The 72,089-nt window shown below is 39.9% G+C and overlaps 1 long non-coding RNA gene across 1 annotated transcript; it reads right to left on the reverse strand.

Moving 5' to 3' along the window:
- Nucleotides 1-2,016: 2,016 nt before the first annotated feature.
- LOC105496314 (uncharacterized) lies at nucleotides 2,017-42,313 on the reverse strand. The gene is made up of 6 exons (XR_011623554.1): nucleotides 42,099-42,313; nucleotides 8,575-8,686; nucleotides 7,147-7,293; nucleotides 6,374-6,542; nucleotides 5,767-5,949; nucleotides 2,017-4,338 (listed from the first exon to the last, which is right to left on the reverse strand). It is a non-coding gene; the product is annotated as an uncharacterized lncRNA (long non-coding RNA).
- Nucleotides 42,314-72,089: the final 29,776 nt, after the last annotated feature.

Consider the following 72,089-nt stretch of genomic DNA (forward strand, 5'->3'; position numbering starts at 1 on the left):
ACAGGGCGACTTGATGTCACAGACGGAGCACTGGGATCTGAATTTCTATCTGAGCTCACTCATGCACTGACTCTGGGACCTCTGGCTTTGTGGTCACATCTGAATTTTGGCTTTTTCCTCTCTTAGTGGCATGAGCTTGGAAAATTACCTATCTTCCCCGAGCTTCCACCCCCTCCTCCATAAAATGAGGATGACAATATGCACTTCAAAGTTTTTATGATGACTAATAACATCATAAATGTCATCATTTATGTATCATCATGCCATCATATGATGTCAATACGTATTAGTTTGCTAGTGCTGCCATAATGAGATGCCCCAGAGTGGGTGGCTTAAACAACAGAAATGTATTTTCTGACAGTTTTGGAGGCTGGAAGTCCGAGATCAAGGTCCTAGCAGGATTGGATTCCTCTAAGGCCACTCAGCTTGCAGATGGCCATCCTCTTGCTGCTTTTTCATATGGTTGTCCCCTGTATCCTTGTGTCCCTGGTGTCTTTTCCTCTTTGTATAAGGACACCAGTCATATTGGATTGGGGCCCCACCCTAATGGCCTCCTTTTAAATTCTTTCAAGGACTTGTCTCTAAATATGGTTAAATTCTGGGGGGTGGGACTGCAATGTACAAATTTTGGGAGGACACAATTCGGTTCATAACATAGTGTTTATAAGGTGTATAATAAATTAGATTCCTTTCATTTTCCTTTAATTTTACAAATCGGCCTAAACAGCAGGTTTCAAAGTGTGGCCACAGATCCTTGAAGGTCAACAAGATCTTTTCAGGGGATTTGTGAGATCAGAACTATTTTCACACTAATACCAAGACGTTATTTGCCTTTCTGTCAGGGTTGACTTTTGCACTGATAGTGCTAAAGCAATAGTGAAAAAAACCACTGGCCCCTTAATATGCATCAAGGCAGTGGCACCAAACTTTGCTTATAGTCATTGTATTCGTCAATATCATACATTGGTAGTAAAAAAAAAAAAAAAAAAAAAAAAGGGAAAAAAGCACCAATTGAACTAAGAATGTCTTTGATGAAGCAGTTATTGGTTTTATTAAATTTCAACCCTTGAATACACGTATTTTAAATATTTTGTGTGATGAAATGGCGTGCACACATGAAGTACTGCTTCATACCAAAGTACAATGGTTGTCTCAAGGAAAAGCACCCATGTGGTTGAGTTGCAGCTGACCTCGCCACCTCTGTCACAAAGCACCAACCAGTTTGCTGTTAAGATTTTCATACTTACAAACTTTGATTCGAAGAAGTTTAACTTGCAGACAAACTATGATTATTGAGACTTTGGTATGTAATGACATTTTATTGAAAATGAACTAAGTGGACCTCTCAACTGAAGGGAAAAAAAGAACCTGTATTTTTTCAGTATTTGCCCTCAACAATAAAATGGGAGCTTCCAGGTAAAAATTAGAATTTTGGAAACTTGTATCTGCCACCATGAGATTAACAGGATTCCAGTGTTTAAATGCTTTCCTTACGTGGGCTGGTGGTGATATTAAAACATGCGATTTTTTTGCCAAAATTTGGAAGCTCTGCATTGCCCAGTGAAACAATGTTTTCCAAATAACCAATACATCCTTTTATAAAATCAGGCATGGGTAAAGAAATTCATTCAAAGTGCAAGGTAGACCAATAGATTTTAAAGTAAAAGTTCATTGATTTCATTTCATAGTCTATATTATTGAGCTTTGTCGCAGTATCAAAGAAGAATATCTACAGTTTTCTAAGATGATGAAAACATACTTCTTTTCCAACTACATATCTGTGTGAGGCCAAATAGAATGGTTACTGAGTTTCTTCCCCCTACCTCTAAAAAATATTGATAACTGCTAGCCTAGATCAACGTCTCCCAAGGCACAGTATACACACTGCTGGTCATGCATAAGATGGTTCTAATAAAGCACACATAAACTTTTTAAGGTTTTTATAATCGCAAATTTACTTTAATTGATTTTGGAAAATTATACTGGTTTTCCATTTTATAGTTTTACAAAGCTTTCTTTTTTCATACATTTATTTATGTTAAAAAGTGAATTTAATGGAAACATGCAGATATGGTAAAAATGGTGGCAGTGGTATGTGAATGACTGACGTATGCGAAGTCCTGGTCCCAGGATATATTTTCAAAAGCAAGCATTGCACTCGGTTATTTTTTCTAACGTGGGCCTTCTCACCCAACATTTTTACATATTAATGATTATCACGAATGTGAGAAAACATTTTAAATGGTCCATTTTCAAGGCATGATAAATCTAAGTACTGTGGGCCAGCCTGTGGATGTAACAAACCACACATCTCATGCACCTAGAAGGTCATGGTAAGTGAACAGAATGTAGAGGAGGGGTCAGCCCATAAAAGGGAAGAAGGTTTCATTATCGGGAAATCAAAACTTAAGCAGGGAAGGGGATGGGGTATAACCACATAAGGGGGATCATGAAACTCAGGCGACATCCAGGAAGATTGTAACCCCATAGTACTCAACCAATGAGGAACTAGGGGAGGCACTTGCGTGCTAAGAGATAAATTACCTTCTGTAACTGCCCCAGATATGCCTGCCTACCAAACACCCCATCTCGCAAAACCACCATTAAAAGTCTTGCTTCCACTGTTCTTCGTGACTGAGTCCATTCTTTGGGTTTGGACAGGTGAATGTGCATTTCTCACAATGAAGAAAGAGAATTTACTTAGAGTATAAATTATTCTCCTTCTCATTCAGACCACAAAGTTTCATTTGAGGCCTGGATAATTAGTTTGATTTAGCTATCTGCAGTAACAATTTGAAGTCTCCAATTCATTCTGGATTTTGTAGACATAGTTCTCATTAGCTGCTAATATTGCGTCTGGAATTGGTGGGTTCTTGGTCTCGCTGACTTCAAGAATGAAGCCGCAGATGGTCGTGGGGAGTGTTACAGCTCATGAGGATGGTGTGGACCCAACCAGTGAGCAGCAGAAAGATTTATTGTAAAGAGCAAAAGAACAAAGATTCCACAGTATAGAAGGGGACCCCAGTGAGTTGCACCAATGGCTGGGCAGCTTGCTTTTATTCCCTTATCTAACCCCACCCACATCCTGCTGATTGGTCCATTTTACAGAGAGTTGATTGGTCCTTTTGACAGACTGCTGATTGGTGTATTTACAATCCCTGAGCTAGACACAGAGTGCTGATTGGTGCATTTACAATCCTTTAGCTAGACACAGAGTGCTAGGCAGAGAAGTTCTCCAAGTCCCCACTAGATTAGCTAGATACATAGCATTGATTGGTGCATTTACAAACCTTGAGCTAGACACAGGGTACTGATTGGTGTATTTAAAAACCTTGAGCCAGAGACAGAGTGCTGATTGGTGTATTTACAATCCTAGCTAGACATAAAGGTTCTCCAAGTCCCCACTAGACTCAGGAGCCCAGCTAGCTTCAACTACTGGATCCTGCATAGGGGCCTCAGGCAGAGATGCCCCCCAGTCCTGCACTGTGCACCCGCACTCCTCAGCCCTCTGGTGGTTGATGGGACCGGGTGCTGGGAACAGGGGGCGGCGCTCATCTGGGAGGCTCCAGCCACACAGCAGCCCAAGGCAGCAGGGAGGCTCAGGCACGTCGGGTTGCAGGTCCCAAGCCCTGCCCGGCGGGGAGGCAGCTGAGGCCCAGGGAGAATTCGAGTGCAGCGCCGGCAGGCTGGCACTGCTGGGGGACCTTGCGCACCCTCTGCAGCTGCTGGCCCGGGTGCTAAGCCCATCACTGTCCGGCCCCGGCCAGCTGCTCCGAGTGTGGGGGCCCACTGAGCCCACGCCCACTCAGAACTCGCTGGCCCGCAAGCGCCACGCGCCCCCCAGGTTCCCGCCCGTGCCTCTCCCTCCACACCTCCCGGCAAACAAAGGGAGCCGGCTCCCGCCTCAGCCAGTTCAGAGAGGGGCTCCCACAGTGCAGCGGTGGGCTGAAGGGCTCCTCAAGCGTGGCCAGAGTGGGCGCCGAGGCTGAGGAGGCGCCCAGAGCGAGCAAGGGATGCGAGGGCTGCCAGCACGCTGTCACCTCTCAGTATTACTTGGTGAAATAGAAAATACTATCAGTTCTTTTACTTTAATCTAATCTTCTGTCTACAAGCTACGTCAAGCTCTAGGCTTCCTTTAAATCAGAAAAGCCCCCAAATTCATGCTGTATGGACATTGACTGATACCTCTATTCACTTTCTAACTCCATGGAAAGTGGTTCAGGAGCCAGTCTTGAGAAATAGGGTAGTTCAGGGAACAGGTTCTTCCCATGACAATGACCCAATTTTGCGTTGAGACTTTGGGCAAAACTCAATCTCTCCGGACCGGACTTTCTTTGTCTGCAAAACAAGGAGTTGAACTAAATAATCTTTCAGTTCAAACAGCCTGACTCAGAAGAGAACTAGAAAGAGCTTGTCAGGGAGCCATTTCTCTAGGGGGCTCCAGAGGAAAGGGAGCATTCAGCCCTTCAAGAGGCACCACTCAGGCCGCTGAACACCACACTCTGCCTTTACAGACATGGACTCCATTTCCATTTGAACGGTGTTATTTTATCTTAATCTGTTACTCTGCAGTGGCACCGAAACTTAATATAATTAAAAGAAGGGGGTGGACATACTGAATGGGTGGCAAGGCGTGGCTGCCTGAGCCCCAGGAACTGCGAATTCTAATCTTGGCTCTGCTGCTGTCTCAGGACACATCATGTACCCTTTCTAAAACCCAGACAGCTTCCGGACAACATCGTTAGCCTATCTCACAGGACTGTTGTGAGAAATAATTTGCAAAAATAGCAGTGTAAAAGAGTTTGCAAAATGAAGTGCTAAACTGAAACTTGGGCAACATGCTGAGTATTCCTATTCTGTCCAGCTAACTAATAAATATAAATTTGCTATTAGTTAAAAAGTCCTTAAGAATATAACTACTTAATCAATACGACACCAGCAGCCTGACAAATCAGCATGAAGCCACAAACCTGAGACCTGTAAGAAATTAACTTGGTGCCTAACAGAAATTAGACTGTGAGCAAGATAATTTCTGGAAATTTAAATTTCAACCCACAAAACTTGAACCATAAGACACTTTTAGGTCTAGGTGCACTTAACGGCTAGGTCCACATTGCTTTTACACATATTACAAGCAAATGTGAGAAGACAAAAATGTTTTGGGGAACCCAGAAATTTTTAAAATCTATCTGCAAAATTTACATGCAAAATATGCTTTTATAATGAATTTTAAAAGATACTTTACAAATTTTTTTAAGTTGCTATTATTGCTGTAAGTAAATCTGTCTTTTAAAATTTTTCATTTAAACTAGGCAATTTAAGAATTAAGAACTGGAGAGAAAGAGAGAAAGAAAGAAGTTTATTTTGATGCTCATTTCTCTTTCCTCTAAGTCCTGTACAAGCAATTGAACAAGAGACTTGCAAAACTAAGGTTGACAAAGGGGTATGTGTGTGTGTGTGTGTGTGTGTGTGTACATGTATATGTATGTACACACACAGAAGTCAGGAAAACAGCTGGAATAGTTGAGTTGTGCTAGACCTCTCCTGAGCATTGTGGTTAGTCATTCCTCTGCTGGCTGGTGGGTCTGTTTTTCTGTTTACCTTTTCCTGGTCATAAAATCCATATCTTTAGGGCAGCCTTCTTAGAGGAAGTGCTTCGATTCTGGCTTAATGAAAGGTCTGAATAAATGAATGCTAAGAGTTTTTGTCACCTCTGTGTTCCTCGGGACTCCCCCTCTGCCAGCCTAACACGTCTTGCAAACTTACCAACAGTCTGTCCTCTGAGGGCCAGCAGGTTTCCTTGATTGCCCTGTGTTCCTTTGCTGGATGCAAAGGTTTAGTCACGGTCAGATTCCCTTGCGTCATTTCCATGGAGTTAAACTAAATGACAATCTGGCACTCCATCTTGTCTCTCAGTCAGCAGGAAATGGCAGCTCCGTGGAGACTGATCTGAAGGGAAAAGAAACTTTTTTTTGCTAGAAGCAGCCAACCCAGACATTTCTTATTCCACAGGTAGTCGATAAAGTATTAATGACTGCAGAGATTTGAAAGGCCCCAGACAAAGAGGCTATTCTAGGCTTTCCCTTCCTGGTTTGCCCTTTAGATCACTTTGAAGCTATAGGCAAATGTAACTCAAGAAACAAACTCCAGAATGAGTTATCCCAAATGACACAAAGAGAGTAAACTTCCTGTTTCCCACTACTTCACTGTAGGGAGCTGAAAAACAGCAATTCTTTGCAACTTGTAAGGCCATGACAAAGAAAAGAAAACTCAGGGCAAGAGGAGAATGAGAAAGAGAGAAAGGAGAATTAAATTTCTCTGATTATCAATTGGAAATAACTCAAACAATGATACACATGCCAGGTATACTCACAAAGCTCTCTGTGGAAATCTTCATTCCTTTATGGCTGTTAAGCAGGATCACTGTAACAGCTGTTTCTTTGACATTACTTGTTGGCATCTGAAAATATGCCAGAAGCTGTAAGGCAGGCCAGAGATGAAACTTCCATTTTTTCCAAGTGTTTTCCCTTCTCTTTTGAAACCTAGTAACCAACAAATGACACATTAATTCCTTGAGCAATGAAATTAAACAAAGTAGGATTAATGTCCACTTCACTAAAATGAATCAAATGAAATAAATATGTGATTGAAACTTGTCAGAATAAGAGAAAATAACCTGCTTATATGCAGTTTTTGAAATGAGCACCTCAGGCACGTTTAGTGAATTTTGCTGGAGGAATGTGAAAAATGAATAGTTCTCCATGGAATTTCTGTTAGATGGTCTTTAAAACAGCACCCTGATCAAACTTTCCCTCTCCCATAAAAAAAAAAAAAAAAGTCAAAGTCAAAGGAAGAATTCCTAAAAGTTAGGAAATTGAATGTTTATTTTTGCTATTGTTTTCATACTAAATAGGAACATGAAAGAAATCTTTCACTCTGCAGCTGCATCTAATTTAAAATGAAGCTCCCCAAAGAGGAGTGAAGAGGATGTGATGAGGAGCAGTTAAACATGGATGCTAATATTTTGTGAGGCATCTGCTACTGTTCCACCACCTAGAATTCTAAGAATCAAATTAGTAGATTCAATTCTGCCAAAGTTATCAAATTATTTGTCCAAAGGATTGTGCAAAGCAGGCCCCTCCTTACCAACATCTGCTCTACCCATCCAGTGAGGACCGAAGATGACCATCTATTTGATTTGTGGAGATGGTACTTTTCACCAGTTGCTGGTCTGGCTGAACACTGCACCTTTCATCATCAAAGTCCTCAGTTATTGCATGAATCTGCAGAAAACTGTAATAAACTACTTCATCTTTAGGTCCATAGAGAGAGAATTCAAATATTTGATTTGAAATATAAAATACTTACATATTTCACAAATATGCTAAAAATGTTTCAGCACCTGTGTCACCATTTTAAGTGAACACCCAAGAACCCCATCAGCAAATAAATGAATGTAGTACTTTTTTGGGGGGTGGGGGAGACCACAAAAGGAAAAGTAGGAGGGGTTTTCTTACTACTTGTTATATTCAGAGCCTTTTAATTTGAGAAATATGATTTAATACTAGAAAATGTGGTAATCCTATCAAGTCTGACTGTCCATCCTTGATGTGTGCTAGAATCAGATGACAGACAATGGGCAAAATCTGTTAGGCTAAAAAGCTGAAATGAAAAGTTGCCAGGGATTTTACTTGCCAAAGTCTCACAAGAGGTAAGGAATGAATGACTATTTATCAGTCTGGGATATGTGTAATTTGGCTTTTTCACATAGGAATTTCTCTTCCCTCCTACCAAAACGAAAGCTGGAGTTTGAGGGTGCATTAACCATACTGGATTCAAAGACAACTGACTGGAACCTGACCAGCGAGGATGTGGCTGTGTAGCTCAAATTTATGATGGTGCATCTGCTGTGAGTGGTGTCTTGAATGGAGGCCAGGCCCTCTTCCGTCAGTCGCATCCATATGCTACGCATGTGTTCACTGTACGCACACTTTTTAAATTTAGCTCTTGTGGGTACATGTTCTACACTTTCCCCCTGTACATGATTTTTTTTAAAATATGCTTTAGAAAATATACACAATCTTTTCAAAGTCTTTGCTGACTCACTGGGGGTTCTTTTGAATGTTTTCCTTTTGAAAGCCTTCAATTTAGGTAGTCAAAAGTGTGTGACAAAAGCCATCCTTAGTCTACTAAGATTAAAATCTACTGCTCATTTTAAAATAGTTGTTTTGTGATGGCCTGTCAAAAAACTTCTTTTTTTCTATCCAGAAGCAGACAACAGCTCTTTTTGATAGACTACAACATGGTGAGAAAAGATAGGAAAACAATCATCCTGACCAGTTGGGGCCAGTTTATGTGTTAGTCTTCCAAACACCTTGCATTTTACAGTTTAGTGGCAGGACAACACAGGTTTCAGTACTACAGTTGTCACTATAACTGGCTCCGAAGTGTCTCCCTTAGGGAGATGGAGATTCAGACATTTCCGATGTAAAAATTCAAACAACTATATTGTCCATTAGAATAATTTCCATAGCTCCTTCTTCTAATGGCTTAGTTGTGAATCAAAGTTATTACCTGGGTCAGGCATTCCTGGAACAAGATTGTGAAATTGGTTGGCTGCAACTTTCCTGGAGGCTTGTGTTTTCATCTGACTTTTCGTGACTACATTTTATCACCTTCTTTGTACCTTAGAAAACAAAAAGGCATTATCATTGTGGGTGTTTATAAATATGTTCCTGTTTAGCACTTTTTTTTTGAGATGGAGCCTCACTCTGTCACCCAGGCTGGAGTGCAGTAGAGCAATCTTGGCTCACTGAAAACTCCGCCTCCTGGGTTCATGTGATTCTCCTGCCACAGCCTCCTGAGTAGCTGGGATTACAGGTGCCTGCCACCATGCCTGGCTAATTTTTTTTTTTTTTTTTTAGTAGGAATGGGGTTCCACCATGTTGACCAGGCTTGTCTCGAATTGCTGTCCTCAAGTGATCTGCCCACCTTGGCCTCACAAAGTGCTGGGATTACAGGTGTGAGCCATCACACCCAGCTCCTATTTAGCACTTAAATGCATACTTTCAAAATGTTCAATTTGTATTTCCCTTGATCCTGAAATCACCGTTCTATTTTTCTCTCTATATAGACAGATAAGATAGACAACTATGCTTTCATTTTCTTGTTTATAATTCCTGGAGGGCCAGGACAATGCTTTCTTTCATTTTGATTTTTTTCTTTCTTCTCTTTTATCTTACTCTCTTCATGACATCTACAGTCTTATGCACACAGAAAGCTTTTTTTTTTTTTTTTGAGATGGGGTCTCACCCAGCTCACTCTAACCTCTGCCCCCTGGGTACAAGCGATTCTCCTGCCTCAACTTCCCAAGTAGCTGGGATTACAGGCACCTGCTACTGCACCCGGCTAATTTTTGTATTTTTAGTAGAGATGGGGTTTCACCATGTTGGCCAGGCTGGTCTTGAACTCCTGACCTGGTGATCTACCCGCCTCAGCCTCCCAAAGTGCTGGGATTACAGGCATGACACACTGTTCCTGGCTAGAAAGCATTCTTAATTGACTGTGTTTCCGTCTTCTCTTATTACCAAGCCTAAGATTTGGGAAACAATAGCTTCCGAAGTAGTTTTCATCTAATCTCTTAAATCATTAGAAAAATGCACCCGATAATATAATGTGAAATACAGGATTTACATTTTTAATATATGTTTAGATTCTTATCTCCTTTGAAGCACCCTTTACAAGACAAACTACATCAAACTTTTCAAAGTAATTCTTAGTGTTATTGAAAATGTTCACACTTTTGGAATGGTTGACAGAAAAATAATTGGATGACAGTCACATAATTGATTAATTCAGTAAATTCAGCCTGTAAGATAAACCAGTTTGGGATATCATATGAAACAAAACATCTAAATATTTCACGTTCAGCCAATTAGCTTACCATCAAATAGCCAGTCATGAATTAAAGGAGAAAATAAATGATCCCTGAGAAATGGCTTTGTAAGGCATATTTCCACCTGTCTTCCTTGAGGAAGAGTAACCCTCTAAAATTCAATCTAGCTGATAGCTTTAGGTCACTGCAGTTGATCAAATGATAAAGAAAAAAAAACCATTAAGGGATTTTACCCAGGGCTGGGAATCATTTAGAACTAACACTCTGAGACTAGAGTTTAACACAACACTCGCTTCATGAATCTTTCTTAAGGCTACTGTATAAATTCAATCATTTTCAAAGAAGCATTCAGGGTTCCCTGAAACATCACAGGCCTGAAAATTTGCGAGTTCCTGTAGGGTCTGGTGACTCCTCTCACACTATTCCTACTTCATACACAAATTCATAGTGCTCACATAAAAAGCCCTGGCCACCTCCTCTGGTCTTGAAAGCAGCTGTCCTGCTGTGTATTCTCTTTTGGTAGAGGGTTGGACACTGAGTTACACTTCACTTGAAAATCTTACTCAGCTAGAAGGGAGTCATTCAATTTCTTCAAACACCCTCTAACATTTGGTCTTATCTCACATCTGGTTCAAAGTTAAATTTCTTTCTCCTGCTAAAGGAAGAATATTATCATTTCGTGCAAGCCTTGTCCCTGTAATGGCTCCATCTCCAACCTCATCCAGTCACTGAATCCTGACTCTCCTCACTCCTAAATTTCTCTCATCCACCCTCTTGTCTCCTCCAGGCCTTCTGCTGTGATCTGATTTCAGACCTTCCTCACCCCAGATTACCACAATACCCCCCTCCAGCCTACTTCTCTAGTTCATCCTCCACACTGCTGCCAAAAGGATATTTTTAACTTCCAATTTTGAAATAATTTTAGACTTACAGAGAAGTTGCAGAATCAGTACAGAGTTCCCATAAGCCATTCATCTAGCTTTTCCTAATGTTAATAGGAAATGTTTATAATCTCTTATATGACTTTAATACAATCACTGAAGTATTTTTAAAAATGAATATTTTTCATTGAAAATTCATAATTTTATACGTTTGTGAGGCACAATGTGATGTTTTCATATTTATACACAAACTGGAATAATTAAATCCAGCTAATTAACATATCCATCACCTCACTTATCATTTTTTGTGCTGAGTCATTTTTTAATTTAGTCTTACTTTGAAATATATAATACATTATTATTGACTCTAGTCACCCTGCCATGCAATAGATCTCAAAACTTATTCCTACTAACTGAAACTTTGTACCCTTTGACTAACAACTTCCCATTTTCTCCCCCTTCCCCCCAGCCTTTGGTAACCATCATTTTATGCTATGTTCAGGAGTTAGACTTTTTAAGTTTCCACATATAAGTAAGATCATTTGTCTTTCTGTGCCTGGCTTATTTCACTTCGCATAATGTCCTCCAAGTTCATCCATATGGTCACAAATAAGAGAATTTCCTTTTTTGAAAGGCTGAATAATATCTCATTGTATATATATACCACATTTTCTTCAGCTGTGGATCCATTGATGGGTACTTAGGTTGATTCCATATCTCAGCTATTGTAAATAATGCTGCAATGAACATGAGAGTGCAGATATCCCTGCACCATACTGATTTCATTTCCTTTGGATATATACTCAAATATGAGATTGCTGGATCATATAGTTCTATTTTTGGTTTTTGTAAGGAACCTCCATACTGTTTTCTATAATAGCTGTACTATCACATACCCAATAACAATGTACAGCGGTTGTTACATACCCAGCAACAATGCACAAGGGTTCCCTTTGCTCTGCAGACTCACCAATACTTGTTATCTTTCATCTTTTTGATAACAGCCATTCTAACACGTGTAAGGTGATATCTCATTGCAATTTTAATATGCATTTCCCTGATGATTAGTGATACTGAGCATTTTTTCATGTACCTATTTGTATGTCTTCTTTTGAGAAATGTCTGTTCAGGTCCTTTACCCACCTTTTTCCCCTTTGAAAAAAAATATTAACTTTTAAGTTCAGGTGTGCATGTGCAGGCTTGTTACATAGGTAAACTTGTGTCGTGGGGGGTTGTTGTACGGATTATTTCATCACCCAGGTATTAAGCCTAGGATCCATTAGCTATTTTTCCTGATCCTTGTCCCTCCAAGCCTCCACCCTCTGATAGGCCCCAGTATGTGTTGTTCCCCTCTATGTGCCCATGTGTTCTCATCATTTAGCTCCCACTTACAAATGAGAACATGCAGTATTTGGTTTCCTGTTCCTGAATTAATCTGCTAAGGATAATATTCTCCAGCTTCATCCATGTCCCTGCAAAGGACGTGATCTCATTCTTTTATATGGCTGCCTAGTATTCCATGGTATATATGTACCACATTTTCTTTATCCAGTCTGCCATTGATGGGCATTTAGGTTGATTCCATTGTTTGCTATTGTGAATAGTGCTGCAGTGAACATACACATGCATGTGTCTTTATAAAAGAATGATTTATATTCCTTTGGGTATATACCTGGTAATGGAATTCTTGGACCAAATGGTATTTCTATTTTTAGGTCTTTGAGGAATTGTCACGTTGTCTTCCACAATAATTGAACTAATTTACACTCCCACCAACAGTATATAAGCGTTCCTTTTTCTCCATAACCTTGCCAGCATCTGTTATTTTTTTACTTTTTAATCATAGCCATTCTGACTGGTGTGAGATGGTATCTCATTGTGGTTTTGATTTGCGTTTCTCTAATGATCAGTGATGTTGAGCATTTTTTTATATGATTGTTGGCCCCACATGTATGTCTTCTTTTAAGAAGTGTCTGTTCATGTCCCTTGTCCACTTTTTTATGGGGTTGGTTTTTTTTTCATGTAAATTTGCTAAGTACCTTAGAGATGCTGAATATTAGACCTTTGTCAGATGCATAGTTTGCAGAAATTTTCTCCCATTCTGTAAGTTGTCTGTTTACTCTGTTGACAGTTTATTTTGCTGTGCAGAAGCTCTTGTCTAATTAGATCCATTTGTCAATTTTTGCTTTTGTTGCGATTGCTTTTGGAGTCTTCATCATGAAATCTTTGCCCATGCCTGTGTTCTAAATGGTATTGCCTAGGTTGTCTTCCAGAATTTTTATAGCTTTAGGTTTTATATTTAAGTCTTTAATCGATCTTGAGTTAATTTTTGTATACAGTTTAAGAAAGGGGCCCAGTTTCAATCTTCTGCATATGGCTAGCCAGTTATATCCCAGCACCATTTATTAAACAGGGAACTCTTTCGTCATTGCTTGTTTTTGTTATGGTTGTCGAAAATCAGATAGTTGTAAGTGTGCAGCCTTATTTCTGGGTTCTCTATTCTGTTCCACTAGTCTATGCGTCTGTTTTTGTACCAAAACCATGCTGTTTTGTTTACTATAGCCCTGTAGTATAGTTTGAAGTTGGGTAGTATCATGCCTCCAGTTTTGTTCTTTTTGCTTAGGATTGCCTTTTGCATTTTTTCAATTCTATATGAATTTTAAAATAGTTATTTCTAGTTCTGTGAAGAATCTTAATGGTAGTTTAATAGGAATAGCATTGAATCTGTAAATTGTTTTAGGCAACATGGCCATTTTAATGATATTGATTCTGCCTATCCATGAGCATGGAATGTTTTTCCTTTTGTTTGTGTCATCTCTGATATCTTTGAGAAGTGTTTTGTAGTTCTCTTTGTAGTGATCTTTCACCTCCCTGGTAAGCTGTATTACTAGGTATTTTATTCTTTTTGTGGCAACTGTGAATGGGAGTATGTTCCTGATTTGGATCGCAGCTTGACTGTTATTCATGTATAGGAATATGTGCCCACTTTTTCATCAGGTTGTTTTCTTGCTATTGAGTTGTTTGGGTTTCTTATATATTTTGGATATTAACTCTTTCTCAGATGTATAGTTTGTAAATACTTTCTCCCACTCTGTGTGTTGTCTCTTTATTTTGCTAGTTGTTTCCTTTGCTGTGCAGAAGCTTTTTAGTTTAATATAGTCCATTTGTCTACTTTTGCTTTTATTTCCTGTGCTTTCAGAATCATATATAAAAAATTATTGCTCAGATTAATGTTGTAGAGCTTTCCCCCTATGCTTTCTTCTAGTAGCTTTACAGCTTCAGGTCTTATATTTAGGTCTTTAATTCACTGTGAGTTGATTTTCATATATGATATGAAATAAGGATCCAATTTCATTCTTCTGGATGTGGATATCCAGTTCTCCTATGACCATTTATAGAAGAAGCTGTCCTTTCCCCATTATGTGTTCTTAGCACCTTTGTGGAAGATCAATTGACTGTAAATATGTGGACTTATTTTTATGCTTTGTGCACTGTTCTATTGGTTGATACGTGCTATTATGCCAGCCGTTTGGTTAAAATAGCCTTATAATATATTTTGAAATCAGGGAGTGTGATGTGCCCAGTTTTGTTCTTTTTACTCAAGATTGCTTTAGATATTTAGGGCCTTTTGTAGCTCCGTAAGAATTTAATGACTGTCTTTTTCTATTTTTGTGAAAAATGATATTGGAGTTTTGATAGGGGTTGCATTAAACTTGTAGATTGCTTTGGGTAATATAGACATTTTAACAATATTGATTCTTTCAGTCCATGAACACAGGATGTCTTTCCATTTATTTGTGTTTTATTCGATTTCTTTCAGCAGTGTTTTATAGTTCACAGTATACAGATTTTTTTTTTTTTTTTTTTTTTTTTTTTTTGAGACAGAGTCTCGCTGGGTCCCCCAGGCTGGAGTGCAGTGGCGCGATCTCGGCTCACTGCAAGCTCCGCCTCCCAGGTTCACGCCATTCTCCTGCCTCAGCCTCCCGAGTAGCTGGGACTACAGGCGCCTGCCAGCATGCCCGGCTAATTTTTTGTATTTTTAGTACAGATGGGGTTTCACCGTGTTAGCCAGGATGGTCTCTATCTCCTGACCTCGTGATCCACCCACCTTAGCCACCCAAAGTGCTGGGATTACAGGCGTGAGCCACCGCGCCCAGCCAGTATACAGATCTTTCACCTCCTTGCTTAAATTTTCCACCCCTAAGTATTTTTGTTGCTGTTTTTGCTATTGTAAATGGGATTAATTTCCTTTTCAGGTGGTTTGTTGTTAATGTATAGAAATGCTACTGATTTTTGTATAATGATTTAGTATTCTGCAGTTTTACTGAATTCCTTTATCAGTTCTAACAGTTTTTTAGTAGAGCTTTTAGGGTTTTCCATACATAAGATCATGTCATCAGCAAACAGAGATAAAATTTTGCTTATTCTCTTTCTATTAGAATGTCTTTTATTTCTTTCTCTTGCCTAGTTGCTCTGGCTAGGATATCCAGTACGACACTGAAAAGAAATTAGGAGAGTGGGCATGCTTGTCTTATCTCTGATCTTGGAGGAACAGCTTTCGACCTATTGCTGTTGAGTATGATGTTAGCTATAGGTTTGTCACATATGGCCTTTAATTTTTGTTGAGGTACATTCCCTCTGTACCTAATTCATTATGAGTTTTTTTTTTTTAATCATGAAAGGATGTTGAATTTTTTCAAATGCCTTTTCTGCATCTATTGAAATGATCACATGATTTTTATTCTTCATTTTGTTAATGTGATGCATCACACTGATTGATTTGCATATGTTAAGTCATTCTCATATCCAAAGGATAAATCCCACTTGATCATGGTGACTGATTCTTTTAACATGTTGTTGAATTCAGTTTGCTAATATCCTGTTGAATATTTTTGCATTTATGTTCATCAGGGGTATTGGCCTGTAGTTTTTCTTTCTTGTAGTGTCCCTGTCTGGCCTTGATATCAGGGTAATGCTAGCCTTGTAAAATGAGAAGTATTCCATTCACTTCAATTTTGCAAAAGAGTTTGAGAAAGATTGGTATTAGTTCTTTAAATGTTTGATAGAATTCAACTATCTGGTCCTGGGCTTTTCTTTGATGGAAACTTATTATTATTGATTCAATCTTCTCACTCATTGTTGTTCTGTCAAACAATACTCATTATTGGTCTGTTCAGGTTCTCTATTTTTTCATGATTCAGTCTCAGTACATTGTATGTGTCTAGGAATGTATTCATTTCTTCTAGGTTATGCAATTTGTTGGCATAGTAACTTCTTATAATCCTTTGTATTTCCATGGAATCTGTAATGTCTCTTCTTTCATTTCTGATTTTATTTGTTTGAGTGTTCTCTTTATTTCCTAGTTAGTCTACCTAAGGGGTTTGTCAATTTTATTTATCTTTTCAAAACATGAACTCTTGGCCAGGTGCGGTGTCTCATGTCTGTAATCTCAGCACTTTGGGGGGCCAAGACAGGTGGAACACCTGAGGTCGGGAGTTTGAGACCAGCCTGACCAACATGGAGAAACGCCATCTCTACTAAAAATACAAAATTAGCCGGGCATGGTGGTACATGCTTGTAATCCCAGCTAGTTGGGAGGCTGAGGCAGGAGAATCACTTGAACTGGGGAGGGGGGGGCAGAGGTTGTGGTGAGCCAAGATCATACTATTGCACTCTAGCAACAAGAGCAAAACTCCATCTAAACAGACACACACACACACACACACACACACACACACAAAACTTGTTTTTCTAGTCCCTATTTTATTCATTTCTGCTCTGATCTTTGTTATTTATTTCCATCAGGTAATTTTGTGCTTAGTTTGTTCTTCTTTTTCTAATTCCTTGAGGCATAACATTAGATTATTTATTTGTGATCTTTCTTCTTTTTGATATTGGTGTTTATTGCTATAAATTTCCCTTTTAAGACTTCCTTTGCTGCATCCCATAAGTTTTGCTGTATTGTATTTCCATGTTTATTTGTCTTTAGGCATTTTTAAAATTTTATTTTAGATTTCTTACATGACGAATTAGTTGTCTAGGAGAATGGTTTTTACTTTTCACATATTTGTTAATTTTCCAAGATTTCTCCTGTTATTTATTTCTAGTTTCATGCCATTGGGATAGAAAAAAGTTATTGATATGATTTCCATCTTCTTACATTTGGTAAGACTCATTTTATAGCCTAACATAAGGTCTGTCCTGGAGAATGATCCATGTTTGCTTGAGAAAAACATGTATTCTGTTGCTGCTGGATGAAATGTTCTGTACAGGTCTGTTAGATTCATTTAGTCTACAGTGTAATTCAAGTCCAGTGTTTTCTTATTGATTTTCTGTCTCGATGATCTGTCCATTATTGAAAGTGGGGTATTAAGTTCCCCTATTATTATGGTATTGTATTCTATCTCTCCCTTCAGATAATATAGTAATTGCTTTATATATTTTGGTGCTCTGATATTAGGTGCATACATATTTACAATTGTTATGTCCTCTTGATGAATTGACCCCTTTATCATTATATAATGACTTTTGTTGTCTCTTTTTAAGTTTTTTGACTTATATAAATATAGCTTCCTCTGCTCTCTTTTGATTTCTATGTGTGTGAAATATCTTTCCCATCCCTTCACTTTCAGTTTATGTGTGTCCTTACTAGTAAAGTGAATCTCTTTGTTGGAAGCATGTAGTTTGTTTGTTTGTTTTTTTAATCTATTCAGTCATGCTATGTCTTTTGATTGGAGAATTTAATCGATTTACATTCAGGGTAACTACTGATAAATATAAATAAGGACTTGCTACTACTATCTTGTCATTTGTTTTCTGGTTGTTTGTAGATTATTTGTTTCTTCCTCACTTACTGTTTTTCTTTGTGGTTTAAAGGTTTTCTGAGATAGTATGCTTTGAATTCTTTCTTTTTATATTTTTGTAACTACTATGCATGTTTTCTTTGTAATTACCATGAGGCTTACATAAAACCTCTTATAACAGGCTATTTTAAGCTGATAACAACTTACCTTTCATTGTATGTAGGAACTCTACACTTTTATTCCCTCCCCTCCACCTTTTATAACATTGATGTCAAAATTTATGTCTTTACGTTATTTGTGCCTTAACAATTTATTTTAGTTATGGTTTTTTTAAATAGTTTTGTCTTTAACCCTTACAGTAGAAATTAAATTGGTCTATACTCCACCTTTACAGTATTAGGATAGATGATTATATATTACTTACACCATTGAGTTTTTTTACTTTTACCTGTTTTATTTTATTAGCAGTCTTTTATTTCAACTTAAAGAATTATCTATAGCAACTCCAATAAGGCAGGCCTAGTGGTGATTAACTCTCTTAGCTTTTGTTTATCAGGAAAGTTTTTATTTCTCCCTCATTTCTGAAGGATATCTTTTCCAGGTAAAGCATTCTTGCTTGGTAGTTTATTTTAACTTTACCACTATGAATATGTCATCCCACTCTCTACTGGCTTGCAAGGCTTCTGCTGAGAAATCTGCTGACAGCCATACTGGGACTGCCTTCAATATTATATGTTTCTTATTTCTTTCTGTTTTCAGGATTTTTTTATAGTGTTTGATTTTTGATAGTTTGAAATGATGTATCTTGGTGAACTCTTTTATGGATTGAAATTTATTGGAGGCTTCTGAGCTTCCTGTGCTCGGATTTTGTCATCTGTTCTTAAATTTGGGAATTTTCAGCCATTATTTTATAAAATATTCTTTTGGGGCCTTTTCTCTGTCTTTTCTTTCTGGAATTCCTATTATGCAAAGTTTCGTTCTCTTCAACAAATCTCTAGGATTTCTATTTGTTTTTTGTTTGTTTTTACTGTTTTTGTTTTTTGGGAAGGGGATCAAACTTCGCATTTTGCTCATGAATGTTTTCCAAATTTCATTTCATTTCTGTTTGTATTTTCTTATAGTTTCCCAAAGAATTCAGAAGATTATTCTGAATTGTTTGTCAGTCATTTGATAGCTCTCCATTTCTTTGAGATTCATTATTGGAGCTTTATTAGTTTCTTTTGATGGTGTAATATTTCCCTGGTTCTTCAACATCCTTGTGCCCTTGCACTGGTATCAGCACATTTGAGGACATGGCCACCTCTTCCACCCTCCTGGTGTCTTCAGTGGTGATAGACCTTCACTATTTATTCTAGCTTGGGATTGGATGCAACTCCAGGCAGGCAGACCTTGCTGCTGGGTTCTCTAGTTGGGCTGAACCACTGCCTGTGTTCTGAAGTTGAGCAGAACTACTGGATGTGCTCTACAGTCTGGTGAGACCAATGGCTGGATTCTGATAAGGCAAGACTGCTGACTGGCCTCTACAACTGCCTCTGATCAGCCTGGGTTGCAGGCTGTCATCCCTGGCTGGATGACATCACTGTTTGTAATCTGTAGTTGGACAAGGCTGCATCCTAAGTTCCAAGGTTGGGCAAGGTCTCTGGGGTTGCTGTGGAACCACTCAGGATGAGCAGAGCCAGAGGCTATGCTCCACAGATGTTCATGGATATACACTTGCCCTGTAGCTTGAGAGAGCCTTGAGCAGAGCACTGAGGCTTGGTGGAGTTAATACTTGGCCACTGGGGTTGAGCAGAACTAGAAGTTTCTGTTTGCAGACCTGCACTTTCCTCCCAGCTAAAGAATATTTTTTAACTGAAATCTGGTAATGTTATTTCTTAGCTTATAATCCACCCATGGGCCTCCAACACCTTCAAGGTATATGCAAACTCCTTGGTATGGCTATGGAGCCCTGCACAGTCTGATCCTCTCCCCTCTTCAGCTTTGTCTTCCACTGATTTTCTATTTGTGATGGTTAATTTACAAGTCAACTTGATTGGGTCACGGGATGCTCAGATATTTGGTTAAAAATTATTTCTAGCCGTATCTATGAGGGTATTTTTGGATGAAATTAGCATTAAATCAGTAAACCGAGTAAAGATTACCCTCTGCATTGCAAGTGGGCATTGGGCATCATTTAATCTGTTGAGAGATTGAATAGAACAAAAGGGTGGAGTAAGGGAGAATCTGCTCTCTCTTCCTGACTGCCGAGTTGGGACACTGGTCTTCTCCTGCCCTCAGACTGGTACTTACACCACTGGTGCCCTTGGTTGTAAGCCTTCAGACTTGGACTAGAACTACACCCCTGGCTTATCTAGATCTCCAGTTTCCAGATGACAGATCATGAGACTTCCCAGCCTCCATAATTGCATGAGCCAATTCCTCATAATAAATCTTTAGATAGATATAGAGATAGAGATATACTAACAGATATATATATACACACACGCACACACACACACATATATGTAAAATTTCCTATTGCTTTGGTTTCTCTAGAGAACTCTAATGAACACTACCTGATCTCTACTCATGTGCAGGATACTAGGTATAGGTTGTGGAATTTGTTCTTATACTTTCGGGCCTTGCACATGCTTGCTATTTTCTCTTCCTTGGATGTCCTGCATGCCACTCTATGCCCCTACATTCCAAACCTTCCTAGCTTCATTTGGCTAACATCTACTTGACGTTCAAGGCCTGACTCTTTCCTGTTCTCTGATACCCTTAGCACCTGAGCATCTGTTTATCATAATATTTGTCACACTCCTTATCATTTCTGCTCACCAGATTCTTTTCTGTACTAGATTCTATGCTCTAGTATCTAGGACAGTAGCTAACACATAACAAGTTTTCATTATGCCTAAAGCAGGGGCCAGCAAACTACGGCCCACATGCAAAATCCGACACTCTGCCTGTTTGGTAAATAAAGTTTTATTGGACCACAGCCATGCTCATTGATTTTTGTATTGCCTGTGGCTGCTTTTGCACTGCAACATCTGAGTTGGGTAGTTGAAACAGAAACCAGATGGCCCACAAAGTATAAAATATTTATTATCTGGTCCTTTCCAGAAAAAGTCTGTCAACCACTGATCCAGTGGATAAACCAGGAGTCAATTATATTTGATATTTTATATTTGATTATCAATGGCAATATGTGTTAGAAATCAATAGATTTGTTAAAAAGAGACCTTTTCAGGGCATTAATAACAATTATCATAAATTTAAAAGTAGAAATTGGCAAAGATGTTTTAAAATAACAATTCCCTGTAAGGGTCCAGGGAAACAGTCACTCACACACTGCTGGTGTGAGTGTAAATTACTACATTATTTCTGGAGGGAAATTTGACAATATATTTCTAAAGCATTAAAGTCATGCATAAAATTTGTTCCAGAAATTCCACTTTTAGAAATTTGCCCTAAGGAATAATCAGAGAGGTACACAAAGATTTATGTCCCACTGTGTTCACTGGAGCATTATTTACAACATGAAGAAAATACACCAACTAAATACCACCTAAATAGCTAGCAGAAGAAGAATGGTTAAATAAATTGTACTATATCCAGAGCCTGGGAAATAAATGTAGCCATTACAAATCATGCATAGAACACTTATCAATATAGGTACACGCTCATGAAGTATTGTTAACTGGGAAAAGCAAGTTTTGAAACTGTCAGTATGACATAATGCTATGTTGTTATTAAAATATATATAATACATGCATAGAAACAAGCAAAAAAGACAAAAAGAAACATGCCAGAAGGCTAACAGGAGTATCTCTACTATGTCTGACATTTTTTGTTGTTGTTCACTTCTGAATTGTCTATAATAGAATTTATTGCTTTGGCAATTATAATCTTTTAGAAAGAAAAGTGGGCAGTGTTCCCATTCCCTATGATTTGGATGGGTTTTCACACTTTACCGAGTAAAGAAGGCATAACTAAAAATGCTGTGGTTGAACCCACGTCAGGAGCTCAGAAATGCCTTTTCCCCCCAATCACTCTCACTCTCAAGGAATCAACCAGGAAAAGGGAAAGCATCCCCTTAGGTTGTCAATATTGGGGTAATTTATTGCCTGAGGTTAATATCATGAGGTTTAAACAAAAATCAGTGGCAAATAAAAAGGTTGAAATCTATAAATTTTTGGGGACACAAGGAGTAAAATGAATTGTCCATATAATTTCAAGTAACCAGCTTTATTGATTTTTTTCTTCCCTATTTTCAGCTGGATATTCAACATCATGTAGACATGATCATTAAGAACAGCCTCACCTATAGGTGACCCTAAGAGAGGCAGGGAAAATTAGAACCTAATATGCCAAACAACTGCAATGAATGGTGTGTGTGTGTGTGTGTGTGTGTGTGTGTGTGTGTGTGTGTGTGTGTTGGCAGGGTTCGGTGGGGGGAATGGGGAAGTAATATGGATACAGATGAAACTTTTTAATTAATAAATTTGTGGACTCAAGTTTCATGTCTGTGGGTGATTTGCATAGCTTTTATAAAAAGACATTGGTGGAATAATTTGTCACTATTTTCCAGGATCCTCAAGTATTTCCTTATTTGCCCTAAGTTGAGTCTCCACTGCTCTAGCCAGGCTCCTCACATTGTCTCCTATGCCTTGTTTCTTGCTATACCCTCCCTACTTCTCCACTTCTTTACTTAAAAAAAAAAATTGCTTATGACTGTGACCTGTTCATGGTCAAGGGCAGGAGTTCACCTGAAAACTTGTTAACAGAGGATTTTAAGGGCAGTGAAACTGTATCGTATGATACTGTGCTGGTGGATACACATACATTTATTCAAGCCCATAGAATGTACAACATTAAGAGTGAATCCTAAAGTAAACTATGGACTTCAGATGATAATGATGTGTCAATGTAGGTTCATCAATTGTAACAAAGGTACAGATGGGGGATGTTGATAATGGAAGGGGCTATGTACGTGTTTGGGCAGGCAGTATATAGGCAGTCTCCATACCTTCTTATCAATTGTTGTGAACTTAAAACTGCTCTAAAAAAATAAAGACGATGTTTTAAAAAGAAAGAAAAGCAGATCCCTAAACCCCACTCCACAAATACCAAATCAGAATCTCTGAGGCCAAACCCAAGCATCTTTATCACCACCCAGCTCCCCAGGTGCTTCTCCTACATATTAAAGTTTGAGAACCTCTTGCTCAATGAGTGTTAACATTTAAGGGTAGATCCATTTTTGATGAGGCTTTGGAGAGATAAAATAACTCAACTTAAAAACATAAACGTAAAGGCTAAAATTTCAAGGACTGGTGAGGAATTTTTTTTTAGGGAGGGGGTTGGTATCTTTTAGTTTATCCTCCTCCCTGTCCCCTAAAAGTCACATCTCCTCTGCCTTTAGATGATCTGCAGAAGTGATCATTCTCTTATTATGATCATTTATGGGGGAGAATAATATTGGTCCAAGGGGGGATTAAATATTAAAGCCATAATAATCATTAATGTCTTTAAGAATTTTGCACCCTTGAAGTACTTGAACATTTCAATTTTTTCCTTGTCTTTAGTTCTAAAATATCATTTCTAAGTCTCACAGGGATTTTTTAAACTATCCTACTTCTTTATATTTCTGAACTTATTTTTTAATCAACCACTTTTCAAAAAATCTTTTGATTGAAATACTGCCTTGGCTGTGACTGCTGATTGGAGTTTTATTTTTAAAACTTAATTCAAATGAATGTGTTACTAGCTGGAATAGGGTATGACATTAAGTTTAAAGAAACTATCCTTGTTTCTTTAGTCTGATATGTGGTGATGGGCAAAAATGGTTCTCTTCTGAGGGAAAAACATCTCTCATTTTCCTTTCATATGCATGCATATCCACATCAATTTCAAGTGCAGTAATTACAACTCTGAAATATCTCCGCAGCCTCAGTCTACATTTCTGAGGGGGGAAAAGTTGAACATATAATGCGATATTATTTTAAATTGCCAGCAGAATCTATTAAATATTCAACTGCCGCACAATAACCTTTATCTAGCCACCATCTTACTTATTCTCAAAGGTTTCAAAGGTGATCTATCGCTCTTCATGAATATAATGGTTGACAAGGTACAGACTGCTGAGTTTGATCTTAATAGAAGTTGAAAGATATTCATCAGACTTGAGCCTAAGGTTCTGCAGTAGATAACAGAATTGTGAAATGCTACATTTGAAAGAACAAAGATTGACAAGCTCACAGCTATTCCCATTTTCTTGGTTCAGAGGACATTTTGGCATTGCTCTGATGGAAACATCCCTGCAAATGAGGGTCTCCTAAAAGCTCTGCCTAATAAACTGTAATGCTTCCAGACCCCCAGGTCAGATTGAAGCACTACAGTTTCTGTTGCCATATAAATGTGATGAGTTGTGATGGGAGCTATAAATTCATCCTTGCTGAAGACACTACATTAAATGGGTTCTGTGTGTGTGTGTGGGCGGGCGGGGGGGCGGAGATCATTAGAAGGGTGACATTAAAAAGGAATGAAGGGACCCAAACACTATTTAAATCAAATTTTATAACAAATAGGAACTTTAAAACATTATAGACCTATGATGTGTCAAATATTTGATGAAAGGGGGTTGTGTGTGTGTGTGTGCACGCGCGCGCATGTGTGTGTACGTGTGTGAATTGTTTAAAAAATTAACAAATACCTTCTGGTCTTCCATTAGGAACGAGAAAGACAATTTTCTGATTGCTTTGTCCCTAGATATGTATACACTGTGGGCTTTTTTTCTTTTTTTCTTTTTTTTTCATTTCAAGCCCTTTACATAGAGCCATCAAGTCTTAGAAAATTCTGGTGAAGTGGGAGCAGTTAGTCCTCTAATGTGTATACTCAATCCAAAATAAAATTAAATTGGGAGTTTCTATGCCTTTCTAAAATTGAGCAAAGTCAGGAGGTGAGGAGGAGGTGAGGTGGGGGTGGTAATGGGGGGGAATTTAGAACTCTGACTCTTCTTTGAATGCATTACAGTCTAATGTGCGCCTGCCAGCAACAGCCCCGGAGCTTGAAGGAATAACATAAATAACTCTCGAATACAAACTCAAAGTAAACTTGACAGACGGGATGCTGGGCCAAGACCAACAAGATTAAATTTCATAGGATATAAAATCCTACATTTGGTTTCAAAAAAAATCAATTAAGTAACTATAGACTGCAAGAGAGTTGACTAGGCTGCAGCTCAATGGAAGAATATCTGGGACTTATACTTGACCACACTTTAACATAAACTAATATTAATGTTGAGATAGCAACAACTTACAATTTTATAGTAGTCTACAGTTAGCAAAGCACTTTTGTATTCTTTATCTCATTTGATATTCCCAAAGATATTATGGGATAAATATTTTAATACCCAAGGACAAAGATTCAGAAAACTAAACTCAGGGAAGATAAAGAGCCTGATCCTGAATAACACACCTAAAACCCTGCCTAGAAGGCAGGATAGGCCACTAAAATGTATTGAGCACCTAACAGGTGCTGAGCCCTTTATATATGTTATCTCATTTAAAACTCAATACTGTAAAGTGGTAATTGTTGGTTCCAATTTATAGATGAAAAAAAAATCAAGGCACATACACTTCCTTAACCTCATAGTAATAATAAGAGGTTGAAATGGACTGAATGATGTCCACCAAAGATATCAGGTTCTAATCCTAGAACCTGTGGATGTTTTCTTATTTGGAAAAAGATCATCAGAAGATGTCATCAAGGCCGGGCATGGTGGCTCACACCTGTAATCCCAGAACTTTGAGAGGCCAAGGTGGGAGGATCACTCAGGTCAGGAGTTTGAGACCAGCTTGGCTAACATGGTGAAACCCCGTCTCTACCAAAAATACAAAAATTAGTCAGGTATGATGGCACACACCTATAGTTCCAGCTACTCAGGGGGCTAAGGCAGGAGAATTGCTTGAACCCAGGAGGCAGAGATTGCAGTGAGCTAAGATTGTGCCACTGCACTCCAGCCTGGGTGACAGAACGTGACTCTGTATTAAAAAAAAAAAAAAGAAGATGTGGTCAAATTAGAAATCTGGAGATGAGGAGATAATCCTAGTTTATCAGGGTGGGACCTCAATGTGGGACAATCACAATTGTCCATGTAAGAGAGTGGCAGAGGGAAATTGGATACCACACATACAGAGAAGAAGGTGACATGAAGGCAGAACAGTGAGAGATGCAGTCACAGCCAAGGAATGCCAACAGCCCTCAGAAGATAGAAGAGGCAAGGAAGGTACTGTATCCCCTCCCAAAGCCTCTAAGAGAGGAGAGCCCTGCCGACACCTTAATTTATAACTTCTGACCTCCAAAACTGTGAGAGAACAAATTTCTATTGTTTGAAGCCACCCACTTTGTGGTTGTTACGCAGCCCAAGGAAACTAATTCAGAGGTAGAGGCCGAATTAAAACTCATGTTTGCTAAATCTAAAATTCATGTTCTTTGCATTCTATAGATGCCAGAGAAAAAAGATTGTGAGGAGAGGGAGAAGTCTGAGGAAAAGGGAAGAGGCTAAAAACTCTCTCCAAGGAGGATATCCAGGGCAGAAATATGGAAAATAGGACTGCTTTACACCTCTTTCTAACAGTCAGTTCCCCACATCTACAACTGAAAGGAGAAACAGGACCCAGAAGATAAGCCTCAAAGACAAAAGGAAAATCTCAAATTAAAGATGAGTTCAATAAATACATGTCATTTTACAACCATAGGAGAAGAGCAAATGAACAATAACTAAGAGAAGAAATCCAACAATGAACAAGTGAAAACTCACAGTCAAGGGTAAACTAGCATAGTCATGGTCTCACATGAGACCTAAGGAGAAATGATAACTGTAAAAGAATGAGCGAGTGTACCAAAAGGGGCCAGGAATTCTGGGACTATTATAGAGGAATGAAAACATTACCTATAAGAAGAACCACTGCAGAAAAGTAAAGAACTAATAATGCATTCATGGTATCAGCACAGACACTCCTAATAAGAACAAAATTATGCAGACAGATGTCAACACAAGAAAAGATGATGGACTTAAAGAATTATTTTCATGTAGAAAGAAATTCAAGCCAAGACAAATTATTCAACTTGTTCTGTTTACTTCCAGAGGTCTCAACCAGACTAACAGAAGAGAAGTTACAATAAAGCCATTTTGGCTCAATAAAAGGAAAAAATTTTAAATTAACCAGAACTTTCAACAATGAGGTAAGTCTTCTTGTCTGATGGTGATCTCATTATAAGAAATACGACAGCAGAGGCTGAGAGACCATCTGTCAGGGATGCTATGGATAAGATTTCAGCATCTCCACATCTTAAGGTCTCTTCCAACTCTAGGAATCTATGACTTGAAAAAATGTACATAAATGAAAAAAATAATTCATAAAAATGTTTACAGGACAACTGATTTTGATGATGTTTAACATTTCTCTAAAGAGAATTAAATATAATTTAAATCTAAATGTTTAGTTTACCTTATAAAACACAATGGTGGCTAATCAAAGTTATCTAATAGATACATAGTTAACATATCTCAATAAAATTTAACATGCAGGTAGAGATTAAACAGTTATTCAACTACACTAATGGAATCTACATTTTTCAGAAGCATTAGAAGTCAAAGTACAAGTCTTCTTGGCTAGCAGCACCTGAGAATACAATGAAAAGGTGGAACCAGGTGGGGATTTGGAGAAAGAGGTTGGAATTAAATGCCAGAGGCACCACTTCCTAGCTTTGGCTCATGGCAAGGCATTAAGCCCCACTGAACTTCAATATCTTTGATGTTAAATAGAGATAATAATAGACATCCTAACTCACCAGTGGTTGTAAGACTCTCATCAGAAACTGAGTATGAAAGTGCTTTGTAGGACATAAACACACTTTTCAAAAGAAGATATACATGCAGGGCCAACAATCATATGAAAAAAAGCTCAACAATACTGATCATTAGAGAAATGTAAATCAAAACCACAATGAGATACCATCTCACACCAGTCAGAATGGCTATGATTAAAAAGCCAAAAAATAACAGATACTGGTGAGGTTGAAGAGAAAAAGGAGCACTTATACACTGTTGGTGGGAGTGTAAATTAGTTCAACCATTGTGGAAGACAGTGTGGCAATTCCTCAAAGACCTAAAGATACAAATACCATTGGACGCAGCAATCCCATTACTGAATATATACCCAAAGGAATATAAATCATTCTACCATAAAGACACATGTACGTATATATTCATTGCAGCACTATTCACAATAGCAAAGACATGGAATCAACTTAAATGCCCATCAAGGATAGACTGGATAAAGAAAATGTGGTACATATATACCATGGAATACTATGCAGCCATAAAAAAGAACAAGAACATGTCCTTTGTAGGGACATGGATGGAGCTGGAGGCCATTATCCTTAGCAAACTAATACAGGAACAGAAAACCAAATACTGCATATTCTCACTTATAAGTGGGAACTAAATAATGAGAACACAGGGACACATAGAAGGGAACAACACACACTGGGGCCTATCAGAGGATGGAGGGTAAAAGGAGTGAGAGGATCAGGAAAAATAACTAATGGGTACTAGGCTTAATACCTGGGTGATAAAATAATCTGTATAACAACCCACATGACACAAGTTTACCTATGTAATAAACCTACACAGGTACCCCTCAAAATAAAAGTTAAAAAAAAAAGAAAGTGCCTTGTAAATAGTGATATATACTCATAATTATTATCTGGACTTCAAAGCCCCATTATCCTATGATACTCTTATAACCCTTGTAATGGCCTTGGGTTGGAATGGCCCCAATGCAGACCCTAAGACAGGCATTTGGATGTGAATGGTTTTTTTGGATGGTAATCCCAGGCAGCACAATTAGAAGAGTGGGAAAGTGAGACAGGGAAGGAAAGAAGTCAATACAGCCTATGTGTTACCAAACAAACTACTTCTGCAGATGACCAAGGTGCAATCCTGCTAAGGACCACTGGGAGTGAGGCTGCATAGAAGACGGGGCACAGTGAGAAAGCTGAGGTCCTGCGCCACCAATTTCCATTAGTGTTTCCTGGAGGTCTACTCCTGAGACACTAGCAGCCCAGGCTTGTAACCTCCCCAGCTCAGGCTGAGCATACTCCAGCAGTCAGAGAAAGTCCTCAGGCAAAAAGTCACAGCTGTCTACAGTAGAAGGCACTGAGTCTTTGAGCTCCCAATATAAAGAGCCCAGGGCAATATGTACAAGGCATCAACAGCATCCACTCCATACTCTTTTCTTCATTTTGAGAAAACGAAGACACAAATGCTCTTTAAGACTTGGCTATAAATATATGATTGCAAATTAGAAAGATACATCCCAGCCTAGTGAGCTAACTGGGACTGTCAGATTTCACCTTTCCAATTCATCAGAAGTTAGTGGTTTTCTTAAAGGCCATGTTCATAGGAATTGACAGTATGACAATATTTTGGCATTTTTTAGATCAAAGGAGCATCATATTGATAACATGATATGATAAATATGAAGATAGGAGAAGTGTAAATAGACTACTAAAATCAACACTGAATGGTAAAGAATAATGCAAATATTTATAGAAAAGTAAGAAGGCATCAATGTTAAGATTTAAGATGCTCATCAAGCAATATTTCCTAAGCCTATATTTCTCCACCCCATCTGGATTCCTATCTCACTAAATGTCTTTGGAAATTCATAGAGGTGATTTCACACATGCCAGGTTCCACTCTTCCTTTTCCAGGCATCACATTGTCCTGCAGTTTTCTCTTTCCAGGGGCCAGCCCTGACTTGCCAGAGACAGCATGCTAATCCTCACTTAGCTTGGTTGTAAAGTCTAATCTGTTATAGCACTGGCCTGTCAGTCAGACTTCTTAGCAGTACATGGCGTGAGATTCGGTTCAACAATCAACAGTGAGGTATGGGACCTGGGGATTCCTTCTTTCTGAACGTTTTATGCCATTGACTTCCAGTGTGGCCTTTGAGCAAGTCATTTAACCTCCTTGGCTCAGTTAACCATATGGAAAATGAACATGATAATATCTCACAAGGGTATTGTGAGATTACTCAATGTTTATAAAGTGCTTGGGAAATGAAAGGCCCTGAATGGGCCTCGCAATGTCATTAATCATGTGGCCAGTTGAATGCAAGCAGCTGGAATGTTACAGATCCCTTTACTTTCTAGATAATTTCATTGCAATACCTCACAAATCATGAGGCTTAAATCTATGAAAATTTAGACAATGAATTTCATGCCATAGTGGAGGACTTAGAATTTTTCTAAATGCTTGCTTTTGAAACGCCTTTTCATAGACGTTGTTTCTTCCTCTCTCAAGAGCAGAAAATGGTTCAAACACTCATTGCTTTATTTCAGGAGCTCTACCTCTTTCTCAAGTACAGTTGGCCTTTCCTTGTCTTCATTTCTCTATTACTTTGTTTACTCATTCCACAAATGATCATTAAGCCCTAGCTACATTCCAGGTACCCTGCTAAAAGCTGGAAAAACGCAACTAAGACATGTTTTCACCTTGGAGGAGCTCCCAGTCCAGACGGAGAGAAAGACATATAAACAAATAATTATGAAGGGATATGAACTCCAAAAAGCTATGGAAATTCAAACAAGTTTTTATACAACATGTCAAGTAGTCAGTGAACTGAAATTCCCCCCCAGGAATGATTTCCTCCTCAAAACTCACACTTGAATTCCATGAGATTGCACTAGCTATCCTGGTTCTATTACTATCATTGTTCTCCCTTATCGGTTTGTTTTTTTCTCTTTAATAAAAGTAGGTATTATCTAAGGTTTTATACTTGGTTTCTCCTCTCTCTGTCTTCCTTTTCTCAGTATAACATCTATTCCCTGATGTCAGTTATTGTCAGTATGCAGCTCTAACTCTGACCTCTCTCCTAAGTTTCAAATCTACTTGAAGATCCTTGAACTTGACATCGCCCACACCAAATTTACAATATTCCTAACACTATGACTTCCTCTGCTTGATTTCTTGAATTCTCTGAATGGTTTCCCTTATCCATGCTTTAAACCCGAGCATCACATGAGACTCTTTCTTCTTACTCATCCTCACATCAAAATGAGTACATGTCCTCTCTGTTTTGACGAAGTGAGCTTCAGAAAATTCAAGACCTCTCAGATACTATCTTCCACTGCTAGTACCTCCCATCTACATTCCTGCAGTCTCCTCTCTCCTATCCCTATTGTGAAGTTCTCCTTTCTGCGGCAATCCCTATATGCTAACAATCCAAAATTTCTTTAGCATTCTTCTATTTATATCACTCTTCTGCTCAAAAGTATTGATTGCTCCCCAATGCCTGATAAGTCAAATTTCCTCATTCTGGGACTAAGCACCTTTTGCAAAATAGCCACAAACTTGTTTTTCAGCTTCTTCTCCCACTACTTCCCCATACTGGGCATAAGATGGAGCCTGGTGGATGGTTGCTGGTCTCCAAGTGGATATCCTGTTAGTCACCTCTATATCTTTACTCTAGATCTTTACACACACTGTCCCTCCTGCCTGAAATGTCCTTCTTGGCCATCTCTGCCTAGCCCATCAAGGTCAATCTCAAACATTGCCACTTTCATACAACACCTCTTCCTAATCCCCAGTTACATTTGGCTGATTCTCCTTTCAAACCCCCAGAACTCTTTTTTTTTCTCCAGAACTCTTTTTTGTTCACCTCTAATGGCATGAATTTTGCCCTGTTTCTACTCTGTTTGCCTTATCCCTTTCCAGTTTGAAAGCTCCTTGCGGAAACAGAATGTATCTTATTCCATCTTCATTATTATCCCCCAGCACTTAGAACAATACTTGTTGAATCAAATGAAATTAATCCTAGAAACACCTTCTTGCTGTTGATTCAAATACTCTTCATTTATATAAATGGCCATTGTTCTCCAAAATATTTTAAATACAAGAGCCAACCTCATTATTGTAAAACAAAACAAAAAAAAGCAACAAAAATCTCTGCAGTGTCTGCCTTAATAATATTAACATTTACTCTCTATTTGAATTAAACCATGAAACAATTTTTTGTGTCACTAAGTCTGTACTGTTTGTTTAGTGCTGGAATACAGAAATGAATAAGACCTAGTTCATCTCCTCAAAGAACTCAGAGTCAAATGCGAAAGACAAACCAATAAACAAATGCATTGCAACACCAGGTAACATGTACAAGACTAAAAATACGGGCAAAGCACGGAGGATGGAGGCAATACGTTAATCAAACGGATCATGAGTGTTAGAGAAAATACACGTAGATGGAGCCAGAGTTGTCCCAGAAAGTAAAGAGGGGGAGACAGAATTTCATGCATTTGCATTTGCAAAGGCCCAGGGGCATGAAATAATACAGTGGTAGCAGGACTGTGGCCAATTCATTCCTGCTGCCACATAAAATACATATGGTAGTGTCTCATGGGAAGAAGATAGAGAAGTAGTTGGTAGCCACATTGCAAATAGCCCTTTATATCTTACTAAGGAGTCTCAATTTTTCCTATAGATGATAGGGAGCCAGTAAAGAGTTTTAGGCAAGGCTAAGATTCTGACACTTAAATTGGATTTTCTTAAAATGGACTCAATTCTGATTTTTCAAAAATACTAGCACTGGCTAGAAAAAGGAGGTCAAGCCAAGATCTGGAGAAAAGGACTGCATTTTCGGAGGAATATGTATGCTTAAATTTATATTCGAATCTGTATGTTGAGGGCCCATTTCCCGGTAAACCTACCTTCTACAAGAGCTGCAGCAGCAACAGTATGGAGAGCAGATATGCACCAGGTAGCTATTCCAAGCATTACATTATCATTACATTACATTAATACATTATCCCATTTAATCCACCCAATAGTCATAGGAGGTTCACTGCTCAGAGGGAGAAACTGAAACCCGGAGGAGTCCAGCCACCGTCCAGGGTCCCCCATCTAGTGAGAGGGAGATCGGGGAGGAGGAGCCCCCCTAGGCAGCCTGCGTGTCACAGCTCCATGTAGTGCTGCGAAAACTGCGGAACGTATCTGCGCCTTGTTTGTTTTCCTCTTCTTTTTAATGTGAGAACAATTATGTTTACTCTGTACTTCAGAAACCGGTCCTGCAGCCCAGTGTTGATAAAGAAGGGCTCTGAGACAGGCGCTGCTAGCACCGCAAAAGCCTTCCGGCCGGGAGGGGCTCCTTGCTACTCAGCAGAGCGCCTCCCGCTGTGGAAAAGAACGCGATTGTTATTCAAAACAAAAATATTCTTACCAGCACTGAAAACTACATTTACAAGTTAAGCACACGTTTTCTAAAAGTAGAGAAGATTCCAGGAGGGAGGGAGCATCTCTCGCAGCCTGGAGGGAGGAGACATCTAATTGCCTATTCATGAGGGAGCCAGTCTCTCAGGGACTGTAACATTTCCAAACCGGCTGTGCAGAGAATGGCAGCGACTGTGAAAACAGCAGGTCCCTGAATTCAAAATCTTGATGTAAACATATACAACACAAATCTAAATGCTCGCTTTTCATCAACTGCGGAATCTGTAATCTGTAATCTTAGCACTTTGGATCTTATATTGTTAGATTTGGTGTACGGGTGCATGTATCCTTACAGGCATGGAATTCACGTATGTACAGCCCAAGATATTAATGTGATAAAAAAGATTCCAAAAACCACATCTGAAAATCTGCTACATTACTTTGGAGTCACGAGTCACACACATGTGTGCATGTTCATGCATGCGCGTGCACACCTACACACACACACACACACACACACAGATAATACACATCTCTGACTTTCTCTATTTTGGGGTGTGGAGGTGTAGAGTAAATCTCCCCTCTTCTCCTTGTATTTTCCCTCAAATTGCCCAAATCTTTGTACCTTTGAAAAAGCTCTGGGTCTCTCTCTGTGAACCTTTACAAAAGAAAGAATATGTCAGAAATTAATTGAAGCAAACCTGCTGCAGAAAATGGACATGTGCCTCGCACGACAAAATTCTTACCTCCTTCCCAAATTTGAAATTTTGACTGCCTAAAATTGTTGTGTAATGGAACAAGAATTCTAGCGAGACTAAAATATCTGCATAGCCACTTCAGTTTCATCCTGTTCTGTCTGAATGTAGATAAAGCTAACACTCCTCTACGTGAAGGCTCCCCAAACCCACTGCCTTCCATTCCGGGCTCAATAACAATGAGGGTCAAAGTGAGCTCAAGAAAGGTGCATGTGTGAAATGGTAAAATGCTCTAAGGTAGAGCTCCTCACTCCTGAATGTGGTTTTGCAGGGCAAGAACAGGCATAGGGACTGCCAAGTTTTGATGCTGGGTAGGTTTCTAGGACCCTTATGGAGGGGGTGTGGAAGTGGGATTCTAGGGAGAGACCAGGCTGCTAACTGGAAAGCTTTGAGGTTATAAGAAGTGAGAATGATGAAAATTATACCCTCTAGATTTGGAGATGACAAATGAAGGTAGGATGGTGCCTTGGGCACAGACACAAGGAGCTTGAGACCATGCCACACTTCAAAAGTGAGAAATGGCTAAATTCCATTAAGGACCACGTAACTACCCGATGATTTGCTATAAAAATATTCAACTGGCTACGTATTTTAAGAAACGAAAAGTTGCTGCACGGGACTAGACTAAAAAGAGAAGTTAGGAGGTGAAGAGGAAGAAGACAATGACCAGTTCAGGAAATAGTGGAGTGTCAGAAGAAAAGCATCCTTTGGAGACCTGAAAGCAGGGTCAGCCTTTTGAGGATGATCTAAGCTGATACTGGAAAATGTTAGTTTGAATGCCATTAAACATAATCCAGTGGCAAGGATGTCAGTGGGCTCCTGATGTGAAGAAGAAAGAAGCCAAAGTTAGTCTATGAAAGTAAGCGGCTTAAGGGGCCCCAACCAAGAGCAAAAGATGCCCTTGATCAATAGCTAACACATGTGCCTCCAAATCAGCTCAGTGTCTCCATCATGTTTTCAAGGTACCACCACTGACAAGCCACGTATCAATGTGGACGCTTCACACACACTGGCATGAATACCAGAGGTTTGTCTACACTTGAATTTGATGGGGTAAATTCCAGTTGATCTAGTGACTGTCTGTGCAAAGGGGCTCAGAAAACTCAGGGGGCATGGGAAGAGATTGTGTGAGGCAGTCAGCCCACTTTGACACAGAGCCAAACCCTCTCCACACGCAATGCATGCGTTCATAGCCAATCATAGCAAGCAGGAGGACAAAGTTCTGTTGTGTACCTCAGTACTAAAATGTCTTGCCTAATCCTCAAGGGACACACCAGTGTGATAGTGTATGGATTTCTCACCACCCAGAATCAATTCTTGGTCATTTACTGAGGACTGGGAAATATATAGCTCAGACAAATTAATCCAGAGTTAATCTCCAACCTCTTATAAGCCAGCAGTTACAAATACTTGCTGACAGAATCCTTCACCAGAACTGTTTTGACAAAGGCAAGTTTCCTCTGATCCCCTCTTTATTTCATTCCCTCTAAGAAGATTTACTAATGAACTGAGCAAAACCTTAGCAAAGGGTAGAAGATGAAGTGAGCCTCTAAAAATTCAAGTGCTGGGATTCACTGGAAATAAAACTCTGTTACAACTTCCCTCCAGAACTTGAAAATTAATTATGGTCATTTTCAAGGAGGGTCAATGTATTAGTTTGTTTTCACACTGCTATAAAATAAAGAACTGCTACAAATAAAGAACTACCTGAGACTGGGTAATTTATAAAGAAAAGAGGTTTAATTGCCTCACAGTTCCACATGGCTGGGGAGGCCACAAGTAACATACAATCATGGTGGAAGACAAAGAGGAAACAAGGCATGTCTTACACGGTGGCAGCAGAGAGAGAGAGAGAGAGAGCGCAAGAATGAACTGGGAAGTGCCACTTTTAAACCATCAGATCTCATGAAAACTCATTATCATGAGAACAGCATGGGGGAAACCACCTCCATATCCAAGCCCCTCCCACCAGGTCCCTCCATTGACATGTGGGGATCACATTTCAAGATGATATTTGGGTAGGACACAGAGCAAAACCATATCAGTCAATTAGTTAAGAACAGAGTTAATCAATAAGAATGTACTGTGGCCAAGCGTGGTGGCTCACACCTGTAAGTAATCCCAGCACTTTGGGAGTCCAAGGCAAGTGGATCACCTGAGGTCAGGAGTTCGACACCAGCCTGGCCAACATGGTGAAACCCATTTCTACTAAAAATACAAAAATTAGCCAGGTGTGGTGATGGGCACCAGTAATCCCAGCTACTTGGGAGGCTGAGGCAGGAAAATCACTTGAACCCAGAAGGTGGAGATTGCAGTGAGCCGAGACTGTGCCATTGCACTCCAGCCTGGGCGACAAGAGCGAAACTCCATCTCAAAAAAAAAAAAGATTGCACTGAGCCCCGGAGGGTGCCAGACACTTCTGAAACAGGGCAGGTGTTGCATCCAGGTCCAGGTCCTCTCTCGCACCTGAGTCAAGTCGACATGTGTACAAGATGATTTTCCAATGCTCAGCCACAGCCCATCTCAGTAAAACAGTAGACACAGCAAAGTGAGTCTTTGGCCTCCCCCACAACTCCTCCTACATTCCTGCTCTTCACTGAATGTCAACAAATCTTTCCAAAGTTTCTTCTTAACTAAGGTAATTAGAATTCAAGGTGTGATCCCTCCTGGGAAGGGGGAAAATGTGAAATCAAAAAAGCTATCAGGACCAAAATAAAGGCTAAAACAGTGGGCTGACAAGCAATGGAGTTGATGTTTTGAAGTAGAGGTCCTCAATTTTACCATGTACACAAGGTTGACACGACCCCAGCAGCTAGGATGGAAGAGAGAGAACTCTGCAAAAATAGGCATGTTGTAAAAAGCTCACTCATCACTCCCCTCCACATCAAGGGTTTTTTGGAAGGGAGCTTAGCAGGTAGCAGGCTGGCAGTGTCCTCATCCCACTCAGCACAGTGGGAAGGGTGTCTCCCATCCCCTGGTGAGATCTTTGTGAGATCATTCCTAACACTTAGTCTCAAAGCACATACATATTAAAGTCAATGTTAAAACATTTCAGATTGATTAAGGACACACTCAATTGACAATGCTCTCTGTAACAGCTTTGTGCCGCTGGGTGTCAGAACATATTTCCTGCTTATTTCAACACCAAACCCTAGGTGTAGCTGCCACGACTTCCACCAAATTCCGATTATTTCATTTTGAAAGATGCCACCCATGGACAGTACATTGGGAACCTCACTTTGAAGTTAAGACTTTTCTAAACCACGCTGGTTTAAAATCCCAGGGAATTCCTTTCTGCAGCAAAGCTCCTAGGGGGTTTTTACACAAGGAAATGAAAAACTAAAATTACAGTATAAGGTATTCAACTGACTTCCCTGGGGGATTTTGGCTGGGAAGAAATATACTACTGTGAAAATTTTATCTATCAGAGGCTTGTAAGATTCATCTTTTTCACTCGTAAACCCATGTAAGCTGTTCAAAAACCTCAGATTTGGGGCATTTTTGCTTGCAATTTATTATTCGGAAATAATATATTTTATTAAATTATGTTTTAACGTATTTGTTTTAAATGTGCTCATAAGCTTTTTTGCTTTGGTATGCATTTTAATTCGGTTTTTATAAGTAATCATGTCCATGGTACAAAATTCAAAAAGTACAAAATGAGACAAAGGAAAAAGTCAGTCTCATTACATCTCTGTCCCCCAGTAGCAGAGGCAATGACTGCCACTATGTTTTAGTGTAACTTCTAGATATATTCCAAGCGTTTCCAAATATAGACATATATGTAAGTGGATTTTTTTTTCTTTTTTTTCTTTTTTTTGAAATGGAGTCTTTTTTTTTTTTTGAGACGGAGTCTCGCTCTGTCGCCCAGGCTGGAGTGCAGTGGCGCGATCTAGGCTCACTGCAAGCTCCACCTCCCGGGTTCACGCCATTCTCCTGCCTCAGCCTCCAGAGTAGCTGGGACTACAGGCGCCCGCCACCATGCCAGGCTAATTTTCTGTATTTTTAGTAGAGATGGGGTTTCACCATGTTAGCCAGGATGGTCTCGATCCCCTGACCTCATGATCAGCCTGCCTCGGCCTCCCAAAGTGCTGGGATTAGAGGTGTGACCCACCGTGCCCAGCCAAAAGTGGATTTTTTTTAAGATAAATGATAGTAGATTATACCAGGTGTTCCAAACGTCGCTTTTTTCACTTAGTAATATACTTTAGAGCATGTTCCATATCAATATATTATTTTTAACTGCTGCAGAACACTCCATCGTATTACCACACCAAATTTCATTCAATTAGTCCTTTCTGGATAAAAATTTAGATTGTTTCCAATCTTGTGCTGATACAAACAATACTGCAATAAATAAGTCATTTAACAGAAGGTGAACATATCTGTAAATGAGCATATCTAAATATAGAAGTATAACTGCTGGGTCAAATGGTGTATTTGTTTTTTAATTTTAATAAATCTCATAAATTGCCTTTCCTAGAGATTACTACAACACTGAGCGCCTGTTATTGTGTATTTTCAAAGTGTATTATCAATTTTTTAAAAAGTTTTGCCAGTGTGATAAGTGAAAAATAATGTCATTGCAGTTTTATTTTGACTTCTTTTTGTTTAAATGAGGTTGAGCTCCTTTTCTTATGTTGTAGAGCCGTTTGTATTTACTTTTCTGTGAACTGTCTTCATATCCTTTACCTAGTGTTCTAATGGACGTAGAATCTTTCTCTTACTGATTTATTAGCTCTTTACATGTTAGGAAAATCAAGCTTTTGCTGAGATAGGCTTTTAAAATGTTTTACCAGGTTTTGATCTGCCTTTTCATTTCTGTAAACCAACTTCTGTTGCTTTTTGCCATACATAAATGTTTGATGTTTTTCAATAGGATTTTAGAAGTATCTTAAATGTTTGAAAAATTACTTACCAAATAATTGCTCAATATCATAGGCTTGATATCTATCCTCTTAGAGCAAGACTAAGAGCTCTACATTACACCTGTATTCGTTTTCTGTATTGCTTAACAAATCACCATAAACTTAGCACCTTTAAACAATTCCCATTTATTATCTCAAATTTTCTTTGCATCAGGAGTCTGAACATGTCTTACCTGGGTCCTCTGCATAGGGTCTCACAAGCTGCAACTAAGATGTTGGCCAGGACTGGGGTCTCATCCGGGGCCTCAACTAGAAAAGGATTTACCTCTAAGCTCATCAGGTGTTTGGAGAAGTCACTTTTCCTTAGGGCTGTAAGATTTGTGGCAGCTCCCTCTTCAAAGTCAGCAATGGAAAGGGAAACTCTAGAGCCAGCATACTGGCAAAAATGGAGTCTATATAATGTAACATAATCATGGGAGTGACATCCTATTACCTTTGCCATTTTCTCTTGGTAGAAGCAAGTCACAGTCCCACCCCCACTCAAGGGGAGGGGATTGTATGAGGGCATGAATACCAGAAGTCAAGAATCACTGGAGTCACTTTAGGATCTGGCTGTTACAGGCATGATATGAAGTTCTGTGGAAAAGTATAGAAATAAAACAATTGGGCAATATTCCTTCAGGAACTTAAAAGTCTAGTAGAAAAGATAAAAATAATTTTAATATAAGCCATAATATGGTATCTTTTACCAAAAGTGGTACAAAATAAAACATTATGCAAGTTTAGAAGAGGAAGAGGGACTTTGAGAGATTTTGAGACGTCTTCTCAGAGAAGGTGGCATTTGAGTTGAGCTTTAAAAATTTTTTTTTTAATTTTTAATTTTGTGTAGAGATGAGGGTCTCACTACGTTGCCCAGACTGGTCTCAAACCCCTGGTATTAGGAGACCCTCTCACCTCAGCCTCCCAAAGTGCTTTGGGATTACAGGTGTGAGCCACCGCACCTGACCAAGTTGAGCTTTCTAATGGTGGTGGTTGTTGCTGTTGCTATCCTTATTACTTAACAATTAGCATTTATTAACTCTATGCCAGGCAGGATGCCATGCAGATGAGAGGCCTCACCTTCTTTCCAGCCAGAATAGCTCCATTTTCATCTGTTTTACATATTTCACTATAAGATTTTTATTTTATTGAAGGGTTTTTATGGCTGAAAAACAGATGTGAAACCATTGGTTGGACTGGGTAGGGGCTTTGGAGAAAATCAATTCAGTGTCAGACCAAAGGTTCCAAACTGAGTTCAAAATCTACAAAAACTGAGGCCCAGAAGACAAGACCAGAGGTCCATGCAGTGACCATTACATCATAGGGAGACTGACTGGAGAGCAGAAAATCTGACCCTCATCTGGTCCTGGCCTAGGCTTGGTCACAAGAGAAATGAGTTGTCCAAGTTAGTGAGAAGAGGAGCAGAACTGAATCAATGCTAGGCCCTGATTTAAGTGCTTGAGGCAAAGAGCACAGACTGTCCCTAGAGTCTAACATCGGGCCTACTGTTAAGTGACAGGTTGGAGGGGAATGGGAAAAAAGTACAGGGTATCATTTGTAAAAATTTGGAGACTGCCATGGCAGGAGAGCAATATGGCAGGGTGAGTTTGACTTTCCTGGATAGTCATCTTGAAAGTCTTCTGACTAGCGCACTTATAGAGAAAAACTCTTTTATTTCTTAATGTCACACTTTGTATCCTACTTCTCATTCAGAAAAGTCTTTGATAATAGCCACGTACTGTTTGAGAGGGCTATGGATGACCTGCCTGAGAATGTTGTATCTTTTAAAATCTATTATTTAAAATAATATCTTTAACTTGCTATCATCTCAAGCAATGGCTTTCTAACTGTACTCTTGTGTGGAGCCTCAAGGCCATCTCAGGAATTCAAGGTATGGGAGGAGGGACCCAGGCTCCAGACACCACCTTAACCAAAGCAGCTCTGCTTTTATTGGTTTCATTTGCTTAAAATTCCGTAGGTTTGTTGATTCAAGAAAGAGTTTCTTAGATTTAAATTATTTTTAAATGATTTTTAAAGTATCTATTAGTTTCCTTATCTTTACCACGAAAAATCAGTCTAATTTCCTTTTAGTCACATTTTGTTTTTGACCATAGATGGTATTACCCAGGGTGACTCCCCTCTTTATTCATCAGACTTAACTCAAAATCATTCTGGTGCCAGAGTGCTACAAAAAAAAAAATCAAATCTTTGCTCAAAGAATAAAGATTAGTCATTAATGTGAAGATTTAACAGAATGTGCTGTCATCTCTGAAGAAAATTCCAGCAGAGGAGTTCTGCAAATGTTTCCAGCAGCTGTATCATCTTTGCAATAAAAATACAACTCCTCAGGTACTTTAAAAGATAAAGTATTGAATAGTAAACATAATGAAGATCCTCATTATTCAGAGTTCACACTTATAATTTATATTCTTTTTTTTTTTTTTTTTTTTAGATGGATTTTCGCTCTTGTCGCCCAGGCTGGAGTGCAATGGTGCGATCTCTGCTCATTGCAACCTCCACCTCCCGAGTTCAAGCGATTCTTGTACCTCAGCCTCCCGAGTAGCTGAGATTACAGGCATGTGCCACCACGTCCAGCTAATTATTTTGTACTTTTGGTGGAGATGAGGTTTCACCATGTCAGTCAGGCTGGTCTCAAATTATCCACCTGCCTCGGCCTCCCAAAGTGCTGGGATTACAGGTGTGAGTCACTGCACCCGGCCTTATAATTTTTATTCTTTAGAAGAAAATCCAAAGATCTGCAACATAAGGCCTGAGTTTGAATTTAAAACTCTGGGATACTGGTACATGGGAAGTAAACCTTTTCAACCAAACTTCGTTACCCTGTAAGAAATAGCTTGCATGAAGGGTCCACTTGCACATTTTTGTGTAGGAATCACTTATAATCTTCAGTTATAACTTACTTTATTTGGCAAAGAAAATATGCATTCTTCTGACATACACCCCAGTGATCTTCCCCAAGTCATTCACTGCAGTCAAACCCAAACAAGCCCCAAGGGTTCCCTACTGTGGGACGTCAACCAGAGAGTAAGCATGTGTAATGGGTAAAAACTTTAGGCCATAAACTCAGATACACAAAAATGTATGACTTCATTTTTATGAAACTCAATTTATATCTCAAATACCTATTTTCAACACGTAATCCCAATCAATTCAAGACTTCTCTATCACGACCTCCCCATCTTCAACTCTTACCCTACCCCTGGATATCATTTATGTTACAGTTGACATCACAGGGTCAAGACATAATGAAGGAACAATTCTTGATCGTTATTACTTATCACTGTTAGACTTCACGGAGACATTATATCCTATCAGGACTCTACACAGTTATCATCTTCACAATCATTGCTAGCCTGGCCCAAACTATGAGACCCCTACAGGTCTGGATTTTTCTCAGCTATACCAATACCTTTCTTGGGTATGTGGTAAATATTTTCTACCTGTACCATTCTGGGTATGAGAAAACTGCAAAGTGGTCCTAATCTGGTCTGTCTACATACTTGTCTTAGTCTGCTTAGGCTGCCATAAAAAATACCATAGACCAAGTGGCTGAAATAACAGAAATTTATTTTCTCACAGTTCTGGAGGCTAGAAGTCCCAGATCAAGGTGCTGGCAGACTGGGCTCCTGGTGAGGGCTCTCTTCCTGGCTTGTAGCCTTCTTGCTGCGTTCTCATAGGGTCTCTCTTCTGTGGCATATGGAGAGAGAGGGAGAGAGAGGGAGCAAGCTCTGGTGTCTCTCTTCTCATGAGGACACTAATCCTTTAAGACCAGGGTCCCACCCTTATGACCTCATTTAACCCTAATTACTTCCTTAGAGGCCTCATCTCCAAATACAGCCCCACTGGGGTCAGGGTTCCAGCATATGAATTTTGGAGGGGACACAAACAGTCAGTCTATAACACTCCACATAGTGATCTTAACTCTATTGCTGATCTGTGGAGCAATCCATGAATGTTGCACCTCCTTATGTTCCACCTAGGAAAAGACACATATGCTTGTTCTGCTCTTGGAACCCTAAAGCTAACTAAGGTTTCTATAGTGTGCGCTCTTCCCTTACATCACTGAAGACAGTTCTAAGGGGAGAAGGCAGGGAGCAAGGCCTCTTTTTAGAGCCAAAAACCAGCATATCATTCTTTTCCTCAACTCTAATTGTCCTCAACTCCCTCCCATATAGGGATTCTTGTTGTATCAGGGAAAGGAAATCTGACCCACACAATTACGCACACTTCCAAATCCATATTTTAGACTTTATTCCCTGAGTCTATCAGGGCTTAGACTTTGAAAGTCAAAAACTCGAGCACTTTTATATCAAACACCTTGGCTCTTGAACTTCCACTTTGGACCAAGATGGAACAACAGAAACAGATGTACTTTTCTTCCTGAGACAAATGACAAATGAGACACAATTTATAAAACAATGTTTTCTATGACATTAGACATCAAGGAGAAGGGGAGGTAATCCCTGAGATGAGGGAAACACATGAAGTAACTTCTACAATTTTACTAGCTTACTTCCTGGGGAGTTTCCATGCTACAATGCATGGGTGCGTGAGGATTCAAGTGGAGTCTGGATGTTTCAGCAATTTGAAAAGATGGAGCTGGGAGTTCAGAAAGGCCAAATATTAGAATTCACAGAAGCAAAGTATTGCAGGGAAAAGTGCTTGCCAAAGAGAGAACTGAAGAAATATGAAGAGGTCCCCTGAAGACTTCAGCTGCATACTGATCAGTGTGTGTCAGGAAACAACCTGAGGCCAGGGATAGAGCCAGCAAAAGATGCATGGGAAGCAATCCCCACAGGTGACATCGGACTAGCAATAATTCCTGTTCCCACCAGCTGGAGGGGAAAGTCTCATAATTCATGGCGCACAGAGTACTCAGAAAGGATTTGCCTCTGTAGTGAGGAAAAATCAGCCACATTACTTAGGCAGCTTTAGTCCCACCTAAAGAAAAGCATAAAAGCAACACTCAAAAGCCTAAAGCTGTTTCTGTAACTCAATTATACCCTAGAACAGAATTAAGTAATATTTACAGAAATAAAAACACATCCTACACCTAATAGGATAATATTGGCAATGTCTGGTATCCAATCAAAAATTATCAGGCACACAAACAAACACAAAAATATAACCCATAATGAGAGAAAAATTAGCATAACTCAGTAATAAAACAGATGATAGAATTAATAAATAAGGATATTAAACATTATTATAATGGAATTCCATATGTTCAAGAAGCTAGAAGAAAGATTAAACATGTTAAGTAGAGACATAGAAGATATTTTCAAAAGATAAAATAAAACTTCTAGAGATGAAACCTACACCGTTTGAGGTTAAAAATACACTCGATGAAATTAAAAGATTAGTCACGGCAGACAAAAAGCTTAGTAAACTTGAAGATTAAGTAATAAAACCTATCCAGATATGGAACAGAGAGAGGAAAGACTGAAAAAAAAAAAAAAAAAGAGAGAAACAAATATCAAGGACTCATGGGAAAAGTTCAAGCATCCCAGTACACATGAAGTTGAAATACTCAAAGAAAAGGAGAGAATAGCAGGAATAGAAAAGTATTTTATGAAATAGTTGGGAAAAATTATCCAAATTTGATGAAAACTATAAACCCACATATCTGAGAAGTTCAACAAATCCAAGTTCATGAAACTCAAAGAAACCTATACCAAAGTACATCATGACTAACTTTCTTAATACTTGTAATAAAGAAACTATCTTAAAAGCAGCCAAAGGAAAATAACACATTATGTACACAGAAACAAAAATAAGGATGACAGCAGATTTCTCTTTAGAAACAATACAAGCCAGAAACAGTGGAGCAATATTTTTAAATATTAAAAGTAAAAACAAAATAAAGCTCAAATATTGTCAACATAAAATTTTTTACCCTGTTAAAATATCTTTCAAAAACAAGGTGAAATAAAGACTTTTTCAGAAGAACAAAAGCTAAAAAAAAAAATTGTCAAAAGCAGACCTACACTTGTGATGGAAATATTAAAGTCCTTCAGGCAGAAGGAAAATAATACCAAACAAAAATCTGAATCTAAACAAAAGAATATGTAGAAATATGAGTAAATAGAAAACTATGTGAGCATATACAAAAGACTTCTTACTTACTGTTTAAATATCTTTAAAAGATAATTGATCAATTAAAATGAATATAATAATTTACTGTGAAGTTTATAATGTATATATGACAACAATAGCACAAAGGCTGTGAGGGGGGAAACAGAAGTATATTGCCATAACATTCTTATGCAATATGTAAGTGGTATTCTATCACCTAAAGATAGATGGAGGTAAATTGTTGTAGGTACTACAAACTCTAAAGCAACCACTAAAACAACACAAAAAGCTATTAGTAATAGCTAATAAACCAACAGAAGGGATTAAAAGGAATCATAAAACATAGTCAATCAAAAAGAAGGTGGGAAAGGGAACAAAGAACAGATGGGACAAATGGAAAACAAACAGCAAGATCACATAGATTTAAACACAAATGTATCAATAACCATATAAAATGTACATATTCTAAATATCACAATTAAAATGCAGAGATTCTCATATTGGATAAAAAAGCAAGTCCAAGTCTTTGCTGCCTAATGATATCCACTTTACAAACATATATAAATAGGTTAAAAATTAGAAGGGTGGAAAAAATATACCATGTTAACAGTCAAAAGAAGGTCAATGTGGCTATTTTAATATCAAATAAAGTAAATTTCAGGGCAAAGAATATTACTAAGGATAAAAGGAGTCAAATTTATCAAGGGAATATGACAATCCTAAATGTTTATATACCTCATAATAGACCTTGAAGATACATGAAGCAGAACTGATAGAACTACTAGGAGAAACACACAGATCCACTATTATAGATGGAGACTTCAATACTACTACTCTTACTAGTTGATAAAACAATTAGACAGAAAATCAGTAATGATATAAAAGACATAAACAACACTATCAACCAATTAGACCTAAGTGTCATTTACAGAATACTCTACCCAAAAGCACAGAATACACATTTTTTATTCAAGTGGACCAGGGACATTTACAAAGATGGACTCTATCCTGAACCATAAAATAAGTCTCAATAAATTTAACATTATTCAAACCACGCAAAGAATGTCATCTGATCATAATAGAAAAATAAAAAGATATCTGGAAAATTCCAAAATATTACAGAAACTAAATAACACACTTCTTAATAGCCCATTGGTCAAAGAATTCCAAAGGGAAATTAGAAAGTATATTTTGAATAAAAATGAAAACACAACATAATAAATTTTAAAGGATGCAGGTAAGCAGTACTTATGGGGGGAAATATATACCACTAATCACCTATATTAGAACAGGTCTCAAATCAATAATCTGTTTTTACCTCAAGACACAAGAAAGAAAAGAGCAAATTAAACCCAAAGTAACAGAAGAAAGCATATAACAAATACATTAGAAGTTCATAAAATAGAAAAACAACAGAGAAAAGTAAATCACAAGCATGCTCTTTGAGAATATCAATAATATCAATAAATCTCTAGCCAGACTGATCAGAAAGAAAATACAAATTACCAATATTAAGAATGAGAAAGATGATATCACTAGATTCTACAGGCATTAGAAAGATATTAAGAGAATATTATAAACACTTTTATTCCTATACATTGCATTAGTGATTCCAGACAGTGCAATAAGTCAAGAAAAAGGAAATAATAATCCAGTTGAAAAGAAAATATAAAATTATCTTCACTCACAAATGACATGACTGTCTATGTAGAAATCTAATAAATGAGCTTAAGAAAGTTGCAGGATACAAGACCAATATACAAAAATTAATTGTATTTAATATTTCCACAGAGTAACAATGAACATTAGAAATTGAAAATTTTTAAATGCTATTTATAAAAGCATTGAAATATGAAATGCTGTGGGATAAATCTGATAAAATATGTGATGTTCTATACACTAAAAACTATAAAACATTGCTCAGTAATAGTAAAGAACTATCTCTTCAAAATGAAATACATTCACTTTGTTTGTCAGAAGACTCATATTTTTAAGATGTCTACTCTTCTTAAATTTTAGATTCAATGCAATCCCAATAAAAAAAAATCCAGCAAACTTCTTTTAGGAATTGACAAGCTGATTCTAAAACTCCTTTGGAAACATAAAGGACCCAGAACAACAACAATAACAACAAAACCTTTAAAAAAGAAGAAACCTGGAGGGCTTACAGCACATGATTTCAAGACCTAATTAACTATAATAATCAAAGCAATGTGATATTGCAGTCTTGGTGTAAATATAGACAAATACAATCATCTCCCTTTATCCACAGTTTCACTTTTCCATAGTTTCAGTTACCTTCAGTCAACCACGGTCTAAAAATATTAAATGGAAAATTCCAGAAACAAATTCATAAGTTTTAAATTGCATGCCATTCTGAGTTATGTGGTGAAGTCTTGTGCCATCTCACTTCGTCCTGCGTGGGACATGAATCATCCTTTGTCCAGCATATCTATGCCGTAGATGCTACCTGCTTGTTAGTCATTTAACAGCCATCTGGGTAATCAGATCAAAAAAATTTGTATAAATAGGATTTGGTACTATCCATGGTTTCAGGCATTCACTGGGGGTCTTAGAACATACCCCCCACAGAAAAGGGGGGACTACTATAGATCCATGAAACAGAAGAGACTCACCACATAGGGACAACTAAGTTTTGACAAAGGCAATTCTGCAGAGAAAGGGTAGTCTTTTCAACAAGTGGTAATGGAACAGTTGGCTATCCATAGGCAAATAAACTTTATACCTTTCACTACATTCAAAAATTAACTCAAAATAGATCATATACCTAAATGTAAAGACTAAAATTATTAAACTCATAGAAGAAAACATAGAAGAAAATCTCTGTGGCCTCAGGTTAGGCAATACTGAAAGCACTATCCATAAAAGAAAGAATTGACATATGGGATTTCATTAGAATTAAGAACTTCTGCTCTTCAAAAGATACTTTTAAGGGAATGAAAAAAACAACCAAGTCACAGATAGGGAGAAAATATTTGCTAATCACATAGATAATAAAGGACTTGGACCCAGGATATTTTTTAAAATCTCAATACTTAATTTTAAAAAATTTTTAATGAGCAAAAGATTTGAACAGCCACCTCACCAAAAATGATATACAGATGGCAAATAAACACATGAAAGATGCTCACAACCATTAATCATTAGGCAAGTGCAAAATAAACGCATAATTAAATACCACAACACACCTATTATAATATCTGCAATTAAGACCAACCATACCAAGTGTCAGCAAGGATGTGGAACCATGAGAATGCTCATGCAGTCTTGGTGGGAATGTAAAATGGTGAAAATTCTTTGGGAAACAATTTGGCAGATGCTTCAAAAATTAAACATGCACCTACTACATGACTCAGTTCACTACTAGCTATTTACCCAGTAGAAATTAAAACATGTGTCCATACAAAGACTTGTACACAAATATTCACAGAAGCTTTATTTGTTATAGCCAAAATCTGTAAACAATCCAAATGTTCATCAATAGGTAAATGAAGACACAAACCATGTTGTAGTCATATAGTGAAATACTACTCAGCAATAAAAAGAAATAAACTATTAATACCATAATCCGGATAAATCTTGAAACAATTATGATGAGGGAAAAAAGCCAGACAAAGAATAAATACTGTATTATTCCTTATATATACACAATTCTAGAAAGCATGCAGGCTAACATATAGTGATAGAAAGCAGATTAGGGGTCTTCTAGGAATACAGGGCAAAGTGAGAGGGAGGAAGGAGGAATTATAAAAGCATAGAGTAACTTTTGATCATGTTTATTATGCTAATTGTGATGATGGTTTCATGAGTGTTTACATATGTTCAAACTCATAATACTGCCTATTTTCAATACATATTATTTACTTTATGTCAATAAAGCTGTTTTAAAATGTTTTGACTCTTGAAACTCATATGGGTTCTTTTTTTCCCTCTCTTTTTTCTGTAGTAACTCTTCTCTAAGGCCATGGATGCCACAACTGAAGGGCAAAGAATACAAGGACATGCACAAGGGAATAAACCTAAGTTTGTATCTGAAAATACATTATGTTACACAAGCACCAGAGTCCAGTGGAGGGAACAGTGTACAAATGGTGGTTAATCTGGCTGTGTGACATAGCTTCCATTTTGAAAGGGTTCTGTTGATATCATACGCATGTCCAATTTTGTTGTGAAAATGTTAGGGGTCAGAGAGCTTGCCCATAGCAAAATTGTGAGGTGAATAAATCTTGTCTTTAGCATTCCTCAATTCTTTTGGACTTTCTCCTCACCTATAACTTTCCATATTACGCTTCCTCTTCTCCCATCATTGCTTCTCCTCCAATCAAGACCCACTGCGTTTATGCTTCCACCAACCATCCCACTCCCTTATATTCTGGCAGACACTGAAAAGTTATATGATCAATTTAGCCTTACAAAGACATTAGTAATTCAATGTGAATCACTATGCATGGCATAGGATTTCATAGCCTAGATGCTGGAGCCAGGGTACCTGCATCCAAATTCCAGCTCTGTCACTGACTAGCTGTGTGACTTTGGGCATGGTGCTTAGCCACTTGGAGTCTCAGTGTCTTCATCTGTAAAATACACATAATTTTACCTACCTCACAGGTTATGAGGATTAAATGAGTCAATAATTATGAAGTACTTAAAACAGTTCTGGTCCATGGCAAGCACAATGTAAGTGTTTATGAAACAAATTAATTAAATACCACTGTCCATGGACTATTGTTCTAAAATGAAAAAGAATGCTTACATCAAGGATATGAATTCTTAATCTGTCAAGGGGTAAAAGCACCTTCCTGACCCATCTCATATCCCCCGACCTGGGTGCCCACCACTTCTGCCTCTGCATCAGCCCACCGTGGCATTCTCAACGCCCTCATTAGAAATCTATGGAGATGCTAATGTCACTCTTCCTGATTTGGATCAACGGAACTCACTGCTGTCCTCAGAGCTACCATCCTGGTGCTCTGCTCTGCTCAAACATCTCAGAGCCCCAAGCGTAAAAGCCGCCAGCCCTCGGCTGAAAACGCGGAAACCTGCGGCTGCAGATTCAGGCAGTAATAAGTACACATGCTAATGCAATGCCGCAACCTCCTGGGTGAAATATTAACTCTTTCAAAGCTACATAAACCCAGACAGAATAACTCATTAAAAGCATTTCAGGGCCGGGCGTGCTGGCTTATGCTTGTAATCCCAGCACTTTGGGAGGCTGAGGCGGGCCGATCACGAGGTCAACAGATGGAGACCATCCTGGCCAACATTGTGAAACCCCGTCTCTACTAAAAATACAAAAATTAGCTGAGTGTGGTGGCACGGGCCTGTAGTCCCAGCTACTCGGGAGGCTGAGGCAGGAGAATTGCTTGAACCCGGGAGGCCGAGCTTGCAGTGAGCCGAAATTACGCCACTGCACTTGAGCCTGGAGACAGAGCGAGACTCTGTCCCAAAAAAAAAGAAAAAAAAAAATCAGAGCTATTAATCACAGTAGCTTTTAAAAGACAGTGGAGCCGCAGCATCATTTGAAGGGAACTCAAACTTTCTCAGTGTTATTTATTCCTCCAGTGCCTAAGTCCTCTTGAGGAAGAAACTATATCCAGAAGGATTAGAAGATTTCTCTTGAAAATCTATTAACCCAGTAGAGGCAGGAGTGGAATATATACCCTGAGCTTTTTTACTCTTTTTTTAAGTTCACAATTAGGATGTTTTTCAGGCTTCTGGCTCAGTGGTGTGTCATTATCCTCTAGGACAGCAACCCTAGTTTATAACATGGCCAATTTCCATCTGGATCCTGGAGTCCAGGACCACAAGGACCTTTTTACTCAAGATTTTTCCCACAATCCTTTCCTGAGTGTCCTTACAGCACAAGCCTCTTCCTTCCGTAGCATAGTAACTACTGGGGGAGGGGGATACCTGTCTTTCCCACAGACTCATTCTCAAACCTCCTGTTGGAGGGGAAAAAGCAATGTTTACATACATGACATGCCCCCAGGAACTGCTGATTTAAACAGGGTGGACATCCAAACCAAAACTAACCCATCTTATGGTCAACTGGTGCCTAATTATTCTCTCTTCTACAAGAATTAAAATTGACAGAGGCTGGCCAGGCACAGTGGCTCATGCCTGTGATACCAGCACGTTGGGAGGCCAAGGCAAGTGGATCACTTGAGGCCAGGAGTTTGAGACCAGCCTGGGCAACGTGGAGAAACCCTGTCTCTACTACAAATAAAAAAATTAGCCGGGCGTGGTAGTGCACACCTGTAATCCCAGCTACTCAGAAGGCTAAGACATGAGAATCACTTGAACCCAGGAGGCGGAGGTTGCAGTGAGCCAAAATCACACCATTGCACTCCGGCCTGGGTGACAGAGTGAGACTCTGTCTCAAAAAAAAAAAAAAAAAAAAAAAGGAATCAACAGGGGCTGTATTTAGATGGACCTTGGAGGACACATTGATCTGGGCTGATGGCCATTTGGGGCCATGCAGGGAAACATGGGAAAGAGGGTTGAGAGAACAAGAGGGAGAAGGGTTGTAAAAACAGAGAGAAGATCACACAGCCTATAAGAGAGAGTAGCTTCTGTGCCCAGAGCTTGCCCAAATACAGCTCCTATGGGTCTTAGTTGTCCTCAGTGCCTACATTATGAAGTCACCTGTTAGTTTGTGAGCTTAAGTGAGGCCCTGTTCCTATCAAAGAAGTTCTGAATAAAACTAATAAGTCTTATGACTGGTTTTTAGCCTACACTACGTCTGGGACTAAAAGACTCACAGATTGCCATCTTCTATATGTAGCAAGAGTTCCATCTTAGGCCTAAGCCCTGTTCAGCTAAACACTGAGATATGTGTGGTGGGGCCAATCTACTGTGTATCTATTTCTATAAGAAGCCTCATTGCCTCCTGGGAAAGAATTCATCCTAAAGAAAGAATTAAGGCATAAAAGTCTGGTTCAAAAACAATGCTCAGTAGAGAGCAGATGCTGAACATTTTAGTGCGATAGTAAAGCATCTGTTGCAAAGCCCATTCTGAATCTTCTGAAGAGGGGATTGAAATAAAAAGCTTGTTTTCAAAAATGAAACAAAACAAAAAACCTCTTTGATTTCTAGGTACACGAGCAGCACTGTTCTGTATCCTAGTAACTGAGGAATTCCCACAATGGGGAGAAAGATCTCTGCCCCGTTCTTCAGCACAAAACCCAGTGCAGCTTAGGAGGGTCTGGGCCACTTAGTAGCAGCAGTTATAGCCCTGCAGATGGAGATCTGTGGCCTCAGTCTCGGAGCTGGTGCCCAGTGCCCACATGGACATGCATCCCTAGCTCAAGAGGCATCAGTAGCCCAACCACAGGCATGGGGGAAACAAAACACAAAGCAGTTGAAAGCACCTCATCCATAAATGTACATGAGACATCCCCAGAAAGGCTCAGAAATAGGAGATAAGTTGGAAAAAAAGAACTTCAAAAAAGTTTTGAAAATTCTCTATTAGGTGGTGGGTGCTTGAGGTAGAAAGATATTGTTCTTATTGCTATTGTGGCAATCCTTCCTCTTTCTCACTGTTTCAAAAGAAAATTTCTAGTTTGGGGGAACCATAAAGCAAAGGTTGTATGTGGGAATGAAAATTTCCTTTTAATTGTGCCTTTATCTTCGAAGAGTATTTATTGTAGTTCTTGTTGAACAAGGCCACCCAAACTCTTGATTATACTGCAAACTTTCCCACTTTCTCCACCCATCACACTTTCTCTTTGAGGACTGACGTTTGCTCATGTATTTTCTTCATATTCAAAAAAATTTATTTTCATAATGGACAATGATGATGACATATCTAATCAAAGCCCCCATAAAATTGGGGTTGCATTAGAATTCTCAAGGGCTCTACCTCCTGAAGAGAGAAAAATGTCTAACACAGGACAGCAGCCTGGCAGAGAAAACCTTTGATTAGATTTAACACTTACATCTAAAGTGAATGATAAATTCAAGAGCATTTTCAGCACCTTCACTATCGATCTTTGCTCCGACCGTGGCTCGGCAAAGCACTGAGGCCTCAGCTTTCAGCGGGTGGGGTCTTCCTCGCTATGCTAAGCACATGTGGGAGCCAATGTGAAATCTGAATAATACTTTGAAGGAATGTAGTTCAGTCTAGGAAGATGAAAGCATTTCACAGATAGCATTATCTCTTTAATTCACATACATTCTCTATGCAAGCAGTAGATAGCAAGTGGGTATTTATTCCTGGATTCTGACTCCATTAGTGTTGAATGATTTGCATATTTATGGGAGCAGAAGAACCCCTGAAATTAACACAGTGAACGGAGAAATGCATAGGAGTGAGGTTAGCCACCATTAAGGTGATATGGAGGCCAGCGGATGACTCTGCTTGCCTGCCCCAGGGTAATGGCACTGAGATGGGAGGGCATGGGCTCATTCATGAAAAGCAAATTGTCTAGCTTGACAGAAGCTCTGGGTGTGTATAGAGAAGCAGTGCAACGGGGGGAATGGAAGGGATGAAAGGACACAGGAGGGAGAAAATGCAGGCAAGGAAGGCGGAGAGGAGCCAGAATAGAAAGAGCTTTGAACACCATATAAGCAAAGAGTTTGAACTTAATTTAGTAAACAATCGCAAGTTGTTGAAGGTTTTAGAATAAGGGGTTGACATGTCAGAACTAACTTGGGAAAATTAACCTGGAAATAGTAAATAAAATGTTTGGAAAGCGAGACAGACCAAAATAGCAAGACAGGCCCAGCCAAGAGTCAGGCTTTGACCTTGAGATCTTGGCTCCTGAGCACTGATGAACCAGCCTCCCCCAAGCACCTCAAAAGCCACTGAAGGTATGAGCCTTCAGTGCTAGAGGCTTGAGGAAGGCCAGGGGTGGGGAAAGCACCAGGACCAAGTCTATGGGCTTTATGGCCTCTACCACATTTTCCTCTCAGGTTGAGCTGCCCTAAGTGGTAACATCTGATCCTTAAATCTCTAAACATTTGGCTGCTCTCTGGACAACCAATCCCATGAAGTCCTACAGCCTAACTGACCTGCCGGCTGTGTCCCACTCTCAAATTTTGTGACATTGTTTTTCTTTGTCCCCTCCTTACCAGTTAATTAAGAGTCAATTTCCTATTATAGACACTACAGTCCCAATTACAATGCCTACTTTAGGATATATCCATGAAGTATGCCAGGCACCAGGCACTGTGCCACAGACACTGGCTAAACCACAGGGAATGCCCTGTGCTTGCTGACCCAAGGCCTTGTGAACTCACTATAAAGCACAGGCCTTCAGATGAAAGCTGTTTGACATTCTTATCACTAAAAAGCCTCCTTTCAGCAAACCTAAACAAACTGCACTCTTCATGGGCTTGCCTTTATGTTTTCCTTTGTTTTGCATTTCATAGGGAGGTGTCCTGTGCACTACAGGATATTTACCGGCATTCTTGGGCTCTACCCATCCATGGTAGTAGCACATCCCCTGCCCCAGTTGTGACAAACAAAAATGTCTCCAGACATTGCTAAATGTCCCCCTGGGGACAAAATTGCGTATAGCTGAGAACCACCATTTTAGAGGAACCACGTAGTTTATATCTATAGATATAGGCTGCGTGGGCTCCCAGCCATCTGGGCAAGGCAGGCAGCATGGAACTCTACACACCACAGAAGATGCTGCTCCCCAGACCCTGGAAAATGAGGATCTGGGCAAGGAACAAGATTGTCAGAGGAAGGGCAGCACCTTTACTGTCTAGCCCAAATCAGGAATGGAAAAACTTGGGGAGAGGTACCTTGATTAGTCAGTGGTCTTCCTTCCTTTCCTCCTGGCTTGATTGCAACACCCAGAGCTGTAATTACTCTCACAGTTGCTCTCTGTGGGTGACAGTCTTCATTGGGAAGGAGGCCCTGACTTCCACCATCCACCCATGAGAGCAGGGAGGTGTGGAAGGGGAGGGTGTCAACCTCAGGATGCTTTTCCTCCATTGGAGATTTTGCTCCACCCGCAGGAATGCCAAAGGTTCCAGCCACTTGGCTCCAAGGCAGAGGTGAAGTGGTAGGAATGAGGTAAGGATATCCACAAAAATAACTGCAATTTACATCTGCATTTTAAGTTGTGCATGTTGAATTTAAAAGAGAAGAAATGCTAATGATGTTTTGTTTCCCTGAAGCCTCATAAAGGTATCAAGGCCCGTGATCTGTCCTCACCTTTACATACTGAAAAAAAATACATTTGTCAGTGCTCCTAAAGTGAATGCACATCACATGGGCCAACTTGAACTAATTAAACTCACCAGAGACCGATGCGTGAGCCCAGTCAGAATATTTACTTCTATTCACATGAAGTGAAGAATATGCCTCTCAGTCCTGGAAATATTTGTATCTGCTCTCTAGGCTACCCCTTTCTTCATAACAAAATTTCTAAGATTCTTCTTTTTTTTTTTAAGATGGAGTCTTGCTCTGTGGCCCAGGCTGAAGTGCAGTGGCGTGATCTCCACTCACTGCAAGCTCCGCCTCCCGGGTTCACACCATTATCCTGCCTCAGCCTCCCAAGTAGCTGGGACCACAGGCACCCACCACCACGCCCAACTAATTTTTTGTATTTGTAGTAGAGAGGGGTTTCACCACATTAGCCAGGATGGTCTCTATCCCCTGACCTTGTGATCCACCTGCCTCGGCCTCCCAAAGTGCTGGGATTACAGGTGTGAGCCACTGCGCCTGGCCCAAAGTTTCTAAGGTTCTTTAAATACACAAATTCTTTCCACAAATTTATTTAACAAATTTTTATTGAGTGCTTACTGTGTGCCAGGTTCTGTACTAGCAAACAAGATAGGAATGGTTTCTGTTCTCTTGGCAGTTTCAACCTAATTATATTAGTAACGATAAGCTTCCCTGCTGACTAGCAAAGCAGAGAAAAAGAGTATGAAATGGGTTTAAGGAATGTATCCAGGGCTCAGAAAATCTGATAAGCTATTTTAAACCCACAACAGAAGACAGACCTGGTATCTCTCATTGAACAGTGATGCTTAAGTTAATTAATTCCAGCATCAACAGTTACTTGCTTAAGAATGAAGGCAAACTATCATGCCTCCATAAATGGTGCTTCTTCGTTTGTAAAATGAGGTAGAGATATTGCTCTGTCCTCTGTAGTACAAGGTTGTTGTAAGGAAAACACACATGAAAGTCGTTTGTGCTAATGGAGGGGCTGGTGGTTGAGTGGTGGTGGTCAGAGTAGCTGTCTGCATTCTGTTTAATTCCATTTAATACATAGGTTTAGGTGACTACTCTGTGTCCAGTCCGAGCTTCAGAGAAGAAAATGGAGCTAGTGTAAACATTTCCGGTACGCATGGATTTTTGTGAGTCTGCTGATGGAAACAGTAGTAATGACTTATCACAACACTCTAAGGGATCATTTTTTCAAGAGGGGTACTTTGAGGACCTTGGTGTGCCAGGTACAATGTGTCTATTTATAGAAGTAAAAAGAGAAACACTGGGAATCATTTCTGTGAATCCAGTAACAAGCCTGCCTCCTGCTACCTGGTTTCTATAGATTAGTTGGTTATGGCTGATAAATTGCTAAGTATATGCAAAGTTCTGTAATATTATCCATTTGTCCTTCACTAAGAATAAGGGGAAGAAAAAAGGGGTAAGGGGAGCCTATCAGATTGCTCATCCACTAAAATAGCAGAGTAAAATTTTAAAACAAAAATAAAACCCTTTCTCCTCTCAAATCCCATTTCTAAACCATTTCAGAGGGCTATTATTAAACTTCAGAGAGTTTGAAATATTATCCCATATTAAATTTCAAAGATCCATTAAGTGCCATTTTGCTGCAGTGAAAGGCAAGAACTAATTCAAGAAGGAAAAAAAAAATCTTGGAAGAGAAATTATTTTTAAAGGTCAATTTTTCTTAAGAAACAGCTGAAAACCCCTCCACAGGGGCTAGGCTTTCAGCGAGTTCACGTTCTTCTGAATGTTCAGAGCCAGCGAAGACATCCTCACGTATGGCAGGACATGGTTAAGTCACGATGATTTGAAGAAGTGTCACACTCTGTATTCTCATAAACTACCATCTCACTTCTGTCTCATGTCTGAGTATCATGTTCTCATTGTAGCTTTACAACAAGCTCCTGTCAAGTAGGTCACTGGGAAAGGAAAGACATGAGACATAAAGAGGGGCTACAGGATGTGTATTATTTACTGTATTGCAGCGGTCCCCAACTGGGGGCAACTTTGCTCCCCAGGGGACATTTGCTAATGTCTGGAGTCATTTTTGATTTTCACAACTTGCAGAGAGAGTGCTATTGGCATCTAGTCAGTAGAGGCCAGGTATGCTGCTAAACACCCTACAATGCCAAATACAGACCCTCCCAAACCAAGAATTATCCAGCCCAAAATGTACACGGTGCTAAGACTAAGAAACCCTGCTGTAGTGCTGTTCTCTATTTTTTTTTCACCCTAAGTTCTGCTTTCTTGATCATGAACTAATATGTTGCTGGTTGCATGATCTGTTGAACACAAGGTAGCCATGTCAAACCCTCTCAATTAACAGACAATCCTAATTAATTTGTTATCTTTTTCCCCCTCATTCATTCTTTATTCATCTTGGATGGAAGCCCAAGTAGCAGCATATGGATGTCTTACAGCCACCAGCTCATATAAAGAAGGGTAAGCATGTTGCTGTAGTCACGCTGTCTGGGCTGCAATCCAATCAAGTTTCAGTATTTTGCATGGCATTCTCACTGCCTCACTTTGCCAGGCATCGTGGAGTTGAAAAACAAAGTCCCAACAGAATTTGCTCAAATATATCTTATCGTGTGAAAGGAATCACAGAGAACTGGATGATGTAATATTGACTGCCTGTTAGTAAAGAGAATAAGCATGTCCGCCAAAGAATTGAGCTCAGGAGCTGGAGATGCAGAGGAAATGATGAGAGGGTTGAAATGGTAAATGAAGATGTCAAGTTATTTGACGTGTGGACCCAGGCGCTGCGGCAGCACCTGGAACCTTTATAATCACCTCTTCCAAAATGGTACAGATTTTCTCTCACAAAATTTCTGTCTATATATCACACTCTTCTGTTTGATCATCTTTATTTTGGTATGTCTACATGCTACCATCAAGCAACATAGTTTGAGCCAGAACAAAGACTGCTGCCTTCCTTCAGTTAACTGAGCAGGTTTTATTTCTCTGCCCTGAATCCTATGTAGTCAAATAAATACTTTTGTCACAGACCATGTGTGTTGATGAAGAAAGGGATCTATACCAGTGCTCAGTAGATTCTCTGCTGTTTGATTCAGTGTATTTTATACGTACATATTTTCAAACTGCTTTACCTCTGAGAAATACTATTTAGAGGCGATTTTCAAGTGTACGAGTCTCTTTCCTCTTCAGCACATTTTTGCTGCATGGTTTGTTTCCATCCAATCCCTTGATGTTTTCAGGCAAAAGAGAAGGGCAGGGAGGGAATGAAGCTGAGCTGCTGCATCTCAGAGTTTATTTACAGCTGAGTAAGTAACTGAGCTCTAAGAGCCAGACGCCAATGCAGGAGCGAGCGTTGGAAGATCAGCCTACTTTGTTCTGACATCCTCCCTGCACTGACCCTGCTCACCGCCAAACTGTCATCATTAAAACACCTAGTATTTATGGAGTGACTTAGAGCTGAACACTTTCTCATACTGATTCTCTCTGTAACTCAATGAGAAAGCAGGTATTATTCTCAGAGCTGGTTGGAAGCCTGTGGGTGTAGTTCACCACGACCCATTAAACCTATTGAGTTTGCTGCATGTTAACACTGTCAAGCTTTTTCATAGAGGCAGAACATCGTATTTTCTTAAGTATTGCCTCTCTTTTCACCCTGGAGTTCCGGCATTCTCCTGTGGTAACTGTATTCCAAATATGCCATGCTTAAAACTCCAGGGTATACAAGGAAAACAGAAGAAAAAAACCTTTTCTGAAAACTTGACCTGGAGGACCTGGAATTTAAACTCACCTCCTAGATCTCTCTTCTTTTACCTCTTCCGTACTGCTTTATCTTCACGCTCTTGCCCTGGCCTGATGATGGAGCCTCTGGCACGTCTTGACAGGCCTTCTCCGTGCTGAGAGCCATCGGCATGAGGTCAGTGCTGATGGCATGCCGAGCTCTCTGTCTAGCCGTGACTTGCACTGAGGCAGTGACATTTGTAGTCTTTTTTTTTCCCCCAAGATCATATCTCCAACTCAACTGCGGCATGATAAATACCCAGTGTAAACATTTTAGTCACCCCAGAAAGTCACCTCCCTCCTTCTGTCATCATTAGTTAATCACCAGATATCAATCAGCCACTTGTGTTTATAGTAAAGCAGGTTTCAAGACATGTTGAGAGCTTGAGAGAGAGAAAGAGAAACTCAGCTCATATCCTAAAGAGGCATCAATCATAAATTGGATGAAGGGCTGGGCACAGTGGTTCACGCCTATAATCCTAGCACTTTGGGAGGCCAAGGTGGGAGGATTGCTTAAGGCCAGGAGTTCAAGGTTACAGTGAGCTACAATCATGCCGCTGAATCCCAGCCTGGGTGACAGAACGAGACCTGTCTCTGAAAACAACAACAAAGTGGATGAAGAGAAACATCGAAGTATGCGCTGAATGCGTCCTGTACCCCAGGACCTGGGCTGGATATTTTATGTGTTCAGGGTTATTCAGTTCAGGGCAGCCATGTAAAAGCTTACATTATCCTTAATTTCAAGAGAAGGTGATAGACTTGTCCAGTATCACCCAGCAATAAATGGCCTGCTCAGGACCAAGCCAAGTTTTTCTGTTTCTATCCCTTCACGCTGCTTCTCAAAATTAGTGCACTCTAGATGGGACCCAAACCCCCAAATCCCAGGAAAATATGGCAAAACAGCACCTTTGAGCCCTGGGTTAAGTTTTTACACACACATATCTTGACGGGATGACTGTCCATGCTTACTTCTGAAGACAAGAAATCTCAACTTCCTGTGTCATGCCAAAGGGCAACATGTTAATTCTGGGCTACCCAGTGGGCAAGTAGTAAACTTCCCTGCCTAGAGAGAAAAGCACTGGTCTGAAAGTTAGGAGATGTCCCAGGTTTGCCCTAATTAGATCCCAACAAGTCACCTCATCTTTGTGATCTTGGTTTCCTCATTGACCAAACTGAAATGAACTCAATAAATAGTGTTTTAGCGTCTCCTGTGTGCCAGGCACCGTTCTAGATGCTGGGAACCGAGCAGTGAACTAGACAAAGTCCCTTCCTTCCTTGACCTTTCATTCTACAGGGGAACAGAGGCCGTGGACCAATAAATAAAGGCAATGATTCCAGAGAATGGTAAGGCCTTTGAAGACAATAAACAAGGTAAGATAATAGAGAAGCATGTGTTGGGGTAGGGGTAGATGAGGGTAGTGTTTCTTTAAAGTGGGCAGAGAAGGTTTCTTTGAGTAGGAGGAATTTCAGTGGATAGTTGTATGGTGGGGAGACAGTCATTTAAAGACCCAGGGGAAGAGTGTTCCACAGAGGGAACAACCAATGCAAAGGTCCTGGGGTAGGATCCAGAGTGATGTGTTCACGAAACAGAAAGGCCAGTGTGGATAGAACCTAGGAAGCAAAAGTGGGCACACTGCAGTGTGGTATAAGATGGTAGGGGACCTTGTGCACCACCGTTAGAAATAATACTTGCCTTCCTGGCCCGACAGCATTATGGTAAGGCTCATATTTGATACAACTTTAGATGGGAAAGTCCTTAAGGCAGTTACAGCCTAACCAAAGATTATGTGCTGCAGAAATAGGTGGTGTACATTTGGTGTATGTTTCCTAAGTGTGTTATATGTGTTATATGTTGCCAAATTCTTTACTGGTGCTGTTCATTTGCAATCTTTATTAAAACACTCTTAGCCCTTGGATTGCTTTGAGGAGTGGGATTGTTCCACCTGGATGAAGCCAGGGATATTTGGCCCCTTCTCTTCCTTCTAATACTGTTTTCTGAATATGGAGGGCAGAGCAGGAACTGTAGGTTCAGGGAAGGGAAGTTACTCTCAGTCCCTAAATTCATTGTAAGCAAGTAGCAGGGCAAAACCTGCACTGCTTGCTTCAGGCAAGAAACAAACACATACTCCTGTTTTATCGTATTTATGGCTATTTTTAACAAGATACTTGTACCTGGTAATTTGTAGAAATAAAAACCTCCTGAGAGGAGATTACGTCTCCATATCCTGTCTTCTTATGAAGTTAAAATGCAAATGGAGACAAGAAAACAGGCAGGTTGCCCTGTCTACCCATGAAGGAACACAAAACAGAACCCGGGCTGCTGGGAATAGCAACAGAGCTCTGGGAACAGGGAGACTCATTAAAAATGTAAAATGAATGCAATGATTGCATGTGGTTGTCTTTGGGGGCATTTTGCTTTAGACCTCATATGTGTTGGGAAACACTACTACAAATGCCATAATTATTTTAAGATATAAAATTATTTAAATTGGCTAATGAATGCAGCCCCCGACACCAGTCTGCATAAATCTGGATGTATTTGTGTGTTCTTGAAGAGTGGATGGGGTTTGGAAGCAGCTTTATTCATTAGCAGCATTCTTTCACTTTCTTCTCCTCCTTAGACCATTCAAAGACAGAATGTCCTAAACTGCATGACCATCTAGAGGCAAAATACACCTTCACATACATTAGCTCAATTAATTATCATAACTCACATATGTTGTTATTTTCTGTATTTTACCCACAAGAAAGCTAAATTCAGAGAGGTTAAGCGTCTTGCCTAAAATCACACAGCCAGAAATGGCATATTTACTTGAACCCAGATTTTCTGTCATCAAATCTTCCCTTCACTATTTTATGGCAATAGAAGAGTACCAGTTAGTAGATTGATCTAAAGTGCTGAGTCATGTTAGGAGGGAGAATTTTTTTTCATTTGGTGTCCAGTAGTTTCCAAGAATAAAAGAGAATCTGTGTGGAAGAGCAGTTCTGTATATCAAAGCCTTTGCTTATTCATCAATGGGTCAGATTGTGGGTTTTTTGTTTGTTTGTTTGTTTGTTTTTGCCATGGGCATTCTTTCTTCCTTCTCCAGCCAAACTGAGCTTGCCATGATTTTCGAGCTGATATCTGGCCATCATCTCCTTCAAAGGGCGGAAAGTCTTGCAGAGGTCGTGGAATTCTGTAGCAGCTGTCCTCACTCAGATCCTTTCAGTTTGAAGCTTCCTGAATGAGATGCTATCTCTGCCATCTCTTTGTTTTCTCCCTAGGAATCTTCGTATTATTTCCGTTTGTTTTCTAGCAAAGGGTAGAGATTACATCTATTCAAGACAGTGCCAAAAAAACATATTTTTCTCCATTTCATGATTATAAACATTATCAATTGACATTTGTTAAATACCCACTGATGCATGACACCAGACTATGGATTCTGTTCTCTCTCAAGAATTATGGCTCTGACATTGATCTGGGTTAGAAGCATGTAAACGCTCTAAACCAAGGAAGAAGTCAAAGTAACATGAATGCTGGGACTGGCGTGAAGTTACAGCTCCAACTTACGGGCAAGGTCCCCCTGAGAAGAACTTGGCAGCCAAATACAGTATGGCTAGCTTTAATCCATCTGTTGCCACCCAGTAAACTTCCAGAAGACTTCATCTTCTTTTTCATTTGGGATCAGTTTGAGGAAAGCTGGATTAATCCCATTGGTTGTTACACAGAATAGGGACTGGAAGAGATCAGAAAATTAAGTGATGCCCAGATTCATACTAGAGGGGGCATCACAGCTTCTCTATCCCAAAGAGCAGGTATCTCTGACAGTCTTCCACACTCTCCTTGCTTTCTCTGGGACCTGCACACAAGTCTGTCATTCCTGGTTGTTTCTCTAGCACTGCGTCTTTGAGGAGAAAAGATGTGATATTCATCTCCTCCCCAGGAGGCTTGGGCAAGATGTTAGGCAGGACAGAAGGATAAGAAAGAGAACCAGACTTGAACAGAAGAATGAGCCTCCCTCATCCATGCAACTTGTGCAGGCAGATCGACCTTTGTATAATACCCATTGTAGGACTGTAGATGCTGGATTCTCTTTTTTTTTTTTTTTTTTTTTTTTTTTTTTGAGGCAGTTTCACTCTTGTTGCCCAGGCTAGAATGCAGTTGCGTGACCTCCGCTCACTGCCACCTCCACCTCCCTGGTTCGAGCAATTCTCCTGCCTCGGCCTCCAGAGTAGCTGGGATTATAGGTGCCCACCACCACGTCAAGTTAATTTTTTGTATTTTCAGTAGAGACAGGGTTTCACCATGTTGGCCAGGCTGGTCTCAAACTCCTGATCTCAGGTGATCCACCCACCTCAGCCTCCCAAAGTGCTGGGATTACAGGTGTGAGCTGCCGTGTCCAGCCTAGGATTCTTCATAGTTGCATTTCTTCCTCTTCATTTGAAAATCATTCCGTTTTCTATTTCACCTGGGATTTATTTTTTAACCCCCAAGTTATATCTCATCTTCTCCCTAATACAACTGAAAACAACTGAATTCAGTTGGAGAATATGATCACGAATCTTGTGCATTTAAAAAGCACTAGAGGTATCATTGCCCATATTTCCAAATACTAAAACACTTGGTTTTAAAGGCAAACTAGACAGCCCAATTCAGTTCAATAAATATACAATAAGTCTGTATGATGTCCTGAGTAGTAAATACCTATTTTATTCTTACTGTTTTCTGAGCACCGTGCCAGGCTAACGAAGATGAGTACCTTAAGTCCCTTGAGGAACTCCTACTCTAGTGGGAGATTATACTTTGTATATAATAGACTTGGTTATGTAATTAATGAACCAGAGCACCAGGAGGGAGAAGCTCTAACCCAGTCTTTGGGCCTGGGGAGGCTTCCTGAAGCTGAGCTGGGTCCTACAAAGCAAGTAGGAGAATGTCCATGAATAAAGACAAAAAGGGGACTGTGGGCACAGAGAATAGCCTGAACAAAAGCAAGACGTGGGAGACAAGATGGGATGTGACAAGACGGTAATGCACAAAGTTGAGTGCCACTAAAGCATGGAGTACATGGCAGGGGATGGAGCCCTTGCAAACCAAGCTAACCAGCTTGGATTTTATGCTATAGGTGATAAAGAGCCCCTGTAGTGTTTCTCTAGGAGAGTGAAGTAGGGAGGATGAACTTAAGAGGGGCAAAACTGAAGACAAGTTGGTGTGGAGTGCCTCTCACTGAAGGTACATATTAGAATATTCTGTGGAATACTTTAAACTAGAGATTTCCTCAACTCATCCCAGATTTTTAAAAACATATGTGTTTGACCCACCACCGGAATTCTAAAATATTCCCTCAGCTGAGGACCACTCAATTGGGAGATTATTACATTGTAACAGTCCAGATAAAGGTGATGGGGGCCAGGACTATGAGAACGGGAAACAGGATGAAAAGACATATTTGAAACAAAACCAGTGGAACCTATTTATTTATTCACTCACTCATTCAATAAGTATTAGGCCAAGTACTATGCTGGGTGGCAGGAACTCAATGATGAAAATAACTCAGTCCCCGCTATTAATGATTGCACAGTCTAGAGCAGAATTTCTCCAACACAACACTAATCTTTTTAGCAACAGGAAAAATAAGGGGAAAAAATAGTCCTGAGACATTCTGGCCATGAACCATCTCTGAGATGACTTGCAGGTTGGGTAGTCCAGGGAACTTCCAAAATTTGGTATAGGCACCAGGCAGATCACTAACAAGGTCTCCTTGGAGAAACACCTTTTAATCCCAGGCCTCAAAGAACCTCCACAGATAGTTTTTCAAGAACAATGAGCTAGACACAATTAAAATAATAAAGCAAAAAAATATATAAAGAAAATATATTTACTTTATATTTATTACTCAGGACATGATACAGACTAATTGTATATTTATTGAACTGAATTTAACTGTCTAGTTTTGCCCTTTAAAATAAAAAAATTTAATATTTGGAAATATGGGCAATGATACCTCTTGTGCTCTTTACATTCGCAAGATTTGTGCTCATATTCTCCAAAAAAAGCAGACTGCAGACCAACCTGTAAAGACTAAAGATATTAGACATAACACATTGTTTATATCTTCAGTCTCTCACAGCTTTGGAATTTATGTTTAATACTTTTTTTAAATGTTATATCATCATAGACAGGAAATTGTAAATAATAATAACCTGCCAGATTTATAAGGGTTCATTTAAAATAAAAAATGCAAAAACCAGTATGAAAAACTCAGTGGACAATGTTAACAGAAGAATAAAGACAGAAGAGAGAATTTGTGAACTGGAAGATAAGAAATTTCCTACAAGAGGGAGCAAACTTTTCTGTAAAGGGACAGATAGTGAGTATTTCATGCTTGTAGGCCGTATCGTCTCTGTTGTATCCACTAAACTCTCTCACTAGAATGTGAAAGCAGCCCCACACAAGACGTATACAAAGCAGTATGGCTGTGTTTCAGTGGAACTCATATTTGCAAAAGCAAGCAGTGGGATAGACTTGGTCCAGAGGCAGTAGCTTGCCAACCTCTGGTCTAAAATGAAGCACAAAAAAGAGAAACATGCAAGAGGAGGAACAAACATTAAGAAACAAGACAGACAGAAGGAGAAGATCTGACTTATGTTTAATCCGAGTTCCTAAAAGAAAGTGGAGAGAGAGGCAGAAGCAATATCTAAAGATATGACTGAGAATTTCCCAGAATTGATGAGACATATTGATTTGCTAATAACAAAGCTTCATAATTCCCATGTAGAATAAATAAAAAGAAACACACCTCACGCCTGTAATCCCAGCACTTTGGGAGGCCGAGGCGGGTGGATCACGAGGTCAGAAGATCGAGACCATCCTGGCTAACACGGTGAAACCCCATCTCTACTAAAAATACAAAAAATTAGCTGGGCATGGTGACAGGCACCTGTAGTCCCAGTTACTCAGGAGGCCGAGGCAGGAGAATGGCATGAACCCGAGAGGCAGAGCTTGCAGTGAGCAGAGATCGCGCCACTACACACCAGCCTTGGCGACAGAGCAAGACTCCATCTCAAAAAAAAAAAAAAAAAGAAAGAAAGAAAGAAAAAAAGAAAAAGAAACACACCTAGATACCCATCATGAAACTGAAAATCATAAAAAAAAAAAATCTAAAATGCAAGCAACAAAAGAATGATGCATAGACATAGCACAAACTCTAGGGGCTCCCAATTAAACAGACATGAGGGGTCCCCTGGGGTTGTGTAAGATGGAAGCCCTGGTTAAGCCAATAGCTGATTTTTCAACAATACATCATGCCAGCAAGTAGTGGGATAATAAAACCTGTTTCGACGTATAAGTAGCAGAGAGAGTCACGATAAGGGTGACTGCGGGCAGACGCAGGATTTGGAGGCCATGAGACTTGTATAGTTTGGGAGACCTTTTATGGAAAAGAAAAGAAAAGAAAAGAAAACTACAAGGCTTTGAAGGAGACCTGTTCAAGTTAGAGGCCCTAAAATTTGAGCTTTATTAGCTTCATGGTAAATCTTCCTCTGACTTACACTGCACTCCTGCCCTCCTGCCTCCAGCATCCCTCTTCCCCAACACAGGCAGGAGAGTGCCATGCTGGTCCTGGAATGGCCTTGGAGAGTGCCCGCGGTGCTCCTGTTGTCTCACCCTTTGATAGCCTTTGGCTGTGTCTCCACCCAAATCTCAACTTGAATTGTATCTCCCAGAATTGCCACGTGTTGTAGGAGGAACCCAGGGAGATGTAATTGAATCATGGAGGTCTTTCCTGTGCTATTCTCGTGACAGTGAATAAGTCTCACGAGATCTGATGGGTTTATCGGAGGTTTCCGGTTTTGCTTCCTCCTCATTTTTCTCTTGCCACGCCCATGTAAGACGTGCCTTTCGCCTCCCGCCATGATTCTTAGGCCTCCTCAGCCATGTGGAACTGTAAGTCCAATTAAACCTCTTTTTGTTCCCTGTCTCAGGTGTGTCTTTATTAACAGCGTGAAAACAGACTAATACACCCTTGTTCAGAGATCTGAGTCAGCCCAGAGGGACCCTTGATCCTGCATCTCCATCATATTCCAGGGGATTCCAGGAGCCTTTTAACCAGTGGGGTTCATAAGTTTTGAACAAACGTATAAAGTGGTAGTAGACAGCCACACATATCCTTACATTAGGTCTGCGCACACTTACGTACCTCATCTGATCTTAGGTCTGCACACACTTACGTACCTCATCTGATCTATTCCGTGACACTTTCCATATGAAAAGACTGTAGCTGGAGTTCCAGGCCTCCTTCCCCATTCTCACTGCCTTCTGCCTCATCCAGACCCTCTTTACTTCATCCATCTGGTGAGGCACCCAGATTTGCCTCACCACCCTCATTCTAGGTTAGACACTGCCACCAAAACTGCTTCTGTAAACCTATTCCCTTCAACAGTTTTTCTCAACTACCAGCGGAGGAATACGATCAGGGTAGAAAGCAATAAATGTCAGCCCCTGCAATATTCTCCCTCTGGCTCAAAAGATGGGACAATATCTGGGGCATCTCCTCAGTTTCTCCACAGCCTACAGCTTCCCCGTTGCCAACACTGCACTGGGATCCCAGGAGAACATGCATGCTTCCCGGGGAACCCACACTTGCTAGTGCAGTCACTGCAGCTGTCTCCAAGCAAGCCCTACTTTGTTGTAGATCCCCAGTAGGAGCTGCAGGAGTTGCAACTCTGCCCTCTGGAAGGCCGGGAAGATCTATCCTATGCTCTTTAGTTCAGAACCTCCTCCTGATGCACCCTGGTCACTCACTTCCAAGCAGAGACCTGCCCTTTGCAGCCCTTTATTCTCTCCCACACCCAGCGTTTTTACTGCCTCCAGTTTCTCTCCTCCCCACGCACAGCTCTGGGGCGCTGCAGGTTCCAGTTGCCAGGTAGAGCGATTGCCCCGCTTCCTGTTTCCTCCTAAGTCCATTCTCCCAACTCCAGTCCTGTCATCTGAGAATCCAGTGCTTTCCTTTTTCTAGAGAGAGTGAGGACTTCTGCAAGATCATTCGGATATCCTGAACGCTTGAAAGAAAATGCTTCTCTGAATGGTTAATTCTGCACATGAGTTATATAAGATCTTTATTCCAGAACCTGCAGGCAGTTATTTTAAAAAACAAGCTCCTGTGACTGACTTGAGAGGCCCCCCCCACCTACTTTGACTGTACCCTTCCCTTCCATGCCTACTTCCAGGAAGTAGGCATGCCCCACCAGTCGAAACTGGCCACTCATCAACCCCATTTTTCTCTCTCCTCAAGCCCCTGATTCCTTTCTAGACTTCCTCAGGTGGTTTCCCTCCCCCACTGTCCACTCAGCCAAACCTTTTCCATCCAAACCAAGGTCTCATTATTTCTCAGCGGTCCCTTGACCATTGTAGCCCCCCGACCCGATCTTGCCTTTACTCCTGGAACTTTTGAAGTTGCTATTGTGAAATGTGTTACTTTGCAACTGTGGTTCTCGATCCTGGCTGGGCTATTTTTTTTTTTTTTAATACACATGCCTGGGCCTCCAACTTTGAAGATCCTTTTTCTGGAAGCTTCTGGAGCTTTGGAAAGCTCCCTGGGTGATTCTGATATGCAGCCAAGGATGAGAAACACTGCTTTAGAAACATGCTATCTTGTGATTTTATGTAATGCCTTTTATGTCTAAGCCTTGTTTCCCCAAATAGACTGTAAATTTATTGAATACAGAAGCTACAGTGGCAGTTCTTCTGTATCCCCCACATCATTTTGCCTACCAGGCATATAGTAGGTGCTTAGTGACAACTTGAATGATGGATTGATTGATTGAGCATGATATTGAATAACAAAGCCCCTGGATGGGAAGAAGGAAACCTTATATCTGTTCCTGACTCCATAACTAGCAAGCCACTATCCTCCCTGGATTTCTGCTTCCTCGTTTGTAAAACGAGGGTGATAATTAGGTTTCCAAACTCCTGGGAGCTCAAAGGAAATTGTAGAAGCTCATGAGTTATTTTCAACATTTCAAAAAGTCATTGAAAATTATATATTTCATATCAATTTTCGGATTAGTAATCTATCAAAATATACATTAATGAATGGCAGTGGACAGAAAAAATATAAAGGAATCTTTAGTAGTGAAAAGGTTTAAAACCACTTTTAAATTACAGGATTTCATGATTCTATTTGCTTGGTATTTATGATCCAGATCTCCTGGGAGAGGGAGTAAAACAAAGTAAAAATTTTGGAGTTAGGCTAACCTGGGTTCAACCCCCAACTCTACAGCCTGCTAACTGTGGAGTTACCTTAGGCAAGTTACCTTAGGCAAGTTCTTAACATTTGTAAGCTCATCCCTTCATCTGTAAAATGGGCATATTGATAGTACCCATTCCATAGAGTTGCCTAAGCATAGGTAAGTTGATACATGGAAAGCCTTTAATGCATTGCCTGGCACATAGCAAGTGTTCAATAAATGTTAGCTATAGTTACTAGGAGTATTCGTGGGATGAGAAAGACACTCAGAGCTACGCCAAAGAGAGAAATAATAGTCAAAGTCACAGGAGGGTCAGGCATGGTGGCTCATGCCTGTAATCCTAGCACTTTGGGAGGCCGGAGCAAGAGGATCACCTGGGACCAGGAGTTTGAGACCAGCTTGGGCAACAAAGCAAGACCCCTGTCTCTACAAAAAAATTAAAAACTTAGCTTCATGTGGTGGTGTGCATTGAGTCATGATTGCACCACTGTACTCCAGCCTGGGTGACAGAGTGAGACTCTGTCTCACACACACACACACACACACACACACACACACACACACACACACACACAAAGCCACTAGAAATATTTCTTCTAAGCTGGGGAAGGGTTATAACAGGCTCATGGTTGGGGAATCATCCTTCCACTCTAGAAGATGTGATAAACACGTTTGACAGCAGTCACTGTGGTACAGCCTCCATCATAGAACACGGAACTGTAGGAGAACCACAGCTATTCCCCAAGGCCACGTTTCTCCACTTCTGTGGACTTCCAGATCACCTGGAGGACTTGGTAAAGTACTAATTCCCAGGCCCAGCTGCCAGATATTCTGACTGAGTCATTCAGGAAAACTGTATTTCTGCATTTTTAATAAGCCCATAGAAATACAGCTCTAAGGAAATTATTCTAGAAGAAAAATCCAAAGCCCAGTAGAGAGCAGAGGGTAGGCTGATGATGATGGTTACAAAGCTCCACTGCCTGCTGGAGCCAAAGTGTCGGGGTGGAAGCCAATGTGTATGTGATCAGGCAGCTCATCTGCAAGAGGTAGAGAGCCCAGGCATGGGTAGGGAGAGCCAGGAGGCCAGCTGGGGCATGGATATGGCAAAACAGAGGGCACAGGGGACAGAAGGAAGGTTGACATGTATATGACTGCCTTCGAAGTAGGCCAGCCCTCCACATTCTGGATGCCAGGGTGCCCAAGCACTGGTGCTGAAGCTGTGGGGCTCAGAAGATTCAGGTAGGGCAAATCAGTCAGTCACAGCCATTCCCCAGCTTTGGTTTTCTTCCAGGTGGCCTTGTTTACTTCTGGACTAACGGTTTTTTTCCAAGTAGAGGCAGTTAGTGACACAACGTTGTCTGATGTTCAGGGAGTTGGGAGTGCTGATGATGACAGTGGGGGGCTGCTGGCCTGGCACCTGCTATAGTAGCATCTGGTTTCTAGACCTGAAAAAGGGCAACATGACCCAGCAAGAGGAAGCTGCCATTATCATAAAGACACAGTTAGTTTCCCTGGACTACTTTTCTCTATTTTTCTTTTCTTGTCAATCTGTTGTTAGATTAAACTCTCCCCTGATGATTGAATGTCATGATCACAGGCAAGAGAAATATCTGATGGTTTGGTTGATTGTGGTATACATGACACAAACTTTGTCTGTCTTTCCAAACTTATTTTTGCAATTACTAACAGTCCAGGTGATACTGAGGGAGAATTGTTAGCCCAGTACTTTGCCCTCACTCCTCGCCATTAGGGTTTCTATAATTCCCATATTCACTTTGACATGTACTTTTCTGAGTCATGCTAGGGAAGGAAATGTCTTATATTGAAATATAAAGAGACCATAAGGACTTCTGAACCTATTCTCAACCTCAGTCCTTATCTAAAATGAGATCCAACTTAAGGAGTTTAAAGCTCAACAACAACAACAAAATCAGGAAAAAGTGTTACAAATTCTCCTTCCAGAGTTCATTTTCATTTAAGGTTGCTAAAATGAAGCTATTCTTGGTTAATGTTCAGATTTAGTCAGATGGACAGTGCTCTGGGTTACATAAGTGGTAACAGAAATGTCAAGGAGGGCATTTGGTTGAAAGGACTTTCCTCCTATCTCCTTGTTTCCGCCTTGATTATACACACAGCACCCTGTTGCTTGCTCATTTACACAAGAGGAAGAGTTGCTAATCTGCTCTCCAGAGCCTGACCTTCATCGGGTAAGGGCACAGCGTTGAACAGTAATAGGCAGCTGCAAGCACCTCGTCTTCCACTCGCTGTTGCTGACTGAGGAAGTACCAGCCTGCCAGGGCAGGCCTGTGTCTCCTTGTCCGCTTCTTGCTCTGTGAACTCTTGTTCTTGTGTGGGGATCAGGACAGTCAGGACCTTCCCTGTTAGGAAGAAGCTCTTTGGCTCCCCTGTGGCCTTCAACCTAAGCCACATGCTAGGTTTCAAATTAACCAGAGACACTTTTCACAGGGCAAGTGGGGTAGTATTGTTGTAATTGGGAGCTTGCTGAGATGTTAATAAATATGGTTATTATTCTTCGCTTGGCTACTGATCTTTGCAGATACAATTTTTTTTTCAGAAGGGAGCATGAGTCTTAGGATTTAGACACCAATTTCTCTACCTTGACTATTTATTAGAATTCTCCTACAGTGGTTGAATATTCACCAAAATCACTTTGTGGCCATTAGATCCTGTGCAATTCTGTCGTCTGCACTCTGAGTAAAATCCATACTCTGCGTTATAAAAAGTCTCAGATATTTTCTACCACTTTAGCTTTAGGCTGGCAAAGACCAAAGGCAGGGGTGGTCCATTTCCACTTAGAACTTCACCTGTAGCTGGATGCATTATTCCTAAATGATTTGTGGAAATGTGGGTTTTAGTCTGTGATGAGACTGTAAGAACCTAGTTCATTCCAAAGGCTTCATTTAGATGTTCACCATCTTTGCCAACTTAGAAATGAGGTCTACCCCACCACTGGGAAGTTTCCAGAGCATGAAAATCTTAGAGGTGATCTTGTCAACATCCCACCCAACTCAGCCAATAAGCACATATTGAAATTGTGACCAAAAATTTGCCCATTTACATAAGAGGAAGAGAACCTATTTTCCCCAAACTAAGAGATTCCATAGTTTCTCATTACTTACCCCAAGAGACTCCCACAATCTTTAGAATCAAAATGGTGCTTCCTCCTAGGGTAGATCTCTTGTTTTAGTTCTCTCTCTCTTTTATCTAACAGTTTCTCTCCAGTTGATAGGCCTTCATTTATTGGAAAATCAGTGATTAAGCCATTCCTTGTCTTTCTTTTCT

This window comes from Macaca nemestrina, chromosome 5 (genome assembly GCF_043159975.1).
Source record: "Macaca nemestrina isolate mMacNem1 chromosome 5, mMacNem.hap1, whole genome shotgun sequence".
In the NCBI taxonomy this organism is placed as follows: domain Eukaryota; kingdom Metazoa; phylum Chordata; class Mammalia; order Primates; family Cercopithecidae; genus Macaca; species Macaca nemestrina.